The 72,089-nt window shown below is 40.0% G+C and overlaps 1 protein-coding gene across 1 annotated transcript; it reads left to right on the plus strand.

Annotated features, from left to right (window-relative positions):
• The first annotated feature begins 18,167 nt into the window (after nucleotides 1-18,167).
• Nucleotides 18,168-41,198, plus strand: ISX (intestine specific homeobox). Its single transcript, XM_042467918.1, has 5 exons — nucleotides 18,168-18,246; nucleotides 19,213-19,413; nucleotides 36,802-36,953; nucleotides 39,102-39,218; nucleotides 40,959-41,198. Exons 1-5 carry the CDS (start codon nucleotides 18,168-18,170, stop codon nucleotides 41,196-41,198), a joined length of 789 nt encoding a protein of 262 aa, XP_042323852.1.
• Nucleotides 41,199-72,089: the final 30,891 nt, after the last annotated feature.

Genomic DNA, 72,089 nt, shown 5'->3' on the forward strand with positions numbered 1-72,089 from the left:
CAGTGGAGAACTGCACATACATGCAATTCCAGGCTGCATAAATGTTTGAGGATTTGAATCCTGCAGCATGACTCTGATTAGATTATTGGTGTGATCAGTATGAACAGTCTTCTTTCTTTTTCTAAAGGGAGCCTCTAAATTAGTATGAGCTAATTTAGTTTATGGTTCAGGGTTGGCAACAGTGTAGGATCCAGGGATCATACTCATCCCATTTCACACTACCAACATTTGACCCTCTGAAGGCTATATTTATCCAAAAAAATGCATGAGTAACTGGAAAGTGACTTCTAATTTGGGGGGAACAGTTTCTTTGGACCAGAAAAGTGGGCTCCTCCTCCAAAATTGTCTGATACATCAAAGTCTTCAAAACAATTTACATAGTTATCAGAACTAAACACACAGTGTCCACTTTGAGTGGAGCTGTGGCCAGTGATACAGCTAGGAACACTCCCTGCTCTGTAGCACTTTGACAACCTGGTAGCAAGGAGTCTCCCAGTTCCATGTCCTTGAAGGGCACTGTCCCATAACAAGAGGAAGGAAGCAATCCTGCAACCTCTATCCTTCAGACTACTTCACTGAGGCTTCAAAATGTAATGACTGAAATTCTATGTCCTGATTAAGGATGCCTGATACCTAGTGACTGAAGTTGGTACTGCAAGTTTAAAACAAGCCAATACATTTGCATCAATGAACTTTAACTGGTGAGTTTTAAAAGTGAAATAATTCCAAGAGACACACCTCTAATTTCTCTTCAGTATGTTTGCCCAGTTTGGGGTGTCTTGGCTTCATGCTGTCAGAGCTAGACAGACAGACAGTTGAATAGGCAGACATAGTCTTCTATTATTATAGAATCTATATAATATGGATAATTTGGAATCCAAAATGAAGCAAGGAGAGACACATTGCAGACAGTGGTTTGGAGGACAATAATAAACTCAGAATTAAGGCTGCCATTTTATACAAGCTGGATTCTCCCCCATCCAAAGGTGAGGAAATGTGTTATTACTACAACTGTTCAACAATTAGGAGAGCACGGGTGGGCAAAGTCTAGCCATTGGGCAACATGTGCTATTTTTGGGGCCCTTGACCCATCCAGACTACTTGGAGTGCCTATTTCTGGTTAAAAAAGATGAATTGTCCCTTATCAAAGTTTCCAAAAGTTATTTTATATAGGTTGCAATAGCTAATATTTTTGAAAATCTTTTTGAAAAATGTAGACATCTAGGCCTTTTTTGATTGCTGTTTCCATGCAACTTCTAGAGGGCATTGGGTCAACAAATGTGCCCCTGAACTATGCATAATTGCCACCTGAGTTGGAGGAACTATTCAGCATCTTTTACAAATTACACAGCCGATTCAACTTCATCTTCTGGCCCTGACACATGATTTCTGATCATTGTGCTTGATTTGCTAGGTGTATAAGCTTTGTGTCTGTGTCTGTGTGTTGGGAAGGAGAAAATAAAAGAATACTTTTGAAAAGAGCCATTCATGAGATAGGACATTACTTCTGAGAGAACAGTTGAAAATAGTGGACCGTGGTTAGTGCGAATGGGAGGAGCTGCAGTTTTCTCCAAAGTGACTTGTTATCATGATGAATACAACTGCTGCTGTTAGATCACATCCAAGTGCTGAGATCCTGCATCACCTTGGTGTAACATAAATGTCTGCCAGCAGAGCTACACTATGCAAACCCTGGATTGAAAATAAGCATAGTCTAATATATGTGGATCAATGGCCAATGTGCATGACTGACAACCCAGTGCACAAAGGCAATAGACATTCACATGTTACCATGTGGGCTTTAATGCAGTCTTGTGCAGTGGTCCAACGTACACAATTCTACTTGTGTACAACCATTGTTCATTGTCCAAAAATATCACTCTTCAAGCCTAGTGCAATTAGTGCTTGCTAAAAGAACGCTAGCCAAGGTGCTATGCTCCAGGGATAGTGGAACTGACAAAAAAAAATTATATATATATATATATATATATATATATATATATATATAATGAATCAGCCCAAGAAGATGTTGATCACTGTTCAAAATGAGTCCCAAGTAAGGAGAAAAAGCAGTATGGAATCAGATCTTCCAAACTGAAGTTCCATTACCAGTCACTAGACCACATTCTTGTCACATTCTTGTGATGTCTGCACAGAGGCATGGTTCACGGATTCATTTTTAAAATTATGTTCCATTTTTCAGTTAAGAACAACAAACCACTCACAATTCATTTACATGTTTTTGTTTTTAGGCATGTCCAGTTATAGGTGGATAGGTAAGTAGGCAGGTAGGCAGATGAGTTTCTGACTTTCCTTTTCTACTTTCCTGACCCTTTCATGGACAGCACTTTTGCATAGCGGTCTGGAGATTGTACATTCAGCTCCCTCTGGTGGCTCTTTTTGCCCTTAGGAAAAGCACATCCCTCCATCTGATCTGGCCCCTCTTTTTTCACCCATAGGGGGTGGATTAAATGAATTAGCATCTGCTTATTTATTAAATTCTGTTTTAATTAATCAGAGATTGAGCAGTAAATGAAACACTAAAAGAAAAGTAGGGGGAACGAGGAAGGGATGTCAAAGTGAGTGATAGCCCACACAGCTAATCAACCTCATTGTTTGGAAGGATGGTTATGCTGCTGATTTTTATGCTTCTAAGAGGGTTAAGTTACAGAAAACATTAAAAGTCTCTTCACAGCTGAAATGTGCATTTTTCCAAAGTAGTATCATCAGAAGAGACTAAGCATGATGGTGTTTGCAGCAGGTGAGAAGAGGAGAGGAAATTCAACCCTTTCTTTCCTTGCTACAAACTTAAGGAAGCAAGAAAATCTCTTTTGGACTGATATTTGCTTTGGGGAAGGAAATTCTTCCATTGGCTCCTATGCAAACACAGGCTTCAGAAGAGGACATTTATTAAGAACTGCAGCAAGGCAGGGAAGGATTGAAGCCACATTCCATACTTACTCTTAAGTCCTTACTGTTACAATTTGCATTTAAAGAAACCTGTATGTTAGATGCAAAGACACACTTAAACCCTAATTTGGCCTTGAGAGGTATGCTTTCTTCTGATAAAGAACCACCACCACCCACTTCTTATAGCAAGCATCTCAATTTGCCTTATGCTGCATAAGTAATCAGTATACTTGTTCTTCGCTCAAAGCAAGTGACTTTACCATCACAGAAGAGATGAAGGGAGAAGCAGCAAGCACCAATGAAATCCAAAAGGATGTTTTTACAACTCAGTGTTTCTAATCACAAAAGATTTCAAATGATTTCTAAATCAAATATCCCTATCTACAATCCTACATATATCTTTCTTGATCATCTGTAGCCAGTTCTCTTGACAACACAACTGTAGCTGCTAGTGCCCAGCTACATGCTCCCTCCCTCTTTCTTGTCAATCTGATTCTAGTGGTAACCAGGGTCATGAATAGGGAAGGAAAATGAACTCACATTCACAAGTGTGTGTGTAAACTCCATGATCTCTGACTAGCATGTAACTTCTTGCAGATATTTGTGCAGCATTTTTACTGATAAAGCTGTTACAGTAAGCCCTCCACATCCACAAAAGTCAAGGCTGTAAATGTGGAGAGCCAAGTGTGCTAATAAATGGCTTTTGGAATTTGCCTCATGGTCAGCATGATATGGTGGCTTCAGTGTTAAACTAAAGAGTTTATCACACAGGAGGCATCCTGTATAGAAACGAGATTTGAAATGGGATTTAAAACAACAACAAAAACCCTAAGAAGACACACAAAATTGATTTTCAGACATATTGGGTTTAACACAACATTAAACCAGCTGGAAAGTCAACAAAACATTCTTTTTGCTTTCGGGATTTTCTGGAAGTAAAAAGAATCGTGTTTTGTCTACTTTCTAGCCAGTTTAATGTCACGTTAATGCACCTTAACAGCAACGTCATCTGAAAATCAATTGTGCTTTTGGGTGTCTTTTCTGCTTTCTGTCCAGGTTAATGTTGGGTTAACATCTGATAATAAATCCACTTTTGCAGGGTTTTTCACTTTAAATCCCATTTTTGTACAGGTTCGCTCCTGTGTGATAAATTTCTAAAACTCTGGGAAACCAAAAGTCAGAGCCATACATTGCCATAAGTCAGAGCTGATGTCAAGGTACTAATTGACTCCAGCATTACATATTTTTTGAATTTCCCATCATCACAAGGAACCTGAGATCATCAGATTCTTTTTATTTATTTTTAAAATTATGCATAAGCAAATGTGTAAGTCTAAAACTATGCTCATTTTAAAATTGCATGCAAATAGGCTTTAGTCAATGGGGAAAGTGCATAAAAATTGTCCATTAAGAAAAGGATTGCTGCTGCATTAAGAATGGTCATACTAGAATAAATATACACTTTTGTGGTGGTGGTGGTGTGGGGGGGGGGGGGGGAGAGAAAAAAAAAAAAAATCTTGCACATCAGTATGAAACAAGAATTCTGACTAGGCTATGAAACATACCAGGAAAATGAAACACAAAGATTTCCACAAACCTAGCAATGAAGAACAACCAAATCAACTTTGATTTATGGTAACCTAATGACTGAAAAACCTCCAAGTCCCCCTATCATCAACCACCCTGTTTAAGACGTAGAATCATGGCTTCCTTGATTGAATCTAATCATCTGGAATGTGGTATTTCTCTTTTCCTGCTGACTTCTACCTTACAGCATTGTTGTCTTTTCATTATATAGCCAAAGTATGACCTCTGCAGTTTAGTCCTTATGAAAATAAACTCACCATTAGCAAGGTTCTAGGTACGGCTGGCTAGGTCAGTGCAACATAATGACATTGCAAATATTCTTTGATCAGTTTGAGAGATTTTGCCATGAGATGAAGCCTATTTCACACAACACTGTTACAGCACTTTGATATCACTTTAACTGCCATTGCTTCATCCTGTCAGATTCAGGGATTTGAAATTTGGTGAGGTACATAGACTTGTCTGCCAGACAGCTCTAGTGCCTCACAAACTACAAATGCCAGGATTCTGTAGGATGCTGCCATGACAGTTTAAATTATGTTAAAGTGTTAATTGTGTAATATGAAAAAAAAATATCCATGGTCTCCACAGTTTGCACAAAACAGCTGTCTTTGTGAAACTAAACTCAAAGAGCAAATTGATTGATCACAAAGACACACGCAAGCCAGACCATCTTAATTGCCTATATTAGTCCAAAGCAACTATTCTTGTCTTTTTCCATTTTTCTGCGTTTCACAGAAATTTGCAAAATTTAGTTGTGAGAAAGTGCAGACTCTTCTTAAGAGCAACTGTGCAGTGGGGAGAGGACTCAGACTTTCCCTGTGATTTTTATTTTCTCAGTTTTCTCATTTACTAACCATTCTCAGTTTTACGTCTCTACTTTTGCTCTTGAAAAAATAAAAAGCAGGGAATAATCCAGGGCAGATGTTTCTTTAATAGCCATGAAAGGACAGGATGCACCATGCTGATCATATTTACAGCATCACCCTGGGATTTCACCTTGACTGTCCAGCTTTCAGCTATGGTGCAAATAACTGTAAAGGGGAGGGGGTGTGAACAGGTGCAAAGCATTACATGGAATCTCTATGGTCTCCCATCAATAGGTTCCCTGCTTCTCACCATTTACAGCACCTGCTCAGTATTTAACTGAGTGCTGAAAAGGTATCTGTCTTGCAAATGCAGCAAAAAGGATTGAAAGGAGGAAGAGAGATGCAGAAGCCATTATTTATAGAGAGTTCCTTTGGGTCAAGGGAATGGGATGAAGGAGGGTAAACGCCTCAAAAAGACACCCTCATTTCTTAAATGACATATTTGGTCTCATCTACTCAGCCATATTCTCTGTCACACATTCCTCATTTCAGCTTGGCCAACCACAATAGTTGACAGATTGAGATTGCTTCACTGAAGACTCTATCATATACTGTGTGTTATTAATTCTGGCCTATTGCACTCTCTCAGGGCTCTGCATCACAAACTAGCTGCATTCTCTTTCATGTGGGCATTTGAAGAAGGCTCACTCTGTTATACTCTGTGCAAAATGCAGAAGGGCCTTAAGAGGAACACAGTCGGGGATGTAAACAAAACCATGGTGCTTTTGTTTTGTTTTGTCAGGCTGCAGGAGAAAATATTGTTTTAGCTTAAATGGCACATGTGCTGTGATGGGAGGCTCATCTGACGGAGCATGCTGCTATGTACAGTGAGAACTAATTTCAATCATGACATCTCTTAAACAAACTGGGCAGAAAGAGGTGTGCCCCTGCTTGGAATTTACTTAGCTGTCAAGAAAGGCAATTACCCAAACTCTTAGCCATGTGTTCAGTTGTGAAAGAGCCTGCATACAGCTGTTGTTGCTGCTGTAAGGCATATTGAGCTGTCTTTAAGCTGCAGTTCTGTTGAAAATAGCTCCAAATGACACAGCATGCTTGGTGCACAATGAAACCAAGGATTGCCCATGGTTCAGTGTTCTCAATAGGAACACCATCACAGAATTCACTAGTGCCAGATTTTCCCTGTTCTAAAGGAGCAACAATATCCTCAAGATACTGGACTGCCTTGTCTCAACAGAATCTGTGATGTGAGAAGGAGCTTCTGACTTCACCCTTTACAGATATTTGTATGTACTTTGTAAACCGAAGGAGGGAGAGTGGAAAAAAGAGATGTGGCAGCACCTTTAAGATTAAATTGTTTCTATTTTTGCATGAACTTCCATGGATATAAGCCCACTTCTTTGGATGCGGTGCTGAGCATACTGTGTTAGCACTGAATGTGAGTGATGACTGTGAAAGAATTACAAATAAAAAAGGGAGCAAGAGGACATTCTTGTTTATATACATGCATATAAGTGGCTTTAAAGTTTCTAGTAGAAAGTGATTGTTCCTTTGCATAATATTTTCTGTCCCAAATCTGCTACCATGACAAAAAGTAAAGGAGGGGGAAGAGGAAGAGGAGGAGGTGGTTCTGCAAATAATTGAATTGAGGAGAACACCTGATTGGGTAAAACATATGCATAATGAATTATCTTTGATTCATGCACCACTAGTTGCCAATGACCATGACCATGATATTCAGGACAAAAATGGTTGTTAGGGAAAATCTCACATTCTCAGTTTTGCTGAGTTTCTTCCCATGTTTGTTTCAAAAACTGTTGCAGGACTCTGCTTTCTTCCTGCTCTGTAATTTTTGTTCACACTCAACTGTCTTAACAAAAGAAGAATTTTCATACCTTCCAAGACTTGCTGTGAGAAAATGTTCATCTCACTTCAAACAGTACACAATGAGAAGGCTTACTGGGCCTTTTGGGTGATAATGTGCATACCAATCAATGCACTTATTTTAAAATGAAAACACAAAGCATATCAGTGATTTGAACAAATTTACAGTACAGGAAGAAATCAGAAAGTGTTGTAATCGGATATGAAACAAGGATAAGAAGAAAGTGCCCTGCAAGCTTCACCAATGTGTGAAAGCTTGAGGTGAGATGAATTTTTTTTTCATATATCTTGGATGGTATGAAAATTCTCCTTTTGTTGAGACTGTCAAGCCCAACATTGGGGGGAAAGCTGACCATCAGTAAGAGCCAGGTTGGGGGTGGTGTGGGGGTGTGGCAATCGCATGCCTGACTCTGCCCCCAAGCCTGGAGTCTTCAGCACAGTGATTAGAAGCTGCATGCTGCAAGAGCGGAGAAGAGCCACGGTGGCGACAAAATGGGCTCCTTTTTTACCACTTTTTTTTGCACTGGAAAAATGTTGGATCAGGGCTGTGGCAGGTGGTTGCCACAGCCTCAATCTGGCACTCAGAGGGGCAGTGTTAAGATGCCCCTTTATGGCTGTCTGTTTAGCCCCAATGTTTTTTTCGATCCATAAAGGTATATGCTTGTTTTGCAAACATTATTTTATTTCTGTGTAATGGCACCAGATCTTGTCTAATTTTGGAACCTAAACAGAGTCAGCCCTGATTAGTACTGGGAGCCTACCAACAAATACAGGTACTGTAGGCAATATTTCAGAGGGAGGACTTGGCAAAACTACCTCTCAGTATACCTTGCCTCCTAAAACCCTATGAATTATGGGGCCACCATAAGTTGACAGGCCTCTTGAAGATACACAGACAGAAACACAATTTTGAGATGGTGCAAATCTACTAGATGCTCCTCACTCAGCTTTGAGTTTCAGTTTGTTTTTACACGAGTTTACCCCCCCCCCCCAAAAAAAACCACCCAAGTTTGAAAGTTCTTTCATATTTGTGGATTGAAAAAACTTGGTTGGCAAAAATTTGATGGAGGACAAAGCAAAACTGAAATATATCCCCATAAACACACATCCTTATATTCTATTATGAAGCAACCCAAACTATTCACAGCACGTCCTCCCAGTTCTCTTCAGATACTTGCCAGCTGTGCTTTACTTTGCCCTCTGGAATAAGCATTCCACACTCAGGAGGTTTCCTGAACAGCAATGAACTGTGGGACCTCTGCTCCCTTTCTTTTTTTAGCAACATCTAGGTGGCCGCTGGAGAGCAACCAGCATGAAGCTGCATAATAGGACCCCATGGGAAACCAAGAGGGAGGAAATGCATCACAGCACATAATATATGACCTACCTGAAGCAGAGGAAGGAGCATTAAAAGCATTCTCTCTAGAGAGGAATAGCCAAATTGAACCATTTTTTAAAAATCCTTTTGGCATTTGCTAGTTACAAATAACTGAGGGGACAGATGTGTCCAACAGGCTGCATGTTGCCTACGCCTGACCTGAATAAACAGGCCATTTAAATGTGTGTTTATCCAAATTCTCAGAGATGATTTCACTTTGCCCAAGTATTTTCAATGGTCCATGGCATTAAGCATAGCATATGGTTCAACTATCAAGTGTATGCTCTATTTATTTAAATTGTGAAGATGTTGTCAGTCTCCATGTTGGAATTCAATCAGCAAGTCTTGGAGGTGCTACATACAGATGAGTTTGCTACGTGTCTCACAGAGGATATTCGAGAGGATATTTACCAGAGGTTTCAGCATCTTTCTCTTTCCAACAAATCCCTTCTGAAATCTGACATGGTTGCACATTAACATATATAGCAGAAGCAGAACAAGCACTGATTATTGAAGAATGACCCTCCATAAAGAGGAAGCTTTTGGAAATAGAGTGTACATTAGATGGCAGAGACAGAGCAAGAGCTCAAAATCAAATTAATTAACCTTCTATTTAGCTGTCTCATTGCAAAACATGTGCACTGACAGAAAGAGCCTAATATCCTAACCATCAAAGTATAAATGAAAATCTTACCTATTAAGAAATGTTATTAAAGCCCATCACTAATATTATATAATGAATTACCTAGACTTGAGCCATACAACTGTTTTGTCTTTTTCTCTCTTTCCTTCACTCACTCTTTCTTTTTTCCACAATAATAATTATTGTTATTATTTTATCGTAGAGTAATAGCTTTCAAAGGCCATTCACCTTGATAGATTACAAGACTCCCTTAAATGTCAATTGGTAATAATTATGCCATAAAAGGCACAATAAATGTTATTGGTTTAAACTCACAGTGCCATTCTATTAATATTTCTAATTTATAGGCTCATTGGGACATTTACAAAGACAGTGGAGGTAGTAAATCCCAAAGGAAGGTGAATGGGCTGCCTAGTAGATTGTCCTCAGCTGCTAAACTGGGGAAAGGTCAGTAAACCTTGCCCTGGATAGAGCATAATGTCCTAAAGGACACAACATTATGGTTTTCCAAATGTGTCATGCCTTTTTGAGTTGACTACAGTTGATAAGACAATAATACTTGGTAAGACAGAAGGCATAGGAAAAAAAGGAAGAGTGCGGCCCGAAACAGACGGGTCAAAAGCACCGTGTTGCCACCGATATTAGGGTTCCAGAGCATGTAGCATCCGCATGCTCCAGAACCCTAACATGTATGGATGGCACCATCTTTACGTGGCACCATCCATATGTGGCATGTCTCCACCATCGAGCACCATGCTTGCATCTTGGACATGTCACAGTGTGCCAGTGGAACACTGCTGACATTCTCCCCATGTGCCATTTGGCTGCTGTGGCGTCCCTCCAGAGGGAAACTGGCCGTGTCCAGTCCAGCCTTTTTCACAGGTATGTACTGGACCTGCATTATAGATGAATAGACTCAATCAAGAAAGCCATAGCCTGAATTTGCAAGACCTGGGCTGTTGGTGACAGGGTAACTTGAAAGTCTCTCCTTCATATGGTTACCATAAGTTAAAGTTGACTTGACAGCAGTTAACAACAACAAAGCATGAAATTTTATAATTGAAACATCTAATGTCTTACTCACAAAAAGCAGCTGGTAGAGTTGGTGTTGTCCCCTCTTTCATTATGCAAAACAGCCTTTTGACTATGAGAGATAAGTCATGGAAAGTTTCACATTCCATAGCTTGACCCTCAAGGAGGCAGCTCTGATTATACTTAGAACCATTGAAGCTACACCATCTAGACAACAACTCCACGTTTAACAGTTAATCATACAAACCTCCCAGTTGATCAAAATTGTATTTCCCAATCAAATGGATAATACAATTTTGATTTTTAAAAAAGTACATTTCTGTATAAAAAGGACAGGTGGCAACACCTTCTTAGAGTTGGGAGTGCCACTCGTGATGAGGCCTATTGCAAAGTATTTGCATCAAGTCAATATCAAACTAGCTATTAATTGGGAAATACATATTTGCTAAGGTTAACTCATTTCCCCAGTGGTATTTCCTCAGAGAAACATGGCTGCATAATCAAATTTACAAATTTAACGTATTTTTTCCCTTTCCAGTGATGAACCACAACTCAAGCATGCTAAATACAAGATGTATGCATGGGGGAAATCGCATGCAATGATAAACATGTTTCACCACTTTTTTCTGCAAATGAGTGATAAAACTCATTATATGGTTTTTGATGCTCAGAACAAAGAAATTATCTCACCCCCCAGAACTATTTTTTTCATTTACATATTAATGCAAATCAACAGCAAAAACCCAAACTCATCTAATAATCAGTTAGCACTAAGAACTAAGCAGCTGAGCTGCTAACATTGCATCTTGCTACCATCTTTGACCACAAGGCAAGAAGATTCTGTGCTTTGTGTCACCTCGTGACTCAAAGTCTCTGAAGTGAGTGTCTTGATGGGATGTGGGGGTCATCTGGCTGCAACATTGAGTGGCTGAAGCCTAAAGCAAAAGGTACTATTTTCTTGACTGGGAAGAGGCAAAAGAATTGACACAAGAATGTATATACTCAAGCTAATCAATCCAGAGCCTTTGCATATTACAGACATCACTGTTATATATTTTTGGACTATTGACAACATATGGCAAGTCAGTTAAAAGTTTCTCAAGTATCACTGTAATAAAAAAAAAACATGCCCCCATCCCCCGACTTAATTTGTGGGAAATAGGTGACAAGCAAAGCAAATGAACAGCTCTCTCAGAAAGTGAAGTTGAGCCTTCAGCAAAATAAAATAATGGGGGTGGACTTGTGCTGTTTGATTTGCAAGAAAATTGTTGAATTATAACTGTGTCCTTAGTTCTCATGAATGGCCAGTTGGAGAATATCACACTATCAATCACAGATGAAGTAAACCTAGGCCCAGAACAAACAAGCCAATGTGGCGCGTTGGTGCCGATTTTAGGGTTAGGGACCGTGCACCAACCACACAGTCCCTAACCCTAGTACGTGCAAGCGGTGTAGTAATGGCAGTGTCCCATCCATACAGGCGCTACCATTTTGATGTAAGCAATGCACAGCGTCCACACATCTCTGTGCATCACTTACGTAACGGTGGCATAAAAAGAACCCAATTTTTCTGGGTTCATTTTACTCCAGATGGACACTGCACGGTCTGGTGGCTGCGGTGTCTCTCTGGAGGCAGGCCACCCTTTTGAGGCGTTCTATCCCGTGCCTTAGTTTCTTTTAAGCAGTTGTTAACATGAAACATTTGTATGTCACACCCAACATCTGCTTATACATGGAATGGAATTTAGAGCAACATGTAAATAGCTTATGAATATTGTTCACTCATTTTATGGGCAAAGAAACAGGGTGGCGGAGAATATCTCCTGGGAAAAGTTTATTTTTGGAATGCAGGCCCAGCATCCACCAATCAATGGCTGCATCTGCACCTGCATCTGCACTGCAGAATTAATGCAGTTTGACACTGCTTTAACTGCCATGGCTCTTTATGCAATTCTGAGATTTGTAGTTTTGTGAGATATTTAGCCACCTCTGTCAGAGAGCTCTGGGATCTACAGATCCCAAGATTCTACAGGATGTAACCAAGGCAGTTAAAGCAGTGTCAAACTGCATTAACTCTGCAGTGTGGCAGCAGCCAATATGACCACTTGCCATGCTGGCTTGGGCCTTCCAGGATTTGTAGACAAAAAATAGAACAAAGATCTTCTCTTCCAAGTTCTGCAGAAATTCCCCCATTTTTTCTCTTGGCACTAGCAATATCACAGCTTCTTTTTTTATTTCCAAGTTTGTTGTTTCACTTGTTACTATTGCAGAAAGTAGCAGCAACACTTACTGTGAATGCAGTGTGGTACATACTTGATTATTCAGCCTATATTTTATTCTGTGGGATAGGATGTGAGGGAACAGGAGCGCCTTCACAAGAGACGGAGAATATTTGGTGAAAATGCCGTGCAATTGACTTTTTCTACAGTGATAAAGATACAAACATCTCTGAGACTACGCAGCTCAGAAAATGTGAAAATGTGGCCTGATTCACTGTGAAAACATGGTGTGATTCACTGTGGTTTCCATTTTTAAAATCTCCTGTTGAAACACAACCTTGAGTCTATGGCTTGTTTTTTGTAATTTCTTGGAAAAAGAATTACAGCCCACTTGAACCATTTGGCCCACAAGGACTTTAGAAAAAACTGGCCTCAGCTCTATTTGAACAAAGCAAGGATATTTCACCATAAAGATGATAACTGCAACCCACAGTTGGGAACTTTTTTAAAAAACTGAGAAAATTGCTATTGTCTGGTTGTTGAACACAGTATGAACAATAAAAAGGGTCTGTGGAGATGCGGAACTTGGCTGCCTCTCCCATAGTCTGACAGCCTTGAGAATTGGCAGGCCTTGTTTTATCTAACACTAAATCCTCAACATTTTATTCAATTTATACAGTATTCAGAGCTTGGGAAAGTGACTACTTCAGACTTTTACTCCCAGAATCATGACTAGTGGTTGTGGTGGCTAGGGAATTCTGAGAGCTGTAGACCTCAAAAATAACGTTTTCAAGCTCTGATGAAGCTAAGCACTTTTCTGTTTTCAGTGCCAGTGAACAGCAACTGCGGTTTGGGGAGGAAGGGGTTGGTTTTTTTTCCCTTTAATATAATATAGATCATCTAGACACTAGCTAATTGTAATAGACAGCTCTTCTTTTATGAATCCTTTAGAGCAGGCTATGCAACTATCCACAATATTTCTGAGACAGCAAAAGAAAAAGAAAAGGGGTCATTCTATCCCTGGAAGTCTTACAGTCATTCTTAAATAACCTTAGAAAGCATCCCAAAACTGCTTGAGTTCCTTTTTGCAGTATAGTCAGCCATCCACATTTGCAGCTTTGACTTTTGAGGATTTGATTATTCATGGATTTAATTAATATGTTCTCTCTAGGAGTCTCTAGGTCCTCCAGCATGACTTTTTAGCCAAAAGTTGCACTGAAGGATCTAGACATTTGAAGGGTTCTCCAGCACAACTTTATGCTCAGCTTCCAGTAGATATTGATCACAGGGTTGTGCTGGAGGACCTAGAGATTCCTAGAGAGGTATTCTCTTGAATAAAAAAAATAGTGGTTTTTTATTTATATTTTTTACACTTTCACAGGGATCCTGCATACTTAACTCCAGTGAATGTGGAGAGCTCACTGTATTCACAAGTTTATAGAATCATAGAATTGAGGAAGAGGGTCATAGAATAGAGGGAGAGAAACAAGGATCATCCAGTCCAGCCCCTAACATGCAGTTATACTATTGCCTTAAGAGGTATAAGCCATAATCATTATTAAATTGTCCTAATGGATAGTTGCCACATATGCCGGGACTATCTTCAACATCCTTGTAAGTATTCATTCCACTGCCAATCTTTTTAAGTTGAATGGGATGTTCTGGAAGTAGATTTCAAGCACAACTTGGAACCACTGGCCAATATCAGCTACTAAGTATAGTTAACTTAGTAATGTCTGCAGGCCCACCCAACCAGTCTCCTCCTACCAAGCAGCAGCCACTGTGAGTAGCAGAGATCAGTGCAACAGACTGACATTTCCACCCCACTTCAACCAGGAATTTCCAGTTTGATGATCAAAATCAGAATCCCTTTTCTACCAGAGACTGCTGGTGGAAGAGTGGGTAGAAACATTCGAGTTTATCACACGGGAGGAATTTCTCTTAATTTCGAATGAAAAGAAAGTGGGGCCAGAACGCATTCACATGAATTTGCCAGTTCAGTGAATTTATGTGAATTCTAATTGCGTTCAAACTTACTTCCCATTGCCCAAAAATAGCTTGCCACTGCCTGCAACTGCATGTGATCACCTCTCATGCGATAACGTGAAACCCCATGATTGCGTTCGGACTGACTTCCCATTGCCCGAAATTGTGTGTGGTAGTCTATCACACAATAATGTTAAACCCCATGATTGCGTTCGGATTGCCATTGGATTATACATCCAATTTCCCTTGTCTGATAACATCCATTCATTTGCTGAATCCCAATGAACAGAACAACAGACTTCCATCTCTCACAGCAGCTGCTGTCTGATAAAGCAAGACTAAGGATCTTTTACAATCCCTACATATTTCCTAAGCTGTTGCCATAATTGTGCATACGAATCAGGTGTGGATTTCTAACTCTTGGTTACACATTCATAACTGTGACTATGAATTCCAGCCATTTTTTTTTTACTTCCTTTATAAACATAATCAAGTGAATTGAAACTAAATAATAATAATAATAATAATAATAATAATAGGTTTTATTTATATACCGCCCAATCACTGGGAATCCGAGCAGTTTACAACAGAGGGGATAATAGACAGTTCCCTGCCCTCAGGCTTACAATCTAAAAGACACGACACAAAAGGAGAAGGGAATGGTGAGGGGATCAGGTCCAGCATTCTTCTCTCCCTCTGAGGCCTGGACCAAGGCAGATGGACTGGAGGGAGGGCTCTGCTTCTTCATGTATGTAACATTTCCAATTTCCTGTACCTGAAGATGGGTCATTTTGTTTCAGTAAGGATTGAAATAAAAGGAAGCACTCTAGACATGAAAGGAAACACCGGCACATCCTTAACAGGGCTTAGGTTATATGGTCATTCTCCTTGGCCTTTTGCAACAGGTCAAGTATCATAAAAGGGTGAGAGCAAATAGCTGCTACAAAAGAGAGTAAAGCCAGGTTATAGGTCGTGTGTGTGCATGGTGGGGGGGGGGGAATCTTGTTCATCTCTCCACATGTCAATATTCTCTTCTCAATGAAAATATAGCCACTCTCAATGACAATGGGAAAACTTTACAGTGCTTCGATTGAGAGCTGCCATCCTGCAAACCTCTTTCACTTCTAAGGTTACCAGGCCCTGTCCTGAGTCACTAGTTTCCATGAGTCAGCTCTGGGTGAGAGGCAAAAGTTCCAGCTATCCAGTTTTCACTGGGTCAGCTCTGAATGTACAAATCCTCAACCAAGAGGATTTGATACATGATAGACAGCCACATGTCTATTCTTTCTTTCTTTCTTTCTTTCTTTCTTTCTTTCTTTCTTTCTTAATATACTTTACTTAAAAACTAGGTTCTGTACTTTTTTAGCTGGACTTGCAACTTGCTGCTCTTTACAAACTTTAATTTATTTTGATTTGATTTCAGTCTTGATTTTTTGCAATTTGTATGCTATTTTTCTTTTACTATTACAATAAATGTTCCTTATCCGGGCCTCCTTTCCACTTACAGATAAATCAGTGTGCAATCTGAATCGATGGATCGATTCGACATCAGATCATGGTTTACACTATACTTTCCCCAATCACATTTTCTGTCATTTTCTGGCATCAAAATTATCCACTTGTGGTTCTCATTCATGAATGAATCAATTCAAAATGTTTCAGTTCCAGCTGGCCAAAGGGGAAATTTGAATCAATTCTGATCTGTTTGTGGTTTACACTTGCGCGGAATCAATTTATCGAAAAAGAAGCGGGGAAAAGCGTCAAAAAGATGCAGGTTAAATGAGTCTGGAGCATGGCCCCCCTCTCGGAATTGCTTCAGTGATTCAGATTATGTTGGAACCAGGATCGTTTGAACTGGTTCAAATAAATTTGCAATCCAATTTAAAAGGCAGTGGGAATGAGGCCCCAGTTTTCTTATGTAAGTGAGAAGAAATAATCCTCTCGTATTTCCTTGGTTTTGAGATGGCCTCTTTTGATAGGATTTGTGTTTTGCTCTCCAGATAGGAAAATACTGAATGCTCTGTGGGTGTTTAGATTTCTGTTTGAATAAGCTATGACCAATTGTAATTGTGACTTAATGCATAATACTTATTGCATAATCCTGGCATGGCAACCCTGGAAGATGATGTGTAGTCAGAACTCAGTCATATAGATGATCTTAAAAGTAACTTTTCAGAGCTCTGATATATCTCCTCATTATCACATTGACAGGATCTTAATACAATGCTTTTGAATGGCATTGGTTCACACAACAAACAGCAAGTCTTCAGGTTGAAATCTGCAATTAATATATTGCAACTGGCCTTCAGGAATACTGCAAAAATTACAGATATTCACATCTGGTATTCTGGTTAATTGCATGAACCTGCCTTCAGACCAGAACATTGGGCAATGGATTTGTATGGTGGTCTATGCCATTCCTGGTAATTTTTAAATAACAACTATCAGCTGCTGTTTGGTTTGCACACTATGGAACTCCCTCCCTAGGGAGGCCAGGATGGCTCCATCCCTGATGTCCTTCCAGTGGCAGGTAAAGACATTTTTTATGCCCCCAGGCTTTCGCATGACATGGATGCTGTTTTGCTTTTGTTTTAATGAGTTTTAAACTTTAAATTTTAATAATCTAAAGCTTTTAATTGTTTGAATGGTTTAATTAATTGAATGGTTTTTAAACTTGTATTTCGCCTGTTTTATACTGTTTTAACTTGGACTGTTTAAAGTTAAAAAAAGGCCCTTTTCCAATAGGAGCTTGATTTACAGGTCACTTCCTATTGGAAGAAAAGTCTATTCTTGGTCCAAAAACATCCCAAAAATTACTATAAACATGGAGAAATTGCCTCCAAAAATGTCTACCAAAGCTTTGGGAAGAACAACAAAATGATTGTGTAGTTAGCCCTCCAAGGTCCCCTGGGGAGCCAATGCAGACCCCTAACTTTGACAGTTTTCCCCCTTATTACAGACAAGACTGTGCTAGATGAGCCAGTGTTCTGAATCAATACAGGTTAAGGATCCCTTATATGGAAATCCAAAATCCATGTAATCCAAAAACCAAATATGTCCACATGGATGGATAGGATAATGATATCTTTGCTTTCTGATAGTTCAGTGTGCCCAAACTTTTCATGCACAAAATTATTTTAAAAATCTTATATGTAAAATTACCATCAGACTATGTGTATAAGGTGTGTATGAAACATAAATGAATTTCATGTTTAGACTGTGGATAGATCTCTAACATATCCACAATCTGAAAAATATAAAATCCAAAACTTTTTTTGGTCCCAAGCATTTTGGATAGGGGATACTCAATCTGTATATGACAAAATCCTAAATTGTTATGCATAGGCATGTACAAGACTGAACTGTCAACCTGCAATTCTGCACACACCTACCTGTGAATGAGGCCTACTAAACACAATAGGAATTAACACTGAGTAAACATGCCAAGGGATTATATTCATTAGATTACAATACAACACTGTCTGACTGTAATATATTGATGTTCCACCATCCTTTCTTTCCCTGAGCAGCTACTTCTCCAGTCCTTGGAAAAAAACAAATGTCTTTCATCTTATCAGGTGCATTTTATTGCCACCTGGTTACACAGTAATTTCAGCCTGAGCTTTACAAAGAATCATATGATTGCATATGAGCTCAACAATTGTCAGGTTAATTGGACAAACAAAGAACGGTCTGTCAGTATGATTGCAGAAGAAAGACAGCAAAAATGGGCAGGCAAACAAGCCAAGAAAAAGGGAACGACGAAAGTAGCGTTTAAAGGTGAGGGAAAAGCTTAGGAGAGTTTAATTTAATTTTATGTTTTGCTAAAGGTGATTTGGTTTGGTTTGGCTTTTTCAGTACATCCATATTTAAGTTAAAAGGAACACCAGTTGAAAGAAGAAACGATTGACCTTCAGAGTCCTTGCTGGTGGAACGAAGTTGAAATGGGGGGGAATCTAACCTTTGGGATAGTTCTTAACCAGATTAAGGAAATGACTCGCAAACAAACAGAGACCTAATTCTAGATTTTCATTTAATTTTTTGTATTTCTGTTGCCATTTGCTCAAAAGCTGTTTGCAAGGCAAACACATGAGATCTTTTACAGGGCTCTGAAATTTACAGACATTTTAAGAAAAACTGCAAGGAACTGCAGAAAAAGATAGTCATGACGGAGCTAAGAAATTTCTTTCTTTCTACCCAAGAATTCCCAATACTTTCTAGACAAACATGAAAAATATTATTTGAGTGGGTTGTTTGCTCAATCCTTTCATTCCTATTGGTCCAACACAACTTTCTGGGACTTAGAGGCAATTCGAATCAAAACCTAAGAAAGAAAAGTAATAATGTGGATGTTCACATATATTGTCAAGTAACTGTTTAATTAAACTTTTTAGTAAGATCTTGCAACTGCTGAAAAGAATACTCTTCCTCTTGGAGCTACGGAGACACTGGATGTATGGAAATTCTTAAAAATTTTAAACGCCAGGTATGACATTGTTCTGGGATGGGTGTGGTCACAAGGCTATTTTTATTTGGGTAGTCATATAGTTGTTTATGAGTCAACATCATTCTAAATCTTGTAGTAATATCTCATGCAAAGTGAAAGTGAACTTTATTCTTCCTTCCTTTTCATGAAGGCATCTGTAAGAAAACTAGCAATTCCTTGACTTTTCCTGCATAAACTGAATGGCAGAAAGAGTGTGACACAGACAGAGTATGTTTTGCTCACTGTGACTTGATGCTGAGTTTGCTGTCCTCATGATGGAATAAAGATGAACAGCTCAAAGGAATGTAGCAAGCAGGAGAAGCCAGTATTGTCTTTCTCTATTGAAGAGATCTTAAAAAAACCATCCACTGAGGTTTGCCTACACAACACAATGACCTGCAGTAACCAAGCTGAAGCTGCTGAAATCCTGAGATTAGAACCAGTGATGGGAATGTGTAAGGGTAAGTAAGCACTGTTTTCTACTTTATGAAACTTTTATGAGCTTCTGTCCTTAGATTCTAGGTTTTGATATTTTAAAAGGCTCATGTTGTCATATTTTACATGCTTAAAACAGATATCTGATGGATATTTCAACATAATTCTCGATATCTGAGCAATCAACTTTATTTTATTCATAATATATAACATATCCTACACATGCCAGTATAGAGGTAAATCTCACTGAGTTCAGTTTCACAATTGCAGCAAAAAAGAATTCACTTTTGTCACAGGTAAAATTCAGGTTCTTCTCTAAGCAATGAATGCCAGCACTTTGGTGATGATACTACTTTTTTTTTAATGGAAAGAAATGTACCATTAACAAAAGCCCAATGCACAAAAATAGGTACACTTTTTATAATACAGAAGTGCTTATAGTATAGTATAGTTTATAAGTAACATCATTTCTATTATTATTATTATTATTATTATTATTATTATTATTATTATTATTATTACCACCTCATCTTTTCCTCAAAACTGGGAATGAAGGCACCTAACTGGAATTAAAACAAACACAGATAAAAGTACAAAGACATAAATAACATCTCAGAAAAACTTCTTAAAATGCAGTTAGACTATCCATAGAATTAAAACCATTTAAAATAAATCCATAAAAGACAAACAATATAACAGAAAAACAGCTCACTATTTAAAGTCCTTGGAGCCCATCCCTAAAATCCTGTTAGAATAAAATAGTTTTCAGTTGTTATTGGAAGTGCAGCAAGGAGACAGCCATCCTAGCCTTCATGGGAATGAAGTTTCAAACCCTGAGAGGAAGCCCTGCCTCATGTTCCCACCAGATATGCTTGTGAAAGTTGTGGAACTGAAGGAAGGGCCCTGAAGGTTTTAGCTTATATAGGAAGAGATTATTGATCCATATATATATAATAGGACATGAAAGAGAAATCAAGGTTTGAAAAAATTAATGTTTTGAATTAAAGTTCCAAGAATCCTTCAACTGGCATGACCAATGATCATGCTGGCTGAGGGATTCTGACAGTTGTAGTTCAAGCAAATTATTCTTCCAAGCTCTGGTAGAAATAATTGCCTTTGAAACACATGCCTTCCTGGAAATCTTCAAATTCTCCATCCTGACAGACAAGAATTATTCTCCCTGTTGCATGAGACCAGTTTTCACTTCAATAGGTCTTTGTGCAGAAAAGCACACCATTTTGCTACATAGAAAATCTGTTTCTTTCCCTGGAAAGAATATTTTCTGTACAAAATATTTCCTGCCCATGCAACACTGTTCCTGCTCTTGAGCAGCTCCTTTTACATTCAGACTGAAATCCAGAATGGTTTTGTTATGCCAGTGATATGGAAACCAACAGCTGCCATAGTTGCTCAGGAAACATCTTTAAATATTTTAAAAATTCAAAATCTATGTCTTTTGTCCTAGGCTCCAGTTCATTCACACATCCAAGATTCCATTAAATAAGTATACAGACCCTGATAATATGAGGTCTGTCCATCCTGATCTTGCAGCAAATATCAGCAAAGGGTTTTAGGAGTCTCCTTCTTCAGAGATTTTTAAGCAGAGACTAGATGGCCATCTGTCAGAAGTGCTTCAGTTATATATTTCTGCATGACACGGGGGTTGGACTGGATGGCCCTGGTTGTCTCTTCCAATTCTATGATCCTAGAATTCTAGCATTCTAGGAAACAGGTATAGATCACTGAAAGTATTTGTGCTAGGTCTTTGATATGGCTGGGAAAGACCCCTGTCTCAAACTCTGAAGAGCCCCTTCTAGTCAATGTTAGCAGCTAAATATTGAATACACAGGCTCTGTCTGTTATGTTAGCAGCTGTAAGATTTGTCCTAACTATAAAAAAAAAAGCCATAAATCTCTCCTTTTATAAAGAAATCAAACATGAGATCAGGAAATTCCATCAGATAAGTAAAAGCCTGAGCTGTTGACAAATAGTGTGAGAGCTCCTCAGGCCACAAGATGAAGGTCTTCTGCATCTGTCATGTGCAAAAAGAACACTATTACTGTTTCGCTTGGCATCAGGCACATTTTAAATGGGAATAATATTTTGAACTAAAGTCCATCATTAAAACATAATCCCAATCAATATTTCCAGACTTTCACTTATAAAATATTTAAAGCAACAATATTTTTTTTTAAAAAAATGTTCTGGCATCTGTATTTTGTTAACATTATTTTTTTTCCCAGCTTCTGAAATTCTGAAGCAAACTGGGAAGGTGACAGGGAGTTGTAAGACAGACCATAGAAACTAACACACTCTGAATCTTTTAAATAACAGTTTGTTCAAATCCTCATTCTTCTCTGTCCTTTTGCTTTGTTCATGGTTTGTTTTGTGGCTACAATTGTATGCCATTTTTCTGCCCAAACACTCAAGATGGTTTGAAATAATGAAAAGGCTGTTCTCATGAGTGAGTGTGCTGGGCTGCTACACTAACAACCAAGATGAAGAGGATGCTGAGCTGACCCAATGACTGGAGGCTCATTTCAAGTTATTTTTTTGAAATTAAACTCTGTATGCTTGGGATTGTTGTTTTTAACATACATTTGAGGCTGAATTAAGATGTGGGGCTAGAGGGAAACTGCTCCCTAGAGGCAATTGAGGAATTTTACACATACATATACATATGTACATGGGTGTGCGTGTGTGAAAAATTCCCTCTACAGGGCTGTAAAAATGAATTTGAAGTGTTATGGGCTACACTGCTCTCACCTTTGCTTGAGCATATGTTAAATTGTCAGCCAGTGTCGTGTAATGGTTTGAATATTGAATGACAGCACTGGGAGACCAGGGTTTGAATCCTTCTTTAGCCATGGAAATCCAATGGGTGACCTTGGGCCAGTCACACCTTCTCAGTCCCAGAGGAAGGCAAGGGGCACCCCATCCCTGAAGAAAATCTGCAAAGAAAACCTCCTGAAAACCCCTAAGCCTTGCTTATGGGCACAATAAGTTGGAAAGGACTTGAATGCATAGAACCAATGTCAGTGTGGTGCTTTTATTTAAAATAAGATTCAGCAGAACATAGTTGACTTGGAGGCAACAGTGCTAAGTACGATACCAGCCACAAATACTGTAAAAACAAGACATAGCAACTAAATCTCTACTTTGAACAAAATGTTTCCAGAAGCATTTGCAACCATTCTATCTACATTTCCCCCCGGCGTCTTGCTGCAGATGCTGAAGCCAAGGCAATTTAAAACTAACCTCAAAGCCATTTCTCAACCGATTAGGAACATTTCTCTCAGCCTGTGCCAGGCAAAAATGTCACCATTTCTGGAAGTCAAATGCTACATTTACCAAAGAAAATGTCACCCTGGATCCAAAGCCCTTTTTCCATCCACCTCTTTGCTTGCTTCTAACGTTTTGCGTTTCTCCTGGCCAACTTTTCCTTTTGCCTTGAAGAAAAGACAATATTTTCTCTGCAAAAGACAGAAGAAGAATCCTAAGCTACCAAAATGCCAGTACATTTGGAGAATGACAAACTGACTTTACTGGCATTTTGATTTGCATTTATTGTTTTGTCCCTAACTGAAAGCAGCCTCAGGAACTGTATTTGAAACTGAATACTAAATATCATTAATAAATAAAGTATCTTTTTAAATTTTTACAGGGTTGTATACCACTGTGAGGGGAAGATAGTTGGTACAATTTAAGTCCCTATTCTGCAAAAATAGTATAATCATCCCAATTAACCATACTTTCTAAATCTCCTGGACCTCAGGAAGATATATCATAATAGTAAAAATTTGTTTGAGTTTCTGCACTTAAAGGCACAGAACTGCTCTTCTAGAAGGTAATGCTGGGTCACTTGTATTTGACCCAGCCAATACCACTAATGGACATGGAGGCTGGGGTGGTGGGGTATGGAGTCCCACGCATCCTAAGGGGATCAAGTTGGGGAAGACTCTTCTCAGCGGCATTTGATACAGTAGATCACGATATCCTTCTGGAACGCCTGAGAGAGTGAGGAATTGGAGGCACTGCTTTGCAGTGGTTCCACTCCTTCCTCTCGGGCAGGTTCCAGAGGGTGATGCTCGGGGACAGTCGCTCTTCAAAAACAGAGCTTAATTGTGGTGTCCCTCAAGGCACCATCCTGTCCCCGATGCTATTTAACATCTATATGAAGCCTCTGGGATAAATCATCCGTGAATATGGGCCCAGGATACCTTGAGGACCGCCTCTCCCCATACATTCCACCCTGCACCCTCAGAACATCTGGGCAGCAACTACCAGGGGCTAGATTAGCCTCCACAACAAGGAGGTCATATTCCATCAGTGCCCCGACCCTCTGGAACACGCTGCCCATGGAGCTCCGCTCGGCCACCTCCCTGGCCCAGTTCAGGAAGGAGTTGAAACCCTTCCTTTTTCGTTTTACCTCCCCCGACCAAACCCCCCGCTTCCCCCCCCCCCCCCCCCCCCCGACAGTAGGGGTAGCTGGCTGATGGGGTTTTTAACATTGGTTTTTAACAGTTTTATTGTATTGTATTGATGTTTATGGTAATTTTTTGCTTTATACTGTTGATGTATTGTATTGTTTTACTTGCTGTTCACCGCCCTGATCATAGGAAGGGCGGTATACAAATAAATTTTTATTATTATTATTATTATTATTATTATTATTATTATTATTATTATTAATATGCTGATGACACCCAAATATATTTCTCCATGTCCTGGTCATCAGTGACAACAACAGATGGCATCTTTCCCCTCAACCAGTGTCTTCAGGCAGTAATGGATTGGATGAGGGAAAACAAGCTCAAGTTGAATCCAGACAAAACGGAGGTAGTTATGGTAGGGGCCCCCAAACCAGGGATTGGGCTGCAACCTCCAGTCCTAGAGGAACTCATGCTCCCCTCAAAGGACTGTGTTCACAGTCTGGGGGTACTTCTTGACCCGTCGCTTCAGATGAGGAATCAGGTGAATGCAATGGTCAAGAGCGCCTGCTATCAGCTTCGGCTGATACACCAGCTGCACCCTTTCCTGGAACAGGGTGATCTCGAAACTGTAATACATGCACTGGTAACCTCAAGACTTGATTTTTGCAATGCGCTCTACATGGGGCTACCATTGTGCCTAGTCCGGAAACTCCAGTTGGTACAGAATATGGCAGCCAGGTTGGTCACAGGAACAGCAAGGAGTGACCGTATAACACCAATATTGAAGTCACTCCACTGGCTGCCTATCAGTTTCTGGGCACAGTACAAGGTGTTGGTTATCACCTTTAAAGCCCTACATGGCTTGGGCCTAACCTATCTAAGGGATTGCCTGCTTCCATATAATCCGCCCCGTACACTCAGGTCCTCTGGGAGGTATTACAGCCCTTAAAGACCAGGTTGATGGTGACCTCCCAGAGGACATTCTCTGCAGCTGCTCCCAACTTATGGAATGGCCTACCGGACGAGATCCGTCAAATTACCAATCTAGAGAGCTTTAAAAAGGCCATTAAGACGGATCTCTTCCGGCAAGCCTTCCCAGAATAAAATGCTTGGCCACAAATAAGACTTCCCATCCAGTGAACTCTGCCCATGATGATTTTTATTTAGCTTAGTCGGTTTTAATATGTAGTGTAGTTGTTTTTTTTTTAATTTTTTTAATTTTATTAAGTTTGATCAAAAACAAATAAACAAACACATATCTACATATAATAATTCTAACTTCAAAGAAAAAGAAACAACAACAACAACAACAACAAAAATCCTACAACATTCATCCCTCCACCCTTCCCATCACCATTCCAACATTCATTCTAAAAAGACTTCCTTCCTCTTTATACATTATAACATTCTACCAGTATCTCTTATATACACCTTATATTTTTCCTATATTATCTACCTTCCTTTACTAAATATAATTATCTTCTCCACTACGTATATCATCCTTATTCACCTAATATTATTCTTAAATCAGATATATTACACTTATAAATTAGATGTCATAATCTTCAAATTGTTTCCTCATGTATTCCAATACCAAATCCCATTCCTTTTTAATTTTTCCTGTAATATTCTTTATAGATTTATCTCTTATTATTTGTGTTAATTTATCCATTTCTATTATTTCTGTTAGTTTCAATAGCCATTCCTCTTTTTTTGGTATATCTTTATTTTTCCATTTTTGTGCCAACAACATTCTAGCTATTGTTACCATATAAAATAATTGTTTCCCGTATTTCAAATTTATTTCCTTATCAAATATTCCCAATAAAAATATTTCAGGTTTCATTTCTAATTTGATATGTAATATTTCAATAATTAGCTCTCTGATTTGCTTCCAAATTTTTTTAACTTCTTTGCAGCTCCAACAATGTAAGAATGATCCTGTTATTTCTTCACATTTCCAACATTTGTTGTTTTTATTTTTATAAATTTTTGCTAATCTTTCCGGTGTCAGATACCAACGGTAAAACATTTTATACCAATTTTCTTTTAAGTTTTGAGATGCTGTACATTTCAACCCCTTTTTCCAAATATATTCCCATTTTTCCAGTGGAATGTTATAGCCAAAGTCTCTAGCCCATTTTATCATTGTTTCTTTAACTATTTCATCTTCCGTGTTTAATTGTAATAATCTTTTATAAGTTTTCCCAATCAATTTCTCCTGTTCATTGATTAGTAGTGTTTCCAAATCCGTTTTATTTTCCTCTTCTCCAAAATCTTTTAAATCTTTCTTCATTCTCTCGTAAATTCTCCTATATGCATACCAACCAGCATCAAATCCAATTTGTTCCAATTCTTCCCGGGTTTTTATTACAAATTTACCTGATTCAATTTTTAACAAATCTCTATAAGTAAACCACTTTTCCCTTCTGATCATTTCCTTCCTATAAATAGCCTCATGTGGCGATAACCATAATGGTAATGAATGAATAATATTTCTTTTATATTTATTCCAAATCCTCATTATATTCCTTCTTACACAATGATTATTAATAAGTTGGTTACTTTTTTCCTTATCATAAGCTAAATAAGCATGGAATCCAAAACTTAATCCCTCACCTTCTAATTCAAGCATTCTTTTTTCTTCCAATTTCATCCAATCCTTTATCCACATTAGACTACTAGCATCATAATATAATTGTAAATTTGGTAAGGACATACCTCCTCTCTCCTGGGCATCCTGTAACAATTTTAATCTAATCCTAGGTCTTTTATTTTGCCAAATAAAGCGTGATATGTCTCTTTCCCAAATTTTTATTGGTTTATTTGAATTAATAATAGGGATCATTTGAAATAAAAAAAGAATTTTCGGCAATATCGCCATTTTTATCGTCGCTATTCTTCCTAATAATGATAAATGAAATTTAATATGTAGTTTTTAATCTTACATTGTTTAATCTTGTTTTAAGGGGGGCATTGTGTATATATGGATGTATTTTAACCTGTTGTACACCGCTTTGATTGCCTGGCAAAAAGCGGGATAAAAATTAAAAAATTATTTATTATTTATAATTCCATAGGCAACACTTGCATCTGGGAGTCCAAGTAGACCACAAATTGAACATAAATCAACAGTGAGATGTAGCAGCTAACAAGGCCAATGCGATTTTAGACTGCATCAATAGAAGTATAGTGTCTAGATCAAGGGAAGTAATAGTGCCACTGTATTCTTCTCTGGTCAGGCCCCACCTGGAATATTGTGTCCAGTTCTGGGCACCACAATTTAAAAAGGATGTTGAGAAACTAGAGTGTGTCCAAAGGAGGGTGACTTAAAAGGTGAAGGGTCTGGAAGCCATGCCCTATGAGGAACGACTTAGGAAGCTGGGGATGTTAGCCTGGAAAAGAGAAGGTTAAGAGGTGATATGATAGCCCTGTTTAAAGGGATGTCATATTGAGGAGGGAGCTAACTTGTTTTCTGATGCTCCAGAAACTAGGACCCAGAGCAATGGATGCAAGCTACAGGAAAAGAGATTCCACCTCAACATTAGGAGGATCTTCCCAACAGTAAGGGCTGTTCGTCAGTGGAACACACTCCTTCCTTAGAAGTCTTTAAACAGAGTCTGGATGGCCATCTGTCAGGGATGCTTTGATTTAGATTTCCTGCATGGCAGGGGGTTGGACTGGATGGCCCTTGCGGTCTCTTCCAACTCTGTGATTCTATGATACTATGCAGGACTGCTGTTTCAATTCTAATCTGGGGGGGGGGGGTCTCAGATTAGAGCAACAGACCAATGGCCCTTTCACATTACATAATTATAGGCCTATGATTCCACTTTAACTGTCATGGCAGCAACCTATGGAATTCTGGGGTTTGTAATTTGATAATGCACTAGAGTTCACTAGCTGAGCTTTGTAAATATCCTTTCCTAAACTGAAAATCACAGAATTCCATGATTGGAACCATGGCAGTTAAAACAGAATCAAAGCATATGTCTGTTGTTCTGTCTTGGAGGCTAGCCAGAGGTGAAGTATCTAACAAAATCCATCAGAAATAAGACAGTAGCAGCCCCAGCAATATATAGATGCTTACCAGTTACAGTTCTCAAAGTTCAGACAGTCTAAGTCCAAGGGACTATCTGGTAGCATGGTCAACTTACAGTGCATGGTCCAAGGTTCTTTGGAAACACAATCCAGGAATCAAGAGACCCTAATGTTGCTACCTCCCAAATGGTCAGTTGTCAGCAATGACACATGAGAGAGTTACTGGGTTATTTAGGGTCTGTCAGCCTCTCTCAGCTGTTGCCAGCTTCACGAGCATTTCCTATATAAATACTCTGAGCATTGCAAACCCTTCCTGTCTCATCTATGTTCTACTGTGGTAGGTATTGTTTTGTTCATATCTGTATGTTGTGGCTGACTGCTTTTCACAGGCATTGGCATGTCCCCCTGTCCTTCAGTTTCCTTGTCTCTACCCTACTCAGAATTAGTCATGTCCCTCTATCCTTCTTCTTCACTGTCTGTGTCAGATCCTGAAACTGGGACCTGGGAACAAGACATAACCTCTATAACTGTCTGAGGGCACAGAATTAGCCAAGGATACTGACTGGGAGAGGCCAGAAAATGGAATCCAAAGACTGGATCTCTCCCTCTAAAATCCAAGCTTCACTGAAGAAGATAGGGATAAGGATCATGTGGCCCTCCAGACATTGCTGGGCTGCAATTCTAATTAGTCTTAACTAGCAGCAACCTATTGGGAAAGAATGCAGGGTGCTGAAGCCTAAGAACACCTAGAGAGCTGCATGAGCTATACCCCAGTCTAAAATCTAGGAAGGAGGATTCCACTTGGCCCCATGGATCTAGCCGATAACTGAGCACCGGATTGCTCAGTTAATGAGTAAACCCACAAAAATAAAGGGCAAATTATTTTCCCCACCACCAGTGACCGCTATCAAATTCACACACACACACCATCATTCAGGGAAGCAAAGACAGAGTGGGAAGCACCTTTGGATCTCTACAATGTACCCATATAATCCTAACAATGAGCCACCAGGGCAGAACAAGGGTTGTGCAGAAGCATACTTGGCAGAACAAATACGGTAGCTCTAGATGCCTATCATGTTTGTTTCTCTTCTCTTACATTTCCCAAGACTTAAGACACACAGATTTCATTTTATAAGGCTGTCAGGTAATGTTACTGCCAAGACTGTAGAGCTCCTGATAATAGACCCAAGGTTATAGGATTGTTTTATAAATAAATAACATTAGTCCACCATTTCCTTTCCAACATCTTTTGTGGTTTTATTGGCCTTTTCTAAATTGATCCAAGAACATGGCATTACAGCCTAAGGGTTTCATCCCCTGCCCTCATTATTCTTAGACTAAGAATCAGGACCATACCTTTTATCTATTGTTTTTATCAAGAGTTTGATCTTATATCAGTAGAATGCAGAGGCCAGGTAATGACAAAATTGCAGGAAACGTAACTGAAACAGAAGTGTTAAAAGACAACCATTCTTGATTGATGTGTAGAGCTTTGTGGGGACAAGTAATAACAGATAGTAACAGGCAATTTGAAAGTCGAGAAACCTATAAGAAATATAGCTACATAAAGAACACTCTGCTGGATTGTACTAAAGCTGTGACTAATTTAGTGTTCTGTTCTCCTACTAGCCACTAAATGTGTACATGAGGACTACAAGGAGAGACATAAGTGCAATAATATTCTCCCATTTCCATTCCCCAGCAACTGATATTCAAAGGTATATGCCCTCTGATACTAGGTCAGTATATAGCCATCACGATCAGCAGCCTTTGGTAGCCTTATCCTCCATCAATTTACACAAACCGCCTTTAAAGTTTTCCAAGTTGCTGGCTATCAAAATGTCTTGTAGCAGTAAATTCTATCTTGTGGTAGTGAATTCTATACAGAAACAAGTATCTTCCATAGTTAGAACCAGTGTGGTGAACTGGTTTAAATGTTGGACTATGATTCTGGAGACGAGGGTTCAAATCCCTGCTCAGCCATGGAAGTCCACTGGGTGACCTTGGATAAGTCACACTATCTCAGCCTCGGAGAAGGCAAGAGAAAGCCCCTTGGAAAAAAATGTTGCCAAGAAAAGCCTGTGATAGTCACCTTAGGGTCACTATAGGTCAGAAATGACTTCAAGGAAAACAGCACCACAGTTTTCTATTGTTCAAAAATGTAAGCATCATAAAATGCAAGAACCATTTTGCTGGATCAGTTAGACAGTATACCTAGTTCAGTGTTTTGTACTCCCAGTTATAAACAGATGCCTCTGGAAAGCCCAGAAGTGAGAGAGGAATCTAGAAGACTTGGGAAGGAAGTGGACTGTGCCTGATAACCACACTCATTTGCCACCAGCATCTCCACCAGCCACATTTTTAGTAACACTGGCCACATATTTGACAGTACTCTGAAATATGCATTACATCATTTCTTGCAAATATGATTTCCCAACAGAACATGGTTCAATTTCTTTTGGCCTCCAAAGATGTTTTCTTCCACCAAGCACGGGCAGCTCAGCAAGGACCTTCTTAACACATGTAAGCAATTAGTAATCTTTTTGTGATAAGAAGGGGATCAGGAGGAAAAAGAATATATCTACAATCTTTGTTGTGGCCCTCTTTGCAGATTATATTTCAAAGCTTCTCCATCCTTCTGCCTGAGGTCTTCTGCTTGTCCTTCTTTCCAGCTGTCATCTCCATTAATTAAGCAATCACGATTGGCATCTGGATGGAGGGAGCTTTTCTCTGAAACGTTTGGTCTAAGAGAACCTTTAAACATCCCAATGTCCTGCTGCTCCATTTCTGCAATGCCTTAACAGATAGCAGCAGGATGCTAAATGCTGTGCTTTAGTAGCAGAAGGCTCTACCCTGAGCAATTTGTATGTACCCAATTAGAACCATTCTCTCCCACTATGCTAGTCCCTTTTAATAAAGGGTGAGAAGCTCCTCTAATAAAAATTAGCCATGGCACCATACTCCCACCTCACAGTCTCTCTACAAGCTCTTTTAAATTGGTAAGCAGTCTCTTTAGCTTGGATAAGGAACCCCAGAGAAGACACATCTCCTTATGTATACAAGCAGATTTGGTTTGCTTCATTGAAGTGTGACATGCCAACCTATCTCTCTGTGTGTATTTAATGGACAGAGAAGGCCTACACATTCATAGGAGGGCCAACAATTTAAAAAGTCTCAACATATCACTTAAGTCTGATACACAGCCAGAGGGAAAGAGGGCCCTTCCAGAAATCTCAATTTGTAATAGCTAAACTGTCTAATCTAGAGCTGCAATCACCCTCAAAACACATACTTAGAAAGAGAATAATCCCCATCACAGTCACTGATAGTCCATGAAGGATAATAGGATCAGTATAGTTTGGCATTGAGAGAAGATATAATCACCATGCACTGAAATAACAATGGTAGCTCAAAAGCTCTATCAGAAGCAATCCCTTACGTCCTCTGTTTTTCATCCAAGGAACAACATCTGCATCCACACACTTCCAGCTCATTGCTCTTTTCTTTCCTTTCTCCCCATTAGCTCCAGTCACAGGGAAATACTCTGAACTTGGGCACAACAGGGGAACAATCCCCTCCCCCCTCACCATTCCCTTCTCCTTTTGTGTCGTGTCTTTTTAGATTGTAAGCCTGAGGGCAGGGAACCATCTATTATCCCCTCTGTTGTAAGCCGCCCGGATTCCCAGTGATTGGGCGGCATATAAATAAATTCTATTATTATTATTATTATTATTATTATTATTATTATTATTATTATGATGTCAGTTTATAGCTGGGAGATTCATATCTTGCTTAGTAATATCCAGGTTTCCCATCCTAATGGTGGCAAGATACTACTGTAGGAGGCAGAATTTCAATGGCATTCAGACCATCTCATTAATGGATCCCCTCCTTCTTCTTAGGCAGAATATCATTTTCCCACTTCTGAAGCTCATTCTGAGTAGAATATGGAAATAACTACTTACAAGCAAGAGTTAGTTGCTCATGATATGAGCAGGAGTGTGGCACCTCACTCCAAAGTGGAAAGGTATAGGCCTCAGACCACAAGCTATGATTGGTTACAAGTAATTTGTCACAAATAAAAAGTAAATAATTACTAATAATTAATTTCTTTTGTCAATTTTTGTTGTTAATGTTGTCAAGTTGAATTATGGTGATCTTATCAATGAGATACCTCCAAGTCACCTTGCCATTAATATCTCCACTCAGGTCCAGCAAACTTTGGGCTATAGATTCCTTGACTGAGTCTCTCCATCTTGAATGTGGTCTTCTGCTTTTGCTACTGCCTTCCAGCTTACCAAGCATTATTGTCTTTTCTAGTGAGTTATGTCTTCTCATGATATGTCCAAAGTATGATATTTGCAGTGTAGTCATCTTGTTTTTTGGTGAAAGGTCAGTCCTGATTTGCTCAAGGATCCATTTATTTGTCTTTTTGGTTGTCCAGAGTGTCCGTAGAAGTCTTCTCCAACACCACATCTCAGATGAGTTGATTCTCTGCCCGTCAGCCTTCTTCACTGTCCAGCTTTCACAACTGTACACAGAAACTGAAAATAAAGTAGCATGGACAATCCTAACATTGACATTCAATTATATATCTTTATACCTGAGAATCTTGTCTAGGAAATAGCAGTAATCCTTAAAATCCCAATACAGGAGCCCTAGTTTTACAAGGTGTGAGCTTCTGCCGGTGAAGCATGGAAGGAAAACCAGATGAGCTGGTCTTGAGCAGAGATACTTTAACTTTCAAAGCTAAATTTATAGTCACAGGGGGTATAACCTCACTACATGAAGTGAAGGAGGAATATTTAGTGGTTCAAGCTGGCTTGCACTGTGCCTCATGTTGTTGCCTTGTGTTCTGTGCCTGTGGAGCCAACAGTGAGGTGGATAAGAGAAGACTGTGTTTTGTTCCACATGCCAGTGGCTTGTACAATTCAGATTTTTAAGGAACTAATAATAACTATTTAGTTAGGCTTGAAAAATGGGAAAATAAATAGCTACTTTAAAATTGCAACTATTATAGCAACTAATTGCTTGGTTTGGCTTGGAACTACAGTCAACCATTCCCATCTGTTGAGATTCTGTTCTCTCCCCTCCCCACAGAGATAGCAAAATAGATGGTCATATTGAATATTATTCAATGTGGTAACATGCATACAGATGCATCAGCATATTTGTATGCACAAGTAGTAGCCCATGCACACAGATGTGCTGACATATCTGTGTGCATGTCACCATATTGAATAATGTGGGGCATGCTGATCCACAGGTGATCAAATCCAAGGATTGCCAGCCCACTAATACAAAGGGTCCACTGTATAACACTAACTTTAAAAAAAAAAGCTCTCCTCTTGAGCATCTTTGAATTGCTCCCATAGGATATTTTGAAGGATATATTTTTCTGGGATTAGTTTTCCTGCTGTTTTTGCTCCTTAGAGGACCTTTGGGGATGACCAAAGACCAGAGGCAAATGAACCATTTTGGGCAGGAGGTAATGCTCTAGCATGTCCCTCCCCCCTCATATTCTTTAACAATGTAGAGATGGCCTTCAAAGCAACCCTATTGAAACAATGTGATGAAATTGCTTTTTGTTAAATGAAAACTGTGGAACTTTTGCAAGAGGTCTGAGGATCACATGATCAAAAAGGAACTGCACTTAGATCACAGTGGTCCAAAACACACTGCAGAAATAATCCAGTTTGAGACCGTTTTAATGCCCTGGCTCAGTGTTAGGGAAACCTGTGAATTGTAGTTTATTGTGACACCAAAGCTCACAAAACTACAGTTCCCAGAATTCCCTAGCAATAATCCACAGCAGATAAAGCAATCTCAAACTGTGTGTTTTGGACCTTAGATTTAGATCACTTGATTATATTCTGATTGTCTTCCCTGCAGGCTTTGGGTGGTTGTGGTTTTGTTTTTGTTTCTAATAGATTATGAGCATCTCAAATTTTTGCATATAGAAATGTAAAGAAAAAAATGCAGTCTTATTTCCTAAGGGACCTAGAAGCTAAATTTGTAAATCCAGCATCACACATAACATTTTCTAGCCTTTTATTTTGCTCCCACAATCTTTATTAGACTGTAATTTTGAATACTGTTGTTTGCTATGGGACCTCTTAAACTGAGGTCCCAAAGGCATGTACAAATATTCAGAGCTGCAGTCAAAGAAAAATTTCACCTTGCGGGAGTAAGCACTAACACAAAATTGCCACTTTTTTCCTCCTGCCCCCCATGCCCCCCATCCCTCCCCCTTTCTCAGTTCTTCAGAAACATAAACAGAATTACTGATTAAGTTAATCAAAAATGCATCATCTCGCTTTCCTACTGGCGAGTTCTTGATTAGCTCCCTGTAAGTATATCAGCAGTAATTTCATTTTTGGAGCTGAAATCAAAGCCTGTCCACATAGTCTCTGTTGGCCCACAGCTGACCGCAGGTTATTTTATTCTTTTAATCTGATGAGTTCCAGTTTGAAATAAATTAAAAAAAAACCTTCTGTTCTCTGCAGGCATCCCAAACTGCACACGTTGCTGCTGTCTCCATCCAACCTCTGCAAATCAGAAATCTGTTTGCCAGACCAAATACTGTAGTAAGAAGCAGAAAGATTAAGGCTCCATAACACCAACAATGTTGTTTGCAGTCCTCAGGGAGACATCCCAAAACATGCATGGCAAGCTTTTCATTCTCAGGGGCCAAGTTGTTCTTCAAGCAATTAATATGAGGGCCAGAATGTGCTAACCCACACATGGTCAGATTCTGTAATAAAGCTGACATCAACTTAGGTGTACAGGTTTCACAAGAAGAGAGCAAACAATCTTCAGGAGTATATGGATATCTCCTGCTTTCCTTTATTAAATTCAGAACAGCTAATAAACCCCTTGACTAGCTTGCAGATTGAATCTCATATTTATTTACTTGATTTATATTCTGCCTTTCCCCCAACATATGGTGCAGCTCACAACATAAACTACAACAAAATACAGGTTAAAAACAATAAATATTTGCCAAATAAGAGTGGACTAGGGTTCAGAGGTTTTCCCTCTACTCCACCTCCCAGGTGCCATCTCCACTGTAGGGTACTTCAGTGGTTTCATTAGTCATTGATTGCAAGAAAGGGTAGGATGAAGCACCATCTAGCATCTAATACCAATGCAGTGCCATCTCTTGGTCATGATCAATATATTCAGGAAGTCACTTCCACTACTTTCCTGCTGGAACTGAGCAGAAATCCCTGTAAGTCAGAGATCTGGGTTTCCCTTTTGATGTTCAAGGCAACTGCGTATGGGAAGATTTGCTACATTGGTAGAAATTAAAATTGAGAGCAGGCTCTTTCCTCTTATGCTGGAAGCTCTTGGGGCTCCATATTTGGAGCATGCCAATGGCAGCAGTATTAGGACCACCCTATTCATTGTTGTGTATTAGAAATTTACCCTTCACTGGGGATGTAAATCTTTGCTTATTTTCTCCTTGCAAGTGAAATGGTACATAATGGTGTTTTTACACAAAAATCTACCAATTTATATACACACAAAAATCCACATCTGTTTCTGAAAAGTTTTGTACAACAGCCAAGTGTTTCTGGAAATTGTGGTGTCTTAGTGTAAAATTGATGGATTTTACACAGGTAACACCCTTTTGCAAAATAAACAGTTTGTAGAAAACATATTCATTTTGTGCAAAAAAAAAAGGGTTTTTTTTTGTAGAAATTGTGATGGCACATGTCCAACTTAATGTCATCATGATAGGCTCACCTTAGGGTTGCCAAATGTCAGAAGAAACTTGAAGGCACACAACAACAACAACAAATTCACTAACAGGATGTACCAGCACTCACAAATCTCTGAACTCTGGTGTATGTAGATACATGGCAGCAGCACATAAATATGTGGATCCCTGGTGTTAGAATCAGCAGCTCCTGCTGATATCATCTTTCACACTCTTAGATTAAGGAGCCTCTTGATTTTATATATGATGTCATGATTCGTATCCATAAGGGAACCACCTGACATAGGCAGACATAGGCAGAGAGATAGACAGCCAGGTAGGTAGAGAAAAAAATATGTTCAGTAGGACCTCATATTTCAGAACTTCTCCTTTTAACATACATTCAAGGACATTTTGTTCATTTCTGATCACAACACTCCATAGTGTCAGCAGGGCTTTATGTGAGTGGCATTTGTCCTTGAGGCTACTGCCAGAGATACGTCTAATGAATTGTACTTTAATATGCTAGCTAAAGGTCTGAGGGTTCAAGATGGAACTTTCATTCATTCAATCAGTCAATCTGGTTTGTTCTCAGAGATGCTTGTGATGACAATATAGATCACAAATGATGTCCGTTCTACTGTCCAGCTACTGTGAAAGTATGGTAGAAAGATTGCCTTCACTGAATATTTATTGAGCACTGGACTAGAGCACATTCTCTACTAAGAGAGGTTTTAACAATTGGGGCTGTTTTAGTTTAATAACAAGAAGATGACTGACAGAAAACATAATAGATATATATACTAATTGTAGGCAATGTGGACAAAGCCAATAAAGAGATGTCTCCCCTCTTATCCCCACTTCCTAATGTTGGAACTGGGAATAATTTTTTTAAAAATTGCATGTTATTATGTGGAATTCGTAAGCACAAGATATGGTGATTGCCAATAGCTTAGGTGAGTTTATAAGTTTAGAAGCTACTGGGTAAGATGGTTTTATGCAAGCTTCAGGTCCCAGAGGCCATCAGAAATATATGCAAACCTCATTCCTACAACCAACTACCAATCAATCACCATATACCAATGAAGTAATTTTTCAGATGAATGATGAATTCATTGTGTTCTTATTGACATACAAAGTAGACTTTTAGACTACCACTCCCAGCAACCAGCATGATCACTTGCTAAACTCTGGGCAAACTCTTTAAGAAATGCATCTTTCTCCTGTTTGCACAGATGAGAAAAAGGGGAAGCGTAGGATCAGGACAACATTTACAGCAGAGCAACTCCAGGAACTAGAGCGAATCTTCCAAGCAACACACTATCCAGATGTCAATGTTCGCAATCAGTTGGCAGCAAAAATCAATCTTCCAGAAGCCAGGGTCCAGGTAAGTTTTGTTTCTTTCTAATGTAGGATTGGCCCACCAGAACATTAGTTGTTGTGTTATTGCTGCTCATAGGCTATCAAAGAAAACAGACAAATTACAATTGGCCCTCTTTTTCCATGAATTCTTTATCCATGGATTCAACCATCCATGGCTTGAAAATATTCAAAAGAATATATAAATTCCAAAAAGCAAACCTTGATTTGCTCTTTTATATAAGGGACACCGTTTTTATTATGCTATTGTATTAATGGGACTTGAATATTGGTGGATTTTTGTATCCACCGGGGGTCCTGGAACCAAACCCCAGTAGATGCCAAGGTCCCACTGAACTGCATGCATTATAATTCAGTGTGGTATATTTCTTTTTGCTCTCCCTGGAGAATACTTATGGGTCTAAGTATATGAAAGATTCTGATAACAGAATTGAAGGAAAGGTTTTGTTGATTCTGATGCAATTATACACAACAGTTACATCCTAGCAATCTCTTTTTGTTATTATCTTAGTTGTATCAAAAAGTACATTTACTCTGACAAAAATTGACTTTCCAATAAATAATTGCCAATGTCATGAATTTGCAACTCAGCTCTTTTGTTTTGTTTTGTTTTGTTTTGTTTTGTTTTGTTTTGTTTTGGTGGAGTGAGTTTTCATTTAGTTGTAAAACTGTATACTTGATAAAACTAATCCTTTTGGAGGGAGTGCACCAAACAACTCCACTTCTTAAGAAGAGATGGGCATGCTCAAACTGGCTGCCATCAAACTGAGTCAGAGAACTGGCAAATGGGCAGAACAGTCTTCATTTTCCCAGAGGCAGTTCTTCGAAGCAACCCCATAAAAACAACAGAAAAACGTATTTCTGTGGCAAGTGAACCATAAATTCTTAAATGCACCTCAGATTTTTTTTTTTTTAAGAAATAACCTCTTAGCCCTGCTTCAGTGGTTAAATCAAATAATGACCTTTTTCAGAGGCTGGGTAAGTTGCTATTTTGAACTGCAGTGCCCAAAACCCTCCAGCCAACATGGCTATTGGCTGGAGTTTTGTAATCCAAAAAAGTATTATTCTCCTCCCCCAAGTTGAGACCATTTCAGAGATGACATTTTTCTTGCACATGCATATATTAGTTTGTTTATCCAGGTTAAATGCCCCTTATCTAGAATTCAGAAATCTGAAATACTCCCAAAATTGTCCACGTGGGTGGTTGAGCTAGGAGCACCTTTGCTTTCTGTTGGTACAGTGTATACAAACTTTGTTTGATGCACACAATTGTTCAAAATATAAATTACTTTCAGGCTATGTGTGTGAGTTGCATATGAAACATAAATGAGTTTCATGTTTAGATTTGGGTCCATCTCCAAGATATTTCATTATGTATATGCAAATATTCAAAAATCCAAAAAAATCTTCAATCCCAAACCCTTCTCTGAGCCTTGGTTGCACAGTGGTTAAATGCTGGTACTGTAACCACAAAGTTGTGAGTTCAATCCCAGGGACTCCAAGGCTGACTCAGCCATCCATCCTTTCATAAATTGGTAAAATGAGTACACAGCTTGCTGGAAGCAATTAGTTTACAGATTGTAAACCACTTAAAGAGTGCTGAGTTCACTGATAAACGGTATAGAAATGTACATGCTATTGCTATTGCCTTTCTCATACTAAACATTTCAGATAAGGGCAATTCAGCCTGTAAATCCAGCTGAGTTCAGTTTTACAATTGCAGCCTGAAAGTATTCACTTTTGTCAGAGACTCGACCTGTGTTCATCATTTTTCCTCATACCTTCCTGTCTGGCAATCCCCATAATTTTAATCCAGTTTGGGGTTTGTTTTGTTTTTGAAATACCAGAAGCAGTTTTTACTTTTAAATTTTAATTTAATTCATATTCTACCCTTTTCCCTATGTGAAACCCAAGGCAGCTAGCAACAGGGTTAAAACAAGATAGAGCTAAAAAAATAACAACCTGGTGATAAAGAGGATAAAATCATTTTAAAATGTAGCAATAAAGAAACAATTTGCTTTTGTATTTTGTGCTTTGGATTTCACTTAATATTGTTTAATTATGTATTTTTAAAATGAAATTAGCATGATCATTCCCCTGTACCCTCCCTTTCTTTCTTTCTTTCTTTCTTTTTCTTTTTTTCCCCCTGCAATAGATCTGGTTCCAGAATCAGAGGGCAAAGTGGAGGAAACATGAACGGTTTGGCAATTTTGGTGGTCTGCAGCATCTAACTGAGGTTGATTATATTCCTGCTCCAAAGGCAGATATAACAGTATGTATAACAGTGGATATAGGTCATGAATATACCTATACAATTGTGGCACTGTGATTCCACTTCAGCTGCCCTGGCTGTATCCTATGAAGACTTCAGCACTAGAGTTCTCTGGCCAAGAATTTTAAATGCCCCCTTCCTACACTGAGAGACAGCATGGTGGTTTGAGTGTTGGACAATGACTCTTGAGACCAGAGTTTAATTCCCAGCTCAGCCATGAAATCCACTGGGTGACTTTGGGCAAGTCACATGCTCTCAGCCTCAGGAAAAGACAATGGCAAACCTTCTCTGAACATATCTTGCCAAGAAAACCCCACCATAAGGGTCACCATAAGTCAGAAATGACGTGAAGGCACACAGCAACAACAGACCTTGCAAATCCCCAGTTTCTATAGTCTGCAGCCATGCTAGATAAAATGGAATCATAGTGCTATAACTATATAGTGTGAAAGGTCCTCTGGTTAAGAAGAGATGTTTTGTATAAGCCACACTAATAAAGAACCAGTAACTTTTACAAAGAGGTGTCCTGTAGAGTCAATTTTTAAAAATCCAGGATTATTTTTTTTTAGTGATCTGTCTACTCTAGACTATGCATATATATGCATAAAAATAGAGAATGCATCTACACTGTAGAAATAATGCAGTTTGACCCCACTTTCACTGCTATGGCTCCATCCTACAGAATCCTGGGATTTCTAGTTTAGTGAGGCACGAACAATCTTAGGCAGAGAAGTCTGAAAAGCCTGTACAACTACAAATCCCAGGATTCCAACACTTGAAGTGGTATCTAACTGCATTGTTTCTACAGTGTAGATTAACCCCTGGTTTAGCGTCAGGTGAAATATCTTACTGTGTTTGGGGTTTTGTTTGTTTTTTAAAGCAAAGCTTAAAGACAAACTTGACTGTCTTTGTTGCATTCTGGAGGGCACTAGTTACAAATAAGTAATTTGTCAGATTGGCTTTTTTGGACATGGTACTGAGAAAGCATGGGATATAAATATTTTAATAAATAGATATGTTTAAAAAATGAGAAATCAAATAGTTACTTTTACATTGTGATTGAAATGATAACTAACTACTCTTTGGATTTGGAACCTATAACAATGACTAAGTACTTTTTGAAAGTATCTTTTCAGTTTCTCATCCTTGACTCCAACATGCATTCTGGCCAATTATACTAAGAATATTGTAAGCTTGACCCCATTTGGTCTGATCCTGAGTAGGGGTTCCCAGCAGGCTTTAGTAATGCACACGCTCTTCATTCTTTCTTCTACCATCCTCCATTCTTGGGATATATTTCTCTTTTTTCTCAAAATTCTGCATGGTTCAGTATCAAATGTATACCACTTGAAACCAGAGAAAATACCAGCCAGAATCTGAAAATGTGGTTGGAAATCTTTTTCATTCCAGTCCTCACTTTGGTTTAAAGCTAGTTTTACATTTTCTGCACAATCAGAAACTGAAAGAGCTATTTGGATGGCAAAGACATTTTCTGTCCCCGTCTCCAGATATTTTGCGATCATTGGAACAAAGGGAATTATTTTGTGCCTTACTGATTGCCTGTCACTATATTTTAAGGACTCCATTTAGTAGTAGTCTCTGAAACTTTGTTGCTTTTTTATTGCTGAAGGGTTGAGGAAATTGACAAGGCAAGTCCTGAGTTAGTTAAAACTTAAATGCAACAAAAGATCTGAATTCACATTGATTCCTTCTGTTTCTTTCTCTCTCACCTTATGGCAGGGCCCTTGTCTAATGTCCAGCAATCTTTCTGGCATGGATCTCCAAACATGGCACTACTCACCTATGCAAAGGTATTCCACATCTGCCTGGTTACCTAACATGTGGCCCTGTGGCCCTCTGACCATGGATCCTGTGGTGATCTCCAAACATTATCAGCACCTTGACTATCTCCCTCCATACAGTCTATCAGCTCAGCCACTGAAGCCAGCCTGGAGATATATCAATGCCAATTTTACCTAGAAGATGACTCTGAAGAGCTCAAAGGCAATGCCATGGTTTTCTGTAAAAAGCCGTTTTCTTCATTGAGGCTATGCAACACAAAAAGTATCAGACTTACTACCTCAATGAAAACTGCTGGATTCTGATCACTCTTCCTCCCCAATTCACCATGAAACTGCTCAATGAAACTTTTAGGCATCCATGAGATGGACAGTATCTCTCAGTCTAACTTACTCATTAGCTTGTTGTTAGGATGAAAAAGGGGGAACCATACTCATCAGCTGGACCTCCTTGGTGTATGGATGAAATACATTTAATGTGGAGTGAATCCATTTTAAAAAGGGCTAAGAAACTTATAGCTGCCAGACCAAGCCTGCAGAAAAGGACAAGATGGCTGTCATTCCCATTCCATAAACAAAAGCTGACAGGAGTGGTAGCTGAATCTTCAGCACTGACGTATGAGTCTCTTCCACTGCAAGCTAGCTTTAGGGGTACAGGAAAGGCCAGGTGGCATTTGGCATTTCCACCACCTCTATAGATCACTTGGCTCAGTGATCAGACTAGACTGGTTGGCTGCCACCAGTTGCTCATTCTGAGGTCAGAACGAGGCACCCAGCCATGTGCTTGAGGCTGGGCACATTGCTCTGACCTCAGAGCAAAGTGACCTACAGTGGTGGTGGACACGCCAAATAGCTGAGTAGGATGTGTATGCAATTCATTACCCAGCATGAGAATAGAGGACCTTTGCAACAGGGGAGAACTGCACCAGATGGCACAGCAGGATGTGTTTCAAACAGTCACTGGGCACTGAAATGGAAGACTCCAGATCTTCTCAGAAGGTCTAAAGGAAATAGTACACTATTTAGATACCAACTTTGATAATCATAAAGTCACCAGGTCAGCACCACATGACAGAGTGTGCTCCCGTCACTAGTCCCAGCTTCTGCCAACCTAGCAGTTCAAAAGCATGTAAGGCCTAATTCCCACTTACCTCTTGATTCAATTCTGACCCGATTCTTGAAACTGATTCTGCAAACACAGTGGTCCCCACTGTATTTGTGCCAGTTTCAAGAATCGGTGCAGGTAGCAACAGCCACAGTTTCCCCACCATGCCTCCCTCCGTCCCCTTGGCCATACTGGTAGGCCAAGGGCAGAGGAGAGGCCTGGGCAAAAGGAGAAAGGCAGGCCAGAAGGACGGAGAACTGAGGACATAGCAGACATGGAGGTATGGCCGGGAGGTTGGGGAAGCCGCTGCCAGTGGGAACCAGGGGGATTCGAATCTGATTGATATGCGCCCGGGTTCCCACTTGGGCTGAATCAATTATTTCTAAATAAATCGATTCTGCCAAAAAAAAACCACTCCATTTTACCAGTGTCTTTTTGACATGGGTTAAATGGGTAAAAACCATACCCCCCCTTGCTGAATCGCTTCAGCAATTCGAATTAAGTGGGAACCATGGTGGTTTATACCAGAACTTTTTGAATCACGATCCAGTTTAAACCATAGTGGGAATGAGGCTTAAAAGTGCAAGAAGATTAATAGGTACCGCTTTGGTGGGATGGTAACAGCTTTTCATGTGCCTTGGTGTTTAGTCATGATGGCCATATGACCATGAAGTCATCTTTGACAACGCTGGCTCCCTCAGCTTAGTAACAGAGATGAGCACCGCTCCTTACAGTTGGACATTACTAGACAATTATGTCAAAGGGGAAACCTTTACCTTTTTTAAAAGGTGTTATACTCCAGTTCTGGTGCTGAACAGACTGGCCATTGCACCAGAACCAGGTTTGGGCTATATGTTGTTAAGTCTCTTCACCAAGAGGATAGGGGGAGGCAATTTATTTGGTTCATGCAGACAAGGTTCAAGAACATCAACACCAAGACCTCCTGTTCTGAATGACTCCTTGTAATCTATAACACAATTATACATTGTTGAAGAGCCCAAGCATCATATAACACTAAAATGGAAAGTTGGCATTGTCAGAAAGTTGGTCTGAGGTGACGCCCTTTCACTGCTCAGCATGCTGATGGCATGAGGGACCACATGTTCTCAGCAAGGTCCCTTTCACATTACACAGCTATAATGTTATGATTCTACTTTAACTGCCATAGAAACTTCCTATGGAATCCTAGGATTAGCAACTTGGTAAGGTATAGAGCTCTCTAGGTGCGAATTCTAAATACCTCTCCCTAATTTTACAGATACCAGGATTATGTGGGAACCATGGCAGCTAAAGTGGAATCAAAGCACTGTGTGGTATGCAGAAAAAGAGCTGCCTTTCAGTTGATCAAAATGGCTAGTCTGGAGTGTATTGGTGTGCTTACTCTGCATATGTTGTGCCACCTGTGCTTCACAGCACAAAATGTACACTTAAGAGAAGGGATGGAAACACCAAATGTAGCTTATGAATACTCTTATTTAAATGGATTGCGAGTGTTTTGCTTTTTTATATTTTGAACCTGAAAGAGCAGCTTGTGGATGAATGTTCTAGACAATGGGGTTGTGAGGGTGTGGATATCTGCTGGATCAAATATTGGCCTGCTTCTTTAAAGACGTTTCTTTAAAATATTAAAGTATTGATTAGATGTAAGCCATTCTTTTGCTAGGTTTTTAATGCTAAGAGAAAGAAGTGGTAAACCACATGGGAAAGAAAAGCCAAACTGGAAGCAAAACATAAGAAATGAATTCATCCAGTGCTTAGCATTCATATGTCAAGAATGTCTGTATTTTTACAGAAACATAAGTAACTGTCTTTACTGAGTCTGACCATAGGCCTGTTTAATTTAGTGTTGACCTTACTGGCAGGAGGCAGTGAAGCCCCAAGGACACCCCTTTTCCGGACCACGGAGAAATTGCATTTGGCCGCTTCTCCGTGGCCTGGAAAAACAGCAGATTGGGGCCGCAGGGCTGCCGGTGAGGCTGCCCTGGCCCCAATCCAGCGAGAAAAGGGGCCGGTGCAGGCCGCCTCTTTGGAGCAGCCTGTACAATGCCATATTCTCCTTATTTATAAGCCCTACTGCCCTACTTTCTTAACTGGCCTACACATATATTGCCAGATTTATAATTCTCCAGGTCCCCTCCCCACTCAAACAAACTAAGCAAAGATTTTCCAAACTGTTAAAGAGTTCAAGATTTTAGTCATGATGGCTATATACTTCCCTATTCTCAGATGGAATATACCTTGATATATACCAATTCTTCAGGAGTGGAGAAGATAGTTTATCATTGTGTCCATGTCCTGTTTGTGGTCCTCCATTAGTAATGACTGGCCATTGTATGAACAGAATGCTGAACCAGTAGGCCCACTTTTTCTGATGGTCTTATGACTACAATTATGGAAATCTGTACAAATATATCAGTAAAATCTGCTGAGGATAGAGCTGAACTCAAAATGTGAGATACAAATAAATAGGGTGCACTAGAACCATATTTATTGAAGTTACTATCTTGGTGGATATTGTGAATTTGCCCTGCCATTTTACATGGATAGAGAAGGCTTTCTGAATCCCCTCTTCTGAGGACTGACCTGGATGATTCATGTTGGCTCTAAAGGCAATCTGTAATTTACCCATGGCTTTTAGCAATTTAGAGTGGCAAGCCTTGTGATGCATCATCAGAACAAAGCCTCACAAGTTTGCTGTCCAGCTGTTGCCACCCCCTTACTGCTTTCTTACATATACCTACCAATGTGACCCAAGATACCTAATTGATTCTCCTCATCACTCTACATATCCTTTGCCAAAATGAGCTAGTGGAAGATAGTGCTCACTGTCAAAAACAAAGCAAAACCAAATACCAGTCAATCAGCAGTGACAGGTACTGGCTTCTTTATCCATTGGATAGTGAAGCTGTTCCAAGTTTTTGTCCAGATCTTAAGGATGCTGTCTACAGTGCTGAAACTATTTAGTGAGCCCCATTAAGGTTAGATGAAAACCTGGAGAGAATTCATTGCCCCACTGACATGGAAGCTGCTACTGACACTCAGTCTGATATAGCTGCTTTGAGTCCCTGTACTGAGAGGAAGGCGGATTGTTGTTGTTGTTGTTGTTGTTGTTGTTGCAAACAAAAAACCAGATTTGGCTCCAGCAGAGACCAGGAAGAATGGGTAGATGGTAGAAGTGGAAAGAACCTGAAGGCTGTACACAGCAGATTTGATATTACTAAGCTCCATCTCCTAGGTCTGCCTTCAGTATAATGCCCACCTGTTCCCTATCTTTGCCCTGCCTCTTTCAGATGAGCCCACAAAAATGCTCCTTCAGATCTGGTTGAGAATATGCCATTTTTATTTACAAGATGTAAGCCTTTGATTGCAAAAACTTGAGGTTTATCCATGTATCTATCTGTACTCCTAGCCTGTTCAAAAATAAGATTTAAAAACCCTTACACTGGTGCCCTCTTGAACCCTTCCCAAACCGAAGGGGGTGGAATTTTCAGTAACTTTCAATCTGTTTCTTCAAGAATTACTTCTTTTTCTTGAAGGGGGCAAGCAAGAAGTGAAGCACACAGGACCTTTTCATTTATACAATCAGATACAATCCCCATGTTGAATCTTCAGGGGATTTTAGATTAAACACTTTAAAAGGAAACTCAAATAGATTTTTTTATCAGCTCCAATAAAAAATTTCCACATCTAAAAAGTCGCAAAGAATTTATGGCTCTGATACTTGTTTTCATAAAAATTTCAAGGAGAAAATGCCCCCCGTGGAATAGGAACAACTGCAATGAAATGCTGCCTAGGAACCTTGGGGCATGGTCTTCAGCAAAAGCATTTTAAGCAGTTTGTGTAGCAAGTTTTCCAACTACCCAGTGATTTATTAAAAGAATCAAAGCCAGCTGATTGGACGAAGCCCTTCTGTTCAGAAGCTTCAGTGACGGCGCCTCAACACTGTTTTGCCAAGCCTTCTATCATCTCATCTCATCATTGTTTCCAGTACCTCAGCCATGTCATCAATGTCAAGCTTATGCCTTCATTAAATTCAGGCATTGCAACTTGCAGACCCCTCAGCCTCAAGCTTTGTTGTTCTTCAAAGGGTTTTCAAAACTTTTACTAACTGAAATGGCCTGGCTGTTTTAATGGTTCTTGGCGCAATAAGAAAAGGCAGCTTTAACAATCCTTTTTCTCCAGAAAATGTATTCCTATCTTTCAAATGTTTCTTTAAACTTTATTTATGCCTGATGCAGAAAACATCTCATTTGGGACTTTCAGCTATTCTTTTCTTGTTGGTCTTGAGGGTCCACTTTGGACCAACAGTAGCTCTGTTGACCTCTCACCAATCCTTCATTTTTGGCTTCTGTTAACAAGTCAGTTGTGGCTAATCTGTTTTGTGTATGTGTGTTTATTGTTAAGTGCCTTTGAGTCAACCTTGACTCATGGCAACCCTGTGAATGAGACATCTCCAAGCCTGCTCTGCTCAGGTCCTGCAGATTCAGGCCTGTAGCATCTCTGCTTGAGTCTAGCCATGTGGCATGTGGTCCATGATCTCCCAAGGATTTTGGGTATTATAGTCCCGAAAAGTAATCTCTCCAAGTTCTGGGTGGTTTTGTTTTTATTCGCTTTTTAAAATCTGTTCCTTCTGCATGGAACATTGTACTTTGTCCTATGAGCCAGTAAAGGAGCACTGCATGATTTAATGCAACAAACCCACAACCTGCAAGCCCAGATGATTCCTAGATATATGACAGATAAACTCCATGATCTTCTCAATATCAGAGTCATGCTTGAGAAGACCTAGGCAAAGTGTCATTTCCCCTTCATCATTGTCTGGGAGTGACTTGCCTTAGGGAAGGTCAGGAACAGGAAGCTGAGATAGAACTTCAAGATTGCAGCCAACATACTAAGCAGGGAGGAGAGACCTTTGAGACTGTTTGTCTACCTCATCCCACAGTATAAAACAGGAGTAGTTATTGCAGAGGCATCACTAGGGAGGTGTTGGGTGTGCGGATCACACTGGGTGACACCCCAGAAGAGGGTTGACATCCATCCGAGTTCACACCCCTCCCATGCACTATTCTACTCATGAGTGTAACACTGCATAGTAGTGAGGGAAAGTACCCAGTGCAACCCCCCATCTTGCTGCCGCATGCCATTCTACTTGCAAGTAAATTGGTGCATGGCAGCAAGGTGTGGTGTCATTGGCTTTTGATACCATCCCCTGGAAGCCCTGCTCCCTGCACTAGTGATACCCTGGGCAGTGACACCTGTGGGTATCGTGCAGCCTATGAGTCACATGTGGCCTGTGAAGCAAGCCATCTGGCCTTTGCATGCCCTCTCATTATTCTGATTTGGCAGGAGCAATTTGGCAGTCCCAATTAATCCTCTGTCATTCCACTTTTTCAGCTGCTTTGAAAATATCCTAGGCCTGTTACAGACTGCCAAAATAAAGCTGCTTTGGGTCTCTTTGGAGGTATGCTGTTTAAATGATGCATGGGTCCTACGAGTCCGGAGATCGTGCCAAAGCCACACTCCATTCCTAAGCACTGGAGTGCAGCTTTGGTGCAGCTTCCAGATTCTTAGGATGCATGCATCATTTAAACAGCATACCTCCAAAGAGACCCGAAGCAGCTTTATTTTGGCAGTCTGTAACAGGCCCTAGTTTCTCTCTCTCCCTCCCTCTTTCTCTTTTTGCCCTCATCTTACTTCCATTGGTGCAAAATGAATTCATAGTGCAAAAGAAGGTTACACTCAATTAGTAGATGGCGTGGAGAGGAAGGGGGAAGAATTTTGGCTTTCCCAGACCACACTCTGATATTGCTTGGCCACGTATGTCACACTTTTCAGTTCCAAATGTGAAGGGCATGATTTTGGCCCTCTTGAACACCCCCAGACCACAAGCACCCACCCAACAATTTAATTTGGTTGGAAAAAAATCAAACTTTTGGCAAGAAAATCACTCTTTGGTGACAGTTTTAGCTATAAAATGCTAAATGTTTCAAAAGAACATCTGAAAACAGCAAAAAAAAAAAAAAAGACCTAGAAATATCCTCAAATGTGAATGGAAGTTGAGAAATATCCCTTCCACTCTTACTGCAACCTGGAGTGGCTAATCAGAAGTCAGAAAAACCTCACACCTTTGCAGTTTTGCTACTCTATATGTACTTTTGCCAGTTGTGAAGCTCTACCATAATATTTACTAGTCCACATTGCAACTATCATGTATATCTCAGTTGTGGTGTGTTCAATAAAATTCCCTTTTAGAGAGTTTTGCTGAATGTGGGTTTTTTAGTACACTTAACCTGGTGCACTATTTTCCAATGTTACGAGATAGAAATACATACTCAAAATATATATGAATTCATTCATATATTCTGAGGTAATACCCTGATGTACAGAGATGGGAGCATGCTTACCGTGTACCTCTGTGGAATTTGCTCTTTGCCTTTCATAGATCCAAACAGGAATTGGATTCACCCTCTGCTAGACTAACCAGGGCAAGGGGAGCTCATCTATTTTATACTGCAGTTGTGTGTGCCAGAGTTAAAGAAGGTGAAAACATTCTTGTTGCGCACAATAGCTGGCAAGCAAAGAGCAGATAAGGGTGGAAATTTGCAAGAGGATTTATTGGCACGTCCTTAAAATGAAGCTTGAGCTGCTCTTGGGATGCTGAAGGGAAGATTTGTCAAAGCATTTCTTTAGGTGCTGAGCAATATGAGCCAAACCTTAAGGGTGCATTCTTGGGCAATGGTAGCTTCAGAGACTTCACAACTTGTGAATGACAATCATGCTCAGAAAAGTTACTTTTTCGGATTACAGTTTTCAACAACGTAAAACAAATAACCACATGGTGAGTAGATGGTAGAAGCAGATCTGTTAAAGTCCATTGCAAACCCATGGTTGTTTCATTCATTACTAAAGCTTGTCTGCCTAGACCATTTGCCTCTTTCAGTATTGGTCCAATCAGTGTTAGGCAAGGAGTGAAGAAGAATGAGGGCTAGGACTAGGTCAGGAACAAAGGAAGACTAGATCCAGAAATACAAAGCTTATGTACAGGAATTCAGGACAGCCAGAAGTTTAAAGTGATGAAAGTTCACAAAGTGACACAGCTAACTGAATGACTTTTCCTTGTAATGTGTGGCTTTCAGAAGAATGAGATCAGATATTCACATAATGAGAGCAGATATTTACTACATCCTGGCCAAAGGGCAAGGAAAGTTATCTGAGATGCAGCAAAAATGAACTTTATCTTCTGGTTCAACAAAAGACAATGGAAGGATCATCATGTGACTAACTACGTCCATTTTGATTTTATTGCACCCTCAATTAACATGAAAATGGCACATTCTGAAGGTATTCTGGCCCTTAGAATCATAGAATCATAGAATCATAGAATCATAGAGTTGGAAGAGACCACTAGGGCCATCCAGTCCAACCCCCTGCCATGCAGGAAATCCAAATCAAAGCATCCCTGACAGATGGCCATCCAGCCTCTGTTTAAAGACCTCCAAGGAAGGAGACTCTATCACCCTCCGAGGGAGTGCATTCCATTGTCGAACAGCCCTAACTGTCAGGAAGTTCCTCCTAATGTTCAGGTGGAATCTCTTTTCCTGCAGCTTGCATCCATTGTTCCGGGTCCTGTTCGGGTCCAGGAAACTGGCTAAAATCAGCCCAGATTGTCTAGTAAAATATTTTCTACGCGATTGTTTTTTGACTGATGAACCAGGGCTCATTGCGGGGCTGCAACCTGGCCTAAAGAGGTCCACAATTTCAGCTCTACTAGCATGTAGTTATGTGGGTGAAATTACAAAGACTGGTTAGAATCCAGTTGGGGTTTACATCTTTCTAAGTGGACTTGTGTCTGCGGGAATTAGAACTGGGCAGTTCCATAACCTCAATTTCCAGCAAGGAGCTGTTGTTATGTTACTATGTAGGGAAGCCAGCAAAGTGGCCAATGAACTTCAGTCCCATTGTGTATCAGGGTGCTGGCTAAGGACTGCTGATCTGCATCAGTAGAGGTTGATGTACATCAGGACATCCTTGCCAGTGTTCTGTTACACATCTTCACCATTCACTAAAAGGGTTTCTTTGTGCCTCAGCTACATACCTAAGTATTAGTAAAGTTATATAATGTAGACCATGGATTCCAGCTTGGCCTCCCGATGTATGTTTCTGATAAAGCAAATGATTCTCAAATGTGGGTTATCTGATGTAGAGATGTAATTCTTCACAATTCTTTCCTTTATAGAAAATGATATTTTATGCACAAAATAACCACATGTAAATTTTGCACAGAATAAGTCCCAAAATGTGAAGATTCTCACCAGTCCAGGAGTCTTCTCTTTGGGATTTCTCAATACTTGAAAAACATGTTTTCTACTATTTTTTTTGAATATTTTCAAATATTATTTTCATACCTTTTCTGATGCTGTGAAACTACAGTTCCCAGCATCCCTGATCCCATTAGTCATACTGGCTGTGGTTTCTGGGAATTGAAGTCCAACAACCAACTTGAAGAACCAAGTTTGGAAACCATTAGTTGGTTCCCAATTGGAAAAAGTAAAAGATGATGGATCTATTCTAACCAGTAGTGGCTCTGCAGAATCTTGTGCAGTGACACTTTGTCCCATCTTCTATCCCATTTGTCCCATTATCTACTGTCAGTGTGTCCCATCACCTGCTTCAGTGGAGGGAAGGGATGGGCAAAAGGAATGTTTTTTCTCCTACCTCCACAATACCTGAACAACACTAAATGTCGATTGGGTTGACCCAGAGCTTAGAAAATTGTTTTTAGGAATATGCATCCCTCAAAACCTGCCAATGGTGGTTATGCTGTATAGTGGATTCTGAGAACTGTTGTCCAAAAATAACTTTTCCAAATTCTGGCGAGGTTACGAATACTCATCATAGACATTTGGAAACAGACTGCAACATTCTGTTGCAGAATCCAATGTTTCTAACTCAAACTACCTAAGTAATGTTGTTGTTGCTATGTGCAGTTTTGTAATGGCTGCCCAACATCTGCTACTGGAACCTGAGCAGGGAGATGGGATAAAGGCTCAGAAAATGAAACAAATTAAAACAGCTTAATTAAAACAATAAACACAAACCAGATCAAAGCAATCCATGGCAGTTCAAATCTGATTGAATTTTGTTATCATCAACCTGGGTTGCAGCTCTTCTCTAGATGATAGGTCCAGAGGGAGAATTTCCCTGATCAAGTTTTACATTTAGTTCAATTAGTTTAGGAATCACAAGACAAAACCAAAAAAACTTGCTGAGTTGATAAGAATAGGTTGCCCATCTATTCTGCTTTAAAGAGGAAACTCTTCTGTTTCAAGGGCTCTCAGTTCTCAGCTCTCTCTTTGGAGGCCTCCTCTATTTGAAGGGCTGTCCTGTAGGGGTGTGATTGTTTGACAATTCAGTTCCTGAAGGAAGCAATAAGTCATTTTAGCACTTCTTTTTCTGCTGCATTAAAGACTTTAAAAACTGCACAATTTTTAAAGACTATTCACAATTCAGGAGTTATTTTGCACAAAAGTTGCATGTGTACTTTTTGTGGAGAAGACATCCTTTTCTGCACAGAAAGTGGCATTTTTCAGCACATAAAACAGTATTTACATACGACCTTATCACACTAGATGAATCCTGCTCAGAAACGGGATTTTAGAATTCGGGGGAAAAAACCCAAACGTGGGATGAATTTCAGACATTAAAAGAATAAATTGTAGGGTTTTTTTTTTAAAAAAAGAAGAAGATAAAAGCACTTTAAAACAGGACAAACAAGACAACATCCCCAGCCTGTTCTTCCACTGAGAGGGTCCCCTCTCACATTCCCACCAAGCGTGCTTGTGATGGTGGTGGAACTGGGAGAAGGGCTTCTCCTGATGGCCTCAAGGCCTGGCTCAGCTCATACAGGGACATATGGTCTGCCAAATAGGCTGGATCTGAGCCATATAGGGCTTTATAGGTCATATCCAGCACTTTGAATTGTGTCTGGAAACAAACTGGTGATGGTGCATGAAGCTGTTTCAACAGGGGCATTGTGTTGTCTCTGTAACCTTGCCCCAGTTAACAGCCTGGCTGCAGCTCTTTGGAACAAAGTTGCCAACCCGTTGTGAATGTGTTATGTTGTTTTTTCCATGAGAGCAAGTACCTTCTTTTGACCAATACTGTTGGCAATGATTGCAGCTCAAATCAATTTTGACCATGTTGCTTCTTTCCCAGTCTTTACATCATCAAGTAAAAATACACCAGCATGGGTACTGGGTTCTATAGGTTCCCACAGAGTGTGTTGAAGTCCCTGTAGCAGAGTTAAAAGATGAGCACCTTGCCAGAAGGCATACTCTTTCCTTTTACATACACAGAGTTAATCCTGTAGAAGCAAGCTCAGCTGAGACTAATCCAGGTAAGATATGACATGTGCTGTGTGTTCAGTTGACCCAAAACTGTAGACGAAGTGTTTGCCTGAGGAAAGACTAGAACTTTGTTGCTTCCTTTGCTGAAGTAAAGTCAGGAGAAGCACCTTGAAGAAAAGTAGAAGAATGTTATTTTTGGTATTGGTATTCCGCCTATGACATTGAGTGAGGCTGAACATCAGTGAATCAATTGACAAGGACAAGAAAGCAAGCTGGTACACATCGGATGCAAATGGGTCAGTGGGGGAAAATGGGAAAAAATGAAAACTGGAACTGGAACTGGAACTGGAAGCAGGAACCAAGCCTGTTGCCAGTTTGACATCATTTTAAATGTCATGGCTCCATCCTATTCCATACTGCAGAATTAATGCAGTTTGATACTGCTTTAACCATCATGGCTCCATCTGATGGAATCCTGGGATCTGTAGTTTGTTGTTGCACCAGAATTCTCTGACAGAGAAGGCTAAACATCTCACAAACCTAAAGATTCCAAAAATCAAAAGCATTGAGCCATGGCAGATAATGCAGTGTCAAACTGGTTTAATTCTGCAGTGTACATGCAGCCCAAGAGTAGGCTCAGAAAAGCAGAAGCAAAGCAAATAAGGAGAGTCTAAAGAACTAAGGCTTAGATCATGACCTATAGTTTTGTCAACAGGGTTGAGAGTGCTATAGAGGAAACATTCCTTTTTAGGCCACAATTCCCAGAGTCTTTCGTCAGCATGATCAGTTGGCATGCTGGCTGGGGGATTCTGGAAGTTCTAGACACAAGGTAACCTTTCCATGATCTGCTATAGACCATACACTGGCTGAGCCTCCTAGGTTCCCCACATAAGGAACAGTAATATGTTATCACTTATTTTATGACTCTTCTTTCCATCAAATATTCTAAAGAGATTTAATAAAAATGGTAAGCTTTGTGAATCCTTGCTCAACAAGGATTTTAACCTGTGCTTTGGGCATTGATATTTAGGCCTCATTCCCACTTACCTCTTGATTCACTTCCTGCACCGATTCCTGAAACTGGTTCAGCAAACAGCGTGGTTCCCACTATGTTTGCACCAGTTTCTAGAATCAGTGCAGTATGCGACAGCCACGGTTTCCCCGCCATGTCTCCCTCCATCCTTCCTGGCCATACCGATGGTGGAGAGAGGCCAGGATGGAAGGAGAGAGGCAGGTCAGGAGGACGGAGGATTGAGGATGGAGTATGGAGTTTTTATTATTGTTTTTTTAAAAGAAGTATAAAAGTGTGTGTGTGTGTGTGTGTGTGTGTGTGTACACACACACACACACACACAATCAAACTATTCATACATAACATAGACATATCACATTCCTAAGGTACAAAAGAAAAAAGAAAGAAGAAACAGAAGAAAGAAGAAGAGAAAGAAAAAGAGAGAAAGGGATAGAAGAGAAAAAGAAGAAAAAAAAGAGAGGGAGAAAAGGAAAAAAGTATAGAAGAGACGTAGTAAAAAGAATATTCCCTACTTCATGTCTGGGGTTGTGATCTGATATATCAATTCATAGAAGCATATAAAGTATCAGCAATAATGCCAACAAAAGCTCTATGATCATGGTTCAAAGTGCAGCGCTAACGTTTTTGAAAGCACACCATGCTAAAAAGCTTCAGATTTGCCTAATCACTGGATGCAAGGAATATACAAATATTCTTCACTCAAATGCAATACAGAAAAGGAGAGAGAGAAAGAGAGATTCATGCCTTCAGTCATTACACATTCTCTGTTTGGGCAGAGTTCCAAGAAGTGATGGAAAGAGTTGTCCATTAGCACAGAAAGAAATCTGGATAATTTTAGCAATTATTGCAGTCTTTAAAAAATAACCCAAGGCCAGATGGAAGCAGAGAAGGGGAGACAATATTGGAGAGGAAATAAATAAATATTCAGGGTATGATTCAAAGGGATCTAGGGGAATACAGAGCTCAGCTACAATATAGGGGTTGGCGAGCACTGCTATTTCTTTGTTACATAAATTGTTAAAATGGTCTGTGTTTCATTATAATATAATAGTGCAACCATAACTTAAAGTTGTGCTAGCTTACAGCGGGTGAGCATTTGGCATAAACCTTATCTTCCAGCAGAAATCCACTTTGTTGGCAGACTGCTTTTCCACTGGCTGATCTAAAGGTTTGCCAGCAGAACAATCTACTGGCAGAACTGCTCTGCTGGGTAAGATTTTGCCAGCAGAGGAACCAAAATGGGGGGATGAGGGAATGGATGGGAGAAGGGAAGAAACAGATGCACACCTTCTCCAGCCCTAAACAGGGCCACAATACCAAAACAAGTTAAGCCAGGGTGAAGATAATCCTAAATAAATTCCAAGATCCTTAGGCTGTACAGTTCCTGCTGGCTGAGAATGCAGTCACATTGCACAATTGTAACACTTAGATACTGCTTTAATTGCCATGATAACTTCTTATGGAACCCTGGGATTTATACCAAAGAAGAAACATCCACCACCTTCCAAGGCAGTTATTCCAGCGGGTTCTTCCTAATGTTTAGGAGAAATCTCTTTTCTTGTAATTCAATACATTGGTTTGTATTCCTATATCTGGGGCAGCAGAAAACATGCTCCTTCCATCCACTACATTATATCCTTTCAACTATTTAAAGAAGCTAACATGTGACATCTCAATATTTTCTTCTCTAAAGTAAACATACATGGCTCCCTCAGCTATCCCTCATACACCTTAGTTTCTAGACCTCTTACCATTTTGATTGTCTCTCCAGGAGTGCTTTAGCTGTGAACTCTTGTACTGGCAACAGTTGGACTCAATGATCCTTGAGATCCTTCCCAACTGTATGATTCTATGAAAACAAAAATTGCTGCTGTTTTGTTGCATCATCTTTTCAAGATTAGAAGCAGATGATATATTGTGCCATTTCTAATCATCCAGCAGCCATGCTGTGCTTCCTTTGTGTCTGTGCTTTGTTTCTCAAAGAGAAAAGATGCTAGTTTTGTGTAGAGAAAAGATGTTTGCTTGCTTGCTTGTGTGGTTTTTTTGCAAATTTGACCTTGATGAGAGAAAAATGGCATTCTTGGCTCACTCTTACTTGGAAAGAAAGGACTCTCACTAGGTTTGAAAACTTCTCTTCCAGGTGTCTGATGGAGTTGAAGCATTGTGAATTGTCTAAATCAGGAATGTACTGAGTCTACTTTACCTCCCTAGCTTGGATGTGAGAACTCAGCAAGTCGGCTGTTTCAGCATTTCATTAAACTCAGGCCTGAATGCAGCCTGTTTTGTTTGGGATGTTGTACTGGAGCTTTTCCAGGTCCTGCAGAATTTGAACTCTCCTTGCTATCCTGATATAATTCCCTGGGATTGAATATTTATTGCCTGCTGATAAATGTCTGCTGTGAAATAATGCCAGCCAAGCCTTATTTGGTGACCTGTAGGCTTTCAGTCCAGCAGGCACAAGACAGGAAAGACTTGAGAGAATACAGGCATCAAGTTGACTGTTCTCCCTCCTGTGTATATGATCAGGATCAAGGAGTGAACCAAACTGTCTTCATCCATTAGTTCTTTTTCAGTGCATCAAACACTGGGCTGACACCAAGGAGGAAGTATAATCTTGCAGCAAAGGTTGCTTTTCCCATGGTGAAACTACATGATCCTGTTTCTCAGAACTGACAGCAGGATTTCAGTCTTTTCATATCCTGAAAAGCAGCCTGTATTTTGTAAAGTGCTGCCACCAACAGGCATCCTGGAATGTGTATTTCACCATCTCCATTCACACAGATAAACAAACATGTCATCGAAAACAGTCTGTAAATGGTTACACCATGTGTGACCCATGAAACAGTTAAATGCACAGGTTAGAAATGGGGAGATAATGGTATTTGGTAGGACAAATTGCATTTCATCTGGGGCTGTACACAGTAATTAATATTTTATTTACTATTTGTGTAAGTACAAGGAGAATAAATGAGGCATCCCATGATTTTCCTTTTTTGAGGAGTTTGCAGATTATCTCAAGCAATGTCATTAGAACATCTCTTGTATGCTATCAAATTTTAAAGTGTTAGCTTTAAGGCCAGTTTGTTTCTGGGCACAATTCAAAGTGTTGGTCATGACCTACAAAATCTTATACACCTCAGTCCAGACTATTATTATTATTATTATTATTATTATTATTATTATTATTAATCTGATAGACTATATTTGCCCATAGAATCATAGAATTGAAAGAGACCACATGGGCCATTCAATCCAACCCCCTGTCATGCAGGAACTCTCAGCCAAAGCATCCCCGATAGATGGCCATCCAGCTCAGACCCTGACAGCCTCAGGAAAGGACTTTATTTCGGTCCCATCACCTTCTCAAGCATGGTTGATGGGTAGATGAGATAGGGCCTTCTCAATGGCTGACCCTATGCTCTGGAACTCCCTCTCTAGAGAGGATACAATGCTACCTTCATTGCTGTTCTTCCATTGGCAGGTGAAGCCAAACCCCCCCCCCCCCCCTTTTTTATTCTAACAGGTTTTTAGAGTTGAAGGTTTTTGAGGGAAAGGACTTTGAGAGGATGATGTATTGCTTTAAATTGTATTGTTTTATACAGCTTTTTTCATAAAGTGTTTGTTTCAAAGTGTTTTAATATTGTTAATATTTTAATTCTGTACAGTTGGCCCTCCTTGTCCACAGATGTTTTTATCCACAGATTCAAGTATCCACAACTTGAAAATATTTGAAAAAAGTATAAATTCCAAATAGCAAACCTTGATTCTCCATTTTATATAAAGGACACCATTTTGCTCTGCTATTATATTTAATGGGACTTGAGCATCCACAGATTTTGTTATCCATGGGGGATCCTAGAACCAAATCCCAGTAGATAACAAGGTCCCACTGTATTAATATTTTTTGGTATGATTTTAATTATATTGTAATCATCTTAATTAGTACGCCACCTTGAGTCCCAACCTGGAAGGAAGTTAACAACAACAAACTTAAACATAACTTTATATGTGAACACACACAACTAACCCCCAGAGATCATTGTGCACCCAGATATGTCAAAGACCTTTGTATATTTACTCAAAGATCTGAAAATGGGCTTGTTAACACATTTGGCTGAACGTACTTAACATTCCACAACTGGAAACCTCATCTTTTCAGGGAGCTCTATAAAAGCATTCAACAAATGCCCTTACAAATCCCTATATGGATGTTCATAGTCAGTGCACAAGGAATGTGAGTAACTATGGATGAGGGGAAAGATGGGGGGGGGGGTCAAACATGTGCCATGCCTACTTTATCCCTGCATCTGTTGCAAGTAAATGCCTTAATAGTCCAAATATGTATACTACAAGGGCACTTTCAATGTGTCAAGATGAAAGTTTTGGAATGTGCTCTTGGATTCTGAGTACATCTTATCAAACAATTGTGCTATGACCGCTGCATGACCCCACCCCTCCAATCTAGATAATAAAATCATTTCACAGTAATTGTAATCCTAACCAATTTAAGTAATTTACTGCTCTCAGGTAGTTAAATGATTACTCTTATCAGTATACAGAGTCTCAATATATTTTGAATACAAGGGTCATAAACTATCAATGAGATCAAGAGGATGCGGTAGTGAAATTGTGCAATTACTAATGTTTTCATTAAAAAGCATGAAACAGCAACTTAGAGGCTTCACTGTAAATGCCTAGCCTGCAAATGAAACATATTCACAAAGAAAATAAATGCCAAAGTGTCTAATCTCCAGGGAAGCAATGTGGTAGAGTAGTTTGAGTCTTTAGTTGTGCAATTAGTAATTGCAAAACTTCACTGAATCTTCATTCAGCCATGGAAATCTGCTAGGTCCCCACACTCACTCAGCCTAAGACCTCATCTGCATTGCAGAAATAATGCAATTTGGCACCACTAGATGCCATGGCTCAATGATATGGAATTCTGGGATTTGTAGTTTTGTGAGATACAGTGCACCCACGCTATGCACAGATGCATTTTACGTGGAAGCTATTTGGGGAGTGAAACAATGGCCACATGCATGCGCCCCATTATTTCCTATGGGGCTTGAACATAGGTGGATTTTCCCTTATGCGGGGGATCCGCAACAGATCCCCGCGTAGGGAGAGGGCCCACTGTATTTAGCCTTCTCTGTCAGCAAGAACAAACTACAAATCCCAGGATTCCATAGGATGGAGTCATGGTAGTTAAAGCAGTGTGAAACTGCATTGTTTCTGCAGTGCAAATGAGGTCTCAGATGAAGACCATGAAAAATCCCTTCAGAAAAAAAAAAATCTTGCAAAGAAAACCTTATGAAAGTGTCACCAAAAGTTGGAGTCAAATGAACACACAGAATAACATGACAGTGTGAAGCCCACATGTAGCTTCCAGGCTTGCCGAGACTCCTCAAAAGCCACCACTCAAAGCCAGAGGATACACCACTCTTGCTGACTTTGCAATACAGTAGTGCTTTTTGACCACTATGCATTACTGACTTGCAAGTCAAATCTGTCCTTTGGGCAGCTGCCCCTTCATGATCATGATGGGTAGGGGTTAATCCTTCAAAAGTGAGTAGGATTAGGATTGGAGAGAACTATGGTTCAGTTCATATTTTGACATGAACTTCCCAAATTGAAATTTTCTGAAGCAGTGAAAGAACTGGAATGCAGCTATCTCTCAGTATTTACATTTCTAAAAATGTATCATCTCTTCATTATGAAAAGGGGTGACGAAACCTTGCCCTCTATTCAGTTGAATTGTTATCTTAATCTTGTGATTAATAGTATAGCTGTGGGGCAAAAGTTCAGTTTGCAAATTAAGCAATACGAGAGAATTAAGCAGAGCTGTGATTCTTATCTCCCTACATAGATCCTCCTTGTGTATGGCTTTTGTGAAGAATACACCTAACAGTCCAATGATTACCTGAATGATTTTACTGTTCAGCTTGTTATAGTGAGGGTGTTAGTTGCTATTTTTAACAGAAAAGTAGGATACAAATACAATTAATAGATAGAAAGATGAGAGAGAGAGAGAGAGAGTTTTGGAACCTGGGAGAGCAAGCATGGTGTAGTGTTTTGAGTGTTGGACTAGATCTATGTTCATTTTTGCCTCAGACAGAAGAATTGGAAAGTGTTTATTTATTTATATTCAAACAAAAAGAGATTAAAATAAAGCGATGCAATTTCCAAGTTAACATAACATTACCTTACAAGATCTAAAGTGTTAACCCATGTTGGTAGGAAAGAGCTGGAAGACAGCAAGGGTTTGAAGATGGCACTGACAGAGTATCCAGCTGATAGAGACATAGTTTTGGATTTCAGGAAGAAAAAATAATTGCCTATATGCTGTTGCAGGGCCTAAAGAAGAAACATTCTCATACTGTGTTTAATAAACCTATTCTTCTTGTTATTTTAAACCTGTCTCTGCCTGGCTGTCAAACTCAAATTGGAGCCATGCATAACAAATGAAAGAACCCACACATCGACCCAACCACAAGTCCACATATAAAGGGATCAATCTTAGGCCCAGTAATCGAATTCAGAAAGGAAATAATTGGGGGAACAAAGACAGACTGAGTGGTAAGATTCCAAAGGGCTGGAATTTTGGGGACCATCCTGAGTAAAGCATAAAAGTCATATCAGCTGAACACTTGATATGTTCATCTATGGAAATCCACAGCTGACATCCTGTTGGGCAATTTTAATGTTGTAGGCTAGACTCATAGAATCATAGGCGGTTTACAGACCGCCAAATAGTACTATACAAATACGTCTAGGGTTAGGAAGGGGCGGTGCTTCCGCACCCCCTAACCCTAGTACGTATTGAATACGTACAAGATGGGCGCGCCCTGTTCATACGGCGCCGCCATCTTACGTACTGGACGCACAGCGTCCAGCCGTGTCGCGCCGCTTGTGACGTAGCGAGCGCGCCCCTGGGCCTCGCTACGTCGCAAACGCGACGCTAAAAGAAGCTCCATTTTGGAGCTTCTTTTACGGTCCGCCGCGGTGAGTAGTCGGCCGGCTGAAGGCTCCGGCTCCCCCCGCGGACCTATTGGCGGCGGCGGCAGACCGCCGCAAAGCGGCGGTCTGTACCCCGCCATAGAGTTGGAAAAGAGCGCAAGGGCCTTCCAGTTCAACCCCCTGCCATGCAGGAAATCTAAATCAAAGCATCCCCGACAGATGTCCATCCAGCCTCTGTTTAAAGACCTCTAAGGAAGGAGACTCCACTATACTCCGAGGGAGTTTGTTCCACTGTCAAACAGCCCTTACTGTCAGGAAGTTCCCCTAATGTTGAGGTGGAATCTCTTTTCCTATAGCTTGCATCCATGACCTTGTAACTGTTTGGTATTTACATTCGTGGCACCACTGCTACAATTGCGAATGCCTCCCAAACCCACGTTAAAATCCAGATAGCACATTGAAGGGTGATGTTCTGCAGCACTGGTGACTGGAGCATCAAAGGATGTTGTATCCAGCCCCCTCCCACCAGTGAGTGACAGTATGCAGTGTCATCACTAGGTTTGGTGTCACCCGGTGCACTAATTCATTATGTCACCCCCCCCATTGGCCTCCTCCCATTTTACACCATACAGAATCCATAGTAATGCTTTTCTGCACTAATGTTACTCGTAAACTGTATTTCCCATATACAACTGAATGTAATGCAACTAGCTGTGACATAAACAACTAACAAAATTAAAACTATACCTTCAAATTACAACATCATACACATAACCTAAATGTACTTAATAATAATAATAATAAATCATTTATTTGTAGCCCGCTTTTCCTGGGTAGATCAAAGCGGGTAACATGGTTGTATACAATATACAAATTGTAACAACAATCAATCAATACATCAATATAAAAACAATTAAAACAATTAAACAATTAAAACAAGGTTAAAAAACACAAGCTAAAACATACAGACTAGCTGACTCAAAAGAGCATGTGCAGTGTGCAGTGGGGAGATAACAGATGTTACAATGTCTGGGGAAAGGCTTGTTCAAAGAGGAAGGTTTTTAACCTCTTCCTAAATTGATCAAGGGAGGTGACTGAGTGGAGCTCGCCGGGAAGAGAGTTCCAGAGCTGCGGGGCCGAGATAGAATACGCCCTCTGAACAGTTGCAGAATATTTTGTGTCTGGAACCCTCAACAGTTGCTTCCTGGCTGATCTGAGAGCGCGGGGCGGATTGTATGGGGAGAGGCGGTCCTCCAAGTACTCTGGGCCCAAGCTATTTAGGGCTTTATAGGTTATAACCAACACCTTGGATTGCGCCCGGGAGCGAATAGGCAGCCAATGTATATCTTTCAAGACAGGTGTTATGTGGCTGGTCCTGGAGGATCCAGTGACCAGTCTTGCTGCCATGTTCTGACCAGTTGTAGCTTCCGAGTATGGTACAAGGGTTGCCCCATGTAGAGCGCATTACAGAAATGCAACCGAGAGGTCACCAGAGCATGTACCACCGTTTCAAGGTCCCCCCGGCCCAGGTAGGGTCGCAGCTGGCATATCAGCCAAAGCTGATAACAGGTGCTTCTGACCGTCGCATCCACCTGAGATGTAAGGCGGAGCAATGAGTACTTATATATACATGGTGAAGTTGTGGTTAAAATGTGATGTTTTTAAAAGAAAATTTTAAAAGAATATATTTTTTAAAAAATTGAAATTTTAATTTTAATTTTAAAACATTCTGGGGCCTCTCCTTTCTCCTCCCACTTAGTTTCACCCCTTCCCACCATCTCTTAAAGCATTTTAAAGAGAAGCAGATGAATGCCACAACCTGTTTCTGCCAAAAGGTAGGTATTTGAGGAGCAGTGGTGTCACCTCCCCTTAGGGTGTCACCTGGTGCAGTCTGCACCCTCCACACCCTCAAGTGGTGACACTGCAATGAGCAGAAGCAAGACCCCTGCAGGGTACTATCACAAGTCCTTGTTGCACCACCACTTGCTGGTTGGAGGGGCCTGGACATATTATTTTTCAGTACCCTTCTAATCAGCACTGCAGAATGCCATACCATCATGGCTGCATGGCTGATGCAGGCTCTCAGTTCCACTTTGGCAAGTCCTACTCTCTCAGCCAGACAAGAATGTAAACACAAACCTCTTTTAATAAGTCTTTCCAAGAAAACCCTAGGATAGGGTTGACGTAAATTGGAGTTTACTTGAAGGCCCATGACAACATAAGTAAATAAATAGTCTTCCACAGCCCACCCTGGTAATGAAAGTATAACTACATAAGTTTTCAACTGCTGCCCTACAAGAGAGTGCTCCTTTTGTAGCATTAACTTTTTACATTATTCTTGTGTTTCTGGGGATACAGCTTCATAAAATGGTGTAGGAGGAATATCACATGGTTCAAGTACTGGCTCAGGCTGTGCCTTGAGCTGCTGCCTTCTGTTCTATTTTGGGCACTGAAGTGAAAGTGTAGCAGATAGGAGAAGAGTGTGTTTGTATTACAGGTCAGAGAATTCTGGTGCCACAATAAGCTACAATTCCCAGGATTCCCTAGCACCGAGCCAGAGCAGTTAAAGGGGTCTCAAACTGGATTGTTTCTGCAGTGTGTTTTGGACCCTAGTCACCCTTTTGTCTTCATAAAAACAAAGTAATCATGTTGTTTTCATCCAAGGACTTTATGTCACACAGCTTTTTAAACCACTTTTAAAGTTTGAAAATAACCCCTTTGGCAGTATTTGTCACACAACACTGTCTCCATCTCGTCACTGCCTTGCCATCCAAGTGTAGTTAGAGAGTGCATCTTGTCATTGATGGGGAAACCTATCAATAAGCCTCCTAACATGCAGCTGTTTTTTTTTAGTTCTTAGAAGTGGTAAATGCTTCAGTGGCATTTCTGGTATTGGTCAATCATGTTGTGTCAATGTCTCCGCCTCTCCCCTCTCCCCTTTCTCCCTTGCTATTCCAGAGCAGGCTTACCGCACCCCTTTTAAATTTTGTTTTCTTTCAGTTTTTTACTATTAAAATAAATTGTAGTAACATACTTCTGGAATTGCATTTAAAGTGAAAAATAAATAAAAAGTTTTTTTAAAAAAAAAAAAAACCTGAAAGGCATGCTGGGTAAGGCATAGGGCAGGGGGGCAGTATTAGGGAGGAGTGCAGAAGAGAGAGAAGGGCCCCATGTATGCTATTGCAAAGACATGTGGGAGGGAATGCTTCAAAGCCAGTATGTATCCAGTTCCCCTTACCAGCATGATTGTGGTGAAAATGAGGTTCATGTAATAAACACCAGGAGCCCTGGTAGTGCAATGGTTAAATGCCAGTACTGCAGCCATTCACTCACAAACCACAAGGTCGACTCAGCCTGGCATCCTTCCAGGGTCGCTAAAATGAGTACCCAGCTTGTTGGGGGCAATTAGCTTACAGTTGCAAACTGCTTAGAGACTGCTTAGTGAGGTATGAAGCAGTATATAAATGAAGCTGCTATTGCTAAGCTCCTTAGTATGCACCTACATATCCTAAAAGGACCAAATCCTGTCTGATCTTGGCAACTAAGCAGGGTCATGTCTGGTTGGTACTTGGAAGGGGGAGCAACAGGAACCCTACACACTTACCAGTGATTTATTCTATCTACAATCTCCTTTTTGCAACTGAGTTTGGCAGAAAATCTCTTGTCCAACAAATCAGGGCTAGGTTTTGAACATTTCTATATCGTCCCCCATCCCCCCATCATTTAGCCTGATGAAAAATTCTGGGGAATGTAAAAGCCTGCACACTTTTATACCATTTTGGTTGATCCTAAAAGCTCTTATCTTTGACTGTAAACCTTGGTGCCTAGAGCTGCAGCTGTGTCTTCATTGCCCAAAAAGGAGATAAATGGATGGGTGGACAGAAAGATCTTCCTCCTTTTCTGTTAGTGAAGTAGGTATAAAGTCGCAGTTTTTCAACCCAATAAATAAATGTAATAGTTATTGGTTTCAAGTATAGGATGTTTATAGCATCTTCCTTCTAACAATGAATAGCTCTCATTGGAAATATATATGAGTTTTAAGTGAAACCAAAGCTTTTTGATATTTGATCCAGAGTCATATTTTATTTACATGTTGTATCTGATTTTTAAGTGGCTTTCTTAGATGTGTTGGCCCCTGCAAGTGAGTTAAGTATGTTTTGTTTTTGTTTGTTTTTTAGGAAAAAATTAAGCCAATACTTTTTGTCTACATTCCAAGAATATTACAAGTTCCAGTATTCCAGGGTCCAAACCATTATGGGATTTGCAATTCATATTGTATGGTTTTAGGGAAATTAATTCCAAGACTGAACTTATGAACTTCTCTGTTCACCTCCCTCTGAACCCTGCTAAATAGTTTTACAACTATTATTGCTTTATAACCCCTGACTGTAAATTCTTCCATTACATTTTATGACTTGAGGATAAAAATGTGTGCCCAACATTTGTTTTTTAAAAAATAAAATGTTGTGTGCATTTAAACAAAATGATTGGTAGAGTAGATAAAGAAAACGCAAACCGTTCCCAATTAGAGGTCCTGGGGCACACTGTGAATATGTGTGTGGAAGTGAAACAGCTGACGGAAGGTATTTTGCTTTCTTACAACTGAGAACATCAGAGCCTTGAAAACTCTGAGACAAATGGAAGCTAAAGAAGTATACCTTGCATCCTTATATCAGAAACAAAAATCAGCATTGTCGAGGAATGTGTCCTAGCTGATTAACTACCTTCCCATGTCCAGTTTTTGATTTTAAAAAAAAAATCCTTGCAAATCCATATTCAAATTATGGCTATAATCCTCTTGGAGAATTATGCCAATGCAATTTCTGGTTATACAAGCAGTTATCCTATTTTGATGCTCGTGTAAGCATATAAACAATACCCCCCTTACACAAGCAATTTCCTCCTATAAACAATGGTTTATAGGCACATCTCCTCTCCACCCCACAACTGGAATGACCTCTAGAAAGTTTGGGAACCTACTAACCATAATGTGTTTGTCATGCACATACACACAACATCACTGCACTACCTTCATCTGCCTAAGGATGCGACTGGAGCTGTATCCTAAACTAAATATAAGCCATTGTTTCCAAAAATATTTATTCTAGATATGTTTTTTCCCTGATATGACCAGACTGTTGCATGCCTCCAAGTCATTTTTTTTAATTTTTTTAATTGATCCCTGATTTCCATAGTAATAATCCAAAATTCAAAACCACTACACAACACTGGCTCCAGAACTGAGACCTTATTAATGCTAATTAACTACAACTGTTTCTTTCCCCCCCCCCCCCCCCCTCCCCGTCCTTTTTCTGGAAACTGCACAGACTAGCAGTCAAGAACTCCTGGACTAGCAGTGATCCGTGGACCATCACTTTGAATAGCCAAGTTTTAAATAACATCCCTTCAAATATTTAAATCTATCACATTCCTTTAGATATTTAAAGATGGTTTCTCTACTCCATGTCAAACATATCCTGCACCCTTAGTCATTTCTCATAGGGCTTGATCTCCAGACCTGTTACCATCTTTGTCATCTTCCTCTGCATACATTCCAGCTTGTCAATATCCTAATGCAGTGATTCTAAACTTCACCTCCCAGAATCCCAGACCATTGGCCAAGATGGCTGACTCTTCTGGGAGCTGAAATCTAATATACTTGAAGAACCAGAGTTTGGAAATTGCTGTCCTAATGCAATTTGCAAAGGGTGAATTTAGCAACCGTAGCTTTACAGTTTGTTGATCCAAACACCATCAAGAAATATAGCCAGAATCCTGTTCTGCAGTTAGGCATACATGACCTACAGTTATGCATTCATAACTGCTACATTTTTATGATCCCAATGTAGCCCCTCCTTAGGGACCATGAATGTCCCCCAAAGCCCATTTAACACTAAGAAGCCACTGGGATCAATGTGGGGTCCAATCCTCTGTCAACTGAGAAATGGCTGTCTTGGATGAGCAATCTCTGAAGTAAAGGGGATTTGCAACAGGGATCTTTTTCCAGTTGTTACACTGGAAATTGTTCAGTTGATTCTCATTTGACATGTTTGGGAGGGTGGTCCTGGCCCGAATCCACTACGTAGCACTGTAGTTACAATGCTAAATAATGGCCATACAGGATTCAGATATATTTATTACATTATTTTCCCTACTCTTCCTCCAAGAAGCTTGGGATTTAATATGTGTGTTTTTTTTTTCATTCCATCTTATATGCAAAACAACCCTATGGTAAAGATAGACAGACTGAGAGATGGTGATGGGCCCAAGATATGGAGATATTTCCTGGCTAGGCCAAGATTTGGTTCATAGACTACCTGGCCAAAGTTCAATACTTAGTCCACATCACATCTATTAGTAATACAGTGGGCTCTTTGTATACACTCGAGATTGGTTCCATGACCCTCTGTGGATACTAAAACCCTTGGATGCTCAAGTCTCATTATATACAATGGTGAAGAAAAATGGTATCCTTTATATAAAATTGTAAAATCAATGTTTGCTTTTTGGCTGGGGGGGAGGCAAGGGGGTATTTTCAAGACTTGGATGGTGGAATCTACTGGTGCAGAATTTGTGGATACAAAGGACTAACTGTATACTTTTTTCTCATCATTCTCTATGTAAGCTGTACAAAACTCTTTCTTATTTGGATGCTACAAAATGGTTGATATCATCAGCTCTTCCACAGTATATGCCAGAAATAACAACAACATTTACATGCTACCTTCCATCCAGTGAGCTCAAGCTGGCATACAGTTTCTTCCTTTTAGCCTCACAATAACCCTCTGAGGTAGGCAAGGCTGAAAATACCTTCCCTTTGAGTGGCTATCATACATACATCAAAGGAGTCACAGACAGAATAAGCAAAATGGTGAGGAAGCACAACCTTCAAATGGTTCATAAACCGAAAAAGAAAATCCACAAATGCTTCACTCAACCAAGGACCAGAGAGACCTTCTCACAGCCGCAGGAGTTTACCGCATACCATGCAGCTGCGGACAAGTCTACATAGGGACCATCAAACGCAATGTGCAAACAAGAATCAAGGAACACAAGAAACACTGCAGACTGGGTCAGCCAGAAAAGTCAGCAGTAGCAGAACATGTTACAAACCATCCTGGGCATAAAATACTGAAATTCTGGACCATGCCAACCACTACCATTTCAGGATGCACAGGGAAGCCATTGAAATCCACAAACACCTGGACAACTTCAACAGGAAATAGGAAACCCTTAAAGTAAACAAGGTTTGGCTACCAGTCCTGAAAAATAGCAAGAAGAAGACTCAACAAATGCAAATGGGAAATCTCCCAGGGTTATGGGTTTCCCAGCAGACAATGAGTACTAATCAAGCAGACAGTAATCCTCTTTTGCTGACTCTCTTACCCTGAGGCCTGCCATTAGCAACAGAACAATAGACATGAAAATCACTCCTGCCTTCCCAGGGTCACACAGTATGTGTGTGTGTGTGTATATATATATATATACACACACACACACACACACACACACACACACACACACACACACACCCAACTCCTTTCCAGGCAAGCATTCTCTGAAGATGCCAGCCACAGATGCTGGCAAAACGTCAGAAAGAAACTCTTCTAGAACATGGCCACATAGTCCAAAAAAACCACAAAAAATCTATGGATGCCGGCCATGAAAGCCTTCAAGCTAAAAACTGTTAGAAGAGGTTTATTATTATGGATTGCCCACTTTTGGGGGCTGTCCTTGGGGACCTAGCTATGGCAACTATCGTGCACTTCAAAATTTACTAGTACTGGAGTCCAACAAAGCCCACAAATTCTCACCATCAGCTACGATGGCTAGGGCTGCTAGGAGTTGCAGTCCAGCAAGATCTAGCGGACCACACAATTCCCACTCCTATACTACACCACTGCTGAAGATGCATTACCATCTGCTAATCCATTGCTATGGATCTAGCAAGTGTTAAAGACAGAGTTGTTGGGATTCATTCAAGATATGATAACCTTTTTTCTTTCTCACATAGTCCACAGGGTGCACAGGGTGCACACATAAACACATACAATTTTTTTAGTTAAACATCTTTTCCAAATTCTGTGCAAAGAAGGAAGAGGCACCTTAAAGAGCTTTATCTGTAATACTGATGTTGAAGAAGAACTGAATGATATACACTCGTCCCCCGGGTTACGAAATTAATTCGTTCCGGCGCCATTTTCGTAACCCGGGGGACTTTCGTTAGCCGAATCCCCATAGGCGCTAATGGGGAAAAGCCGCGGCTCCGCCGCGGCTCCCATTTAAAACAGCGCCGGCTTTTTTTCGCAAGCCGGGGAAACCTTCGTAACCCGGAAATAATTAATTAAAGATTTTTTTTTCGTATCCCGGGATTTTCGTATCGCGGCGCGTTCGTATCCCGGGGTACCAGTGTAAACTGAATTTGATATATGCTATTGTGGAAATGTAACATTGTAGTGTTATTTACTTTTACACTGAAATAAAAATTAAAAGAAACACACACACACACACACTGAGGGATGAGACTGCGGGAAACAATGTGTATTCTGTATATAATAACATTTGGGTCACAAAATATTAAATAATAAGGTTTACACAATGGGCCTATGATGAAAAGGATTAAACATGGCAGAAACAATTACAAAACCCTCTCTTCAAAAATTTGAAATGTAAAAAGGAAGATAGAAACTGATATGTGTCATGCTTAAAGAGTAAGTGTCATTATCGTTCTGGTAGAACACCACTTCAGACTATTAACAACACCATTTCTCATCTGCTTGACTGCTGGCATACACCAGTCTTAAGATCTTTAGAAAGCTGATGTCTCAGTTACTCTGCCATGGGGGAAATGGCATTGTCATTAAAGTACTGTTAATTAATTAATCCCTTCTATTTGGTGTGAAGAGTCATTTTGTCCTAGCTTTGCACTGGTATCACTCTCTATTTAATTTTTATGGGAACTGCATCTCTCAGAGCTACTTTTAGTGGGAAAGAAGAAAAGAAAAATTCTTGACCTTCAGGTAGAATTATAATTCAGGGTGAGCAATTTCTCCATTAAAGCATTATACCTAGTATATTATAAAGCAATACACCTAGTATCTCAGTGGAAAGCACAAAAAAATCTATGAATTGTCACACATGCATGCCCAGACTTCAAATATATTTACTTTAATTGCTTGAATTTACTGCAGCTTTCCCCAACTAGAAACTCTTCCAGTCTGTCTGATAACAACTCCTATCATTCCTAGGAAGTGATGGGGTGACCCTAGTTAGTGATTATGGGAGTTGTAGTCAAACACATTCCAAGCATGCCAGCTTGAGAAAGGCTAATTTAGTGTATTTGGATATTCCAAAAATCTTGGAGTTGAGAGGCAGGAGGCTATAAACAGCCAATCATATGGAGATTTCCTTCTCAAATCTCAGGTGGCATATTGTCTAGTCAGTTGTCCCCTACAATGAGAAGACAATTGAAAGGCTCTGCATGCAACTGTGACACCAACTGTCAATCATGAACTTCATGGACAGCATCAAAGAATTCCCTACGGAATCTAAAACAGCACAGAATTATTTCCAGTGGTAGCAGTAGAGATGGATGAACCTGTCAATTTCAGTCTCTGTCAGTTTTACATTTTGCCATTCTGAAGTGTGCTCTGTCCCATTTCCACATCAGTTTGCAAATGGCTTTTGCCCCTGTTGCCCACCTGAAAATCCATATCCATTTTTCTTGTCATAACCATTTTATGCAATTCTCTCTAATATACACATTTTTGCAAGCAATGTTCCCTAGCACACTGACTTCTGTATGTTATATTTGACTACTGTGTGAATTTTGTGAACATTTCCCCTCATTTTGTATACATTTTAATTCATATTTTTTATCACCTTGCAAAATTTGGAAGAAAAACTGCACTAAAGTTGGCATATTGGTTCAGAAAGCAAACTTGGGGTGGATTTGCATTAAATTACAAGCCAAGCAAAATCCCTTATCCTCGTCCTATATAACAGACAAATTGTCCTTATTCCAGCATTAGGACTGTATATTCCACATGTCTAGAAATACTTTTCTACTTTGCCATGATAGAATGGAAAGCCCTGCCCCTTTAGATTCCAACAGGGATCAATGTGATTATGTTTAAGGCCTGTTACAGACAGCCAAAATAAAGCTGCTTCGAGTCACTTTGGAGGTATGGTATTTCAATGATGCACGAGTCCTAAGAGTCTGGAAGCTTCACCAAAGCTGCACTCCAGTCCTTAGGACTGGAGCGTGGCTTTGGTGCGGCCTTTGGACTCTTAGGACGCATGTATCATTGAAATAACACACCTCCAAAGTGACTCGAAGCAGCTTTATTTTGGCTGTCTGTAACAGGCCTAAGAATCCACTGGAAAGGATCTTTTTGATAACATGGGACATACTTCTAGAAATAAACAGACCATGGTACCTACCAGATAGATCAGGATCTCTTAAGGCATTTTCACACCATTAATCATAGCACTAAGATTCCCTTTCACTGCCATGACCACATCCTATGGAATCCTGGGGTTTGTAGTTTGAGGTAGACTTTGGGGTTGGTTGAGAATTCTAAACACCAGTCCCTAAACTTCAGATCCCAGGATTCCACAGGATGCTGTCGTGGCAGTTAATGTGGAAATGTAGCACTATAATCGTGTAGTTGAAAGGATCCCTGGTTCCAAGCTGCTACCCACTGCCAGCACAGCAACTGTGGCTACATTATGGTTTCAGGAAAAGTATGCACTGCCTTTATTTTATTTTATTCATTTTGCACCCACATCTTTCCCTGTAAAAAAACCCATGTAGGTTTGAATACAGTTTAAGTACCCTGTATTAAAACACCTTTGTGCATCTTTAAACCAACTCCAGCTGTTATAGTTTCCACTCAGAAATCCCCAGAACTGCAGTTTTGTGTCATTGCTGAGAACTGACTGAAAGAAACCAGAACTAGCTTCCATTCGCAAGAACTATATGTCCCAGAGTGACCTCGGGAGGATGGTATTTTATTTAATCAGTTTCCTATTGTACTGTCCACATGTCCTCAAAGAGGAAAGGGGAAACTGCTACTGGCTGCCCATGAGGTATGAGATGTCTAGCAGTTTGTTATCTGTCTGGGAGCTAAACTCATCCTCTATAGGGAATGGAGGGAATAGGAAAGAGATAAAATTAATCTCAGATCACATTTCCTCCAACCATCCCAATTTGGCAGGGATAGTTTTGATGTGTTTTCTGTCATCCCACTTTTTCAGATACTAGTGTCTCTCTCTTCCTCTCACGCCTCCTCCTCCTCTCACTTAACCCTTTTGTTCTCAGCATACTTCAGTTGTTGCAAACTGAGTGCAAAGATAGTTACCACTCAGATTTAGCAGGAGAGAGAGAAGAGGGAATGGGATCTTGCCCTTCCCAGTAGCTTCAGGCAAAAACAAACTGTTGCAGCCCCTCTTAGCTTGTGTGTTCTTTCTCATTAATAACCTTTGCCATCTTGGCCACACTCTGATATTGCTTGGCCACATGTGCCCCAGTTTTCATCTGTGTGATGCTGGAAAGTATAAGATTATCTCTTAAACCTTGGCTAATGGATTCAGACTCTGTACAGCTGATGGAAGCTTAACAAATTCATT

Source organism: Sceloporus undulatus, chromosome 5, assembly GCF_019175285.1.
Source record: "Sceloporus undulatus isolate JIND9_A2432 ecotype Alabama chromosome 5, SceUnd_v1.1, whole genome shotgun sequence".
In the NCBI taxonomy this organism is placed as follows: domain Eukaryota; kingdom Metazoa; phylum Chordata; class Lepidosauria; order Squamata; family Phrynosomatidae; genus Sceloporus; species Sceloporus undulatus.

Bases quoted from the DNA above. Each gene is read 5' to 3' on its own strand.
- ISX (XM_042467918.1), top strand. From the start codon at position 18,168: ATGATTGCAGAAGAAAGACAGCAAAAATGGGCAGGCAAACAAGCCAAG. The intron at 19,414-36,801 runs GTAAGTAAGCAC...CTGTTTGCACAG, and splicing joins AGTGATGGGAATGTGTAAGG to ATGAGAAAAAGGGGAAGCGT. The intron at 36,954-39,101 runs GTAAGTTTTGTT...CCCCTGCAATAG, and splicing joins TTCCAGAAGCCAGGGTCCAG to ATCTGGTTCCAGAATCAGAG.